Source organism: Thamnophis sirtalis, unplaced genomic scaffold, assembly GCF_051295495.1.
Source record: "Thamnophis sirtalis isolate CommonGarterSnake01/CBP01778 unplaced genomic scaffold, rThaSir2_p1.2 scaffold_11, whole genome shotgun sequence".
Lineage (NCBI taxonomy): Eukaryota > Metazoa > Chordata > Lepidosauria > Squamata > Natricidae > Thamnophis > Thamnophis sirtalis.
Window position 1 is genome coordinate 51781767 of NW_028261391.1, and position 72089 is coordinate 51853855.

The 72089-nt window shown below is 38.6% G+C and overlaps 1 protein-coding gene across 1 annotated transcript; it reads left to right on the forward strand.

Moving 5' to 3' along the window:
• Positions 1-6281: 6281 nt before the first annotated feature.
• Positions 6282-30016, forward strand: LOC148043645 (uncharacterized). The gene is made up of 2 exons (XM_087726088.1): positions 6282-7397; positions 29665-30016. Exons 1-2 carry the CDS (start codon positions 6331-6333, stop codon positions 30014-30016), a joined length of 1419 nt encoding a protein of 472 aa, XP_087582214.1. The 5' UTR covers positions 6282-6330.
• Positions 30017-72089: the final 42073 nt, after the last annotated feature.

A 72089-nucleotide genomic window follows, 5' to 3' on the forward strand; every position in this document is an offset into this window, starting at 1 on the left:
GCAGTAAAATGGGTGAACAGTCACTTTGGCAGTGGGCTGTGGGCTGAGTAGAGAACATCATTGACTGTTGTGTGGGTTCCAGATATATTGGCAGGTTGTTCTTTAAATGAAGTGACCTTGCAGTGCGGATATGACCAGAAACAGGAGGCGGGGGACGGAGGAATCTAAGATTGAAGCAATTTACAACTTGAAATACGAATATGAAGAAATGTTATGTGTTTCATAAAATACTGTTGTAATAGCAGAATTTAGGGGAAATATATTATAAAATAATCCCCTGTTGCTGCCAACTTTTAATTTGTTGATAATTCCAGAGCGATAGAAATAGAATTTATTTCTGACTAAACATACTTCTGTTTCCAAAATATGGGGCTGTTTTCCATAGCAATTTATCCCCTGAATACACTGATTTGACTGATGTTTTCAACATACAGTATATTATGAATGACAAAGAGGCTGGAGGAAGGAAAAATACCTTGTGTGATAGGAAAAAAAGCACCAGGACTTGAAAAGGAGTTAGGGTTCTTTTCTTCAGTGAAAAGAAATAAAAGTTTGCAGTTCACCTTGACAGGTGGGTGCAAGATGTCATTTTTAATTTCAATTTTTAGTATGATTTATAGGATCTGCAATGTACTTCTGGAAGATAACCATATTTTACATGACTTTGAACTGGGATTCGTTTTACGCTGAAATATTTTTATTGTATTTTATAGAACTTTTAGCAAAAAGAATTAAATGTTAAAATATAAACTGGGGTATTTTAAACACAGATATTTTTAAGCAAATTGTTCTCTCGAGAAAAGTAGCTTTTAAATGGCAAATCAAACTAAACATAAAGTTCTCATCTGAATTACAGAAAAAGGAATATAATACAAAGTCCTGAAGTATTTCTAGATAGAATCCATTATTGTGTTGTTCCGTTGTTTGTCTTGTTACCTAACAATATAATGTTTAAAATGCACGGAAAAAAAATAATAAATTTTAAAAGCATAATTAAAATACGGCTTTATGAATTAAAATTATTCCTTCAAAGGCATCTTCCAAAATCATGGAAAGGGGATGGGGGCAAGGAAAATAGGACTGTGCTGTTGTGCCACACATCATTCCTTTTGTACATGTGTCACAATGTAATGTGGGTATATGGAAAGGCTGCAGCTTCTGATGCTGCTTTCGCCATTTTGACAAAGGATCAGATGGATGTTCCTGGTATCTTTGCTCTTTTTTGTAAGGGCAAAGAAAAAGGAGACCAAATGCAAATGCAATTCATAATATAAGACAGAAAAGGTTTTTTACAAGCCTAACAAACAAGACTGAAAGGGAGTCAGAAATTAATGCAGTACCAGATTTACAGCAATGGATTCACGTTATCTCAGTTTTCTCATGATATTAGGAGGTTTTTTTTAACCAAAAGGCAAAGAACACATTCCAGCAATATAGTTAAGCATTTTGAAGCTTGATTTATAATATTCTAGACTGGTTTTTTTTTCCTTTTCTTTTTTTTAGTAATTATTATCAGTGTGCAGTTAATGCTGCTCAATGTATTTGTGTTTTTCTTTGGTTAATTAGTTGGGCATAACAAATAAATAAATAGATTCCTTAAAGATTTTAGTACTTGGACAGGTCCCTAATGAAAGTGGTAGTCGCTTGGATATTTGGATTCTTAAGGTATTGAAATATTATAATCAGTTTCTTATATTAGCATACAACCTACATCTTTAACAGTATGATATACTCCTTGTTGGCAATTCAGCTGGCATGTTATGCAGTAACTTTAGGTTTGTTGTTTACACACAGAGTCCTCTACAGCAGCCTGACTATCATATAAAGAAGGCATGCATCGTGATCATGTCAGAACACTTAAAACAAGCAAACTGTATGAAATTGAACCGACATATTCCTTGCCTCTACATCAAAAATAGCTAAAGATTGGGGGCTTCCTGGGTGAAGCTTACTGATGGAAGCAGCTTAACATAGCTGCTCCTGAGTTCCTGGTCGCGTTATCTGTTTAGACGATCATCTATCAGACGTCTGACAGGTACCTTACTCTTCGGGCAAGAAGGGAAGGAGAGGAGTTTTGTTGTGCAAGTGCCCTTTTGATCTTTGCAGCTTCTGTGTCTGCGAAGAGAGGGGGACCAGCTGAAGGCAGAACTGTATCCGCACTGGGGATCTCAAGCTGCCTTTTGCAGCATGAAGTAAGCATCCTCCCACTCAGAACAAGGCTTGAACTATCTGATTTTAACACGAGCAGAACTCGTATGCGAGACCTTTAATTGTTTATTCAAATCCTAGCTTCATTTTTACAAGATCTTCTTCCGTTAATCTAGCTATTTAAAGAGGCATTTAAAATGGTAACGAGCTTGTTGAATTGTTCCGTAACAATGTTTATTTTCCTAATCTCCTTGTAAAGCTCTACAGAGCTTTAAAACTTCAAAGGAAGGGACTGATTTATTACTTTGCCTCACAGCCGGCCAGCAGAGTTTTACTAATTAGTTTCACTTTTGCAAGACTTTCTTTCTTCTGTTAACTCTGCTAATATAGAGACACTTAAAATCGCGATGAGTATGCTGAACTGTCTCGTTACAATGTTTATCTTCTGAAACCTTTTGTAAAGTCCTACGGAGCCTCAAAAATTTCAAAATAAAGGGGAGATTTAGTACCTCTTTCCATAGCTGTATAGCGGGCCAGTGGAGTTTTACTAATTGCTTGAAGATAAAACTTGGAATGGCCTCAAAACCAAATCCTAATTTGAAGATGCCCCCTCCTTCAGCCCCCAGAAGCACATCGCCAATACCTGGCACAAAGTCGCAGCCTCCACTCTCCATGCCCCCTACTGGAGATTTACTAATGAAAGATTTTTTCTTGAGGGAATTAAATGGGGCTCTCAACACTCAGACAATTAAAGTGGAAGACAAACTTAAAGATTTTAAAGAGGAGATAAAAGAGGAGATAAAAGAGGAGATAAAAGAACTTAAAGAGGAGTTGTATGTTTAGCCAGAGTTGCTAAAATTAGAGATGATATGTTGGGGCTCGTAACTGTACTGACAGAACATGTTTCCGGAATTGAAGATAGTCTAGAGGATCTTAATGAAGCTAATATTAATTTGACATCGAAAACAGAGGTGGTGCAACAAAAAGTTGAAAATGCTAAAAAAGAAATTAATATGATACAGTACAGACAAATGGAACTGGCATTAAGAGTATGGGGGTTGTGTGAAGAAAAACAGGAGAACCTGAAACAGATTCTTTCAGAAGCCTTTGATAGTCTGTTGGGAAGACCGGGGGCTAAGTTTGACTGGCAAATCGATAAAGTTTATCGCGTTAATTCTTGGGTCGCAAAGCAGAAGCAGCTCCCTCGAGACATTGTTATATATTTCACCACAAGAGAGCTCAGCAACACGATATTACAAGAGTCTTATAAAACTCAGCTACAAATTGGGGGTCAAGAACTGACTGTCTTGAAAGAGATACCACCTCAAATGCTAAGAGCCAGGAGAGATTATGCTTTCTTAGTTGAAGAACTTAGAAACCATCAGATACAGTACAGATGGGATGCACCATTCGGCATTATACTTACATTTGATAGGCAAAGATATCATCTCAACTCCATATGGAAAGCCCGAGATTTTTACTATAATATTTTGAAGGCCGGACATCCTGCACCATCTGGACCCAGAGAAAGACCACAAGAAGGACAAGACAGACAGCAAACCACACAACTACCAGATAAGATGGATCATCTCTCTCTCTTAGAAGCGCAAGGTGTTATGGAACAAAGACCTAGCTGTATGATTACTAGACGAATGGAGCAACAAGCTAAAATGCAACAACCTCAACAATTACCTGCCATCAATCAAGGAGCTACAACAACAAGTCCAGAAGCAGTGGGAGGAGCTAGGCCAAAGGTTAAACAGGCCATGCAGGAGGCTCTAAAAAAAGCTTCAGGTAACCAAAGATGACAATTACCAAAAATTTTATTTCTTTTCCAAATGTTACCTATACTCAAAAATGATGCGAATCTATTAGAATGGCAGAAGGGTATCAATAAATTTGTATGGGCAGCAAAGAAGCCGAGAGTAAAGCTGAAAATAATGCAAGATGTACGTGAGAGAGGAGGTTTGAAATTACCCAATCTAAAACTATATTATGATGCAGTGGTATTATCCGTAATTAGTGATTGGATCGATTTAACCAATGATAGGATATTGAATATTGAGGGATATGATCTGGTATATGGTTGGCACGCTTACCTGTTATTCAACAAAAAACTGGACAAAAACTTTAAAAGTCATATTTTAAGAAATGCGTTACTGCGGGTCTGGAAAAAATATCGACATAAACTAAATGACAAGATACTCATGTGGGCAATTCCTAGACATGCAATTGAAAATATGAATATAGCACAAAAACAGGATGGAACTACTTATAGACTGTAGGGTTTTTACAGTGAATCATCTGAATGGTCCTTAGAACTGAGGTTACACGTGTAAGTAGAAACTGCAGCAATCTGCAGAAAATATTTGCTTGTCAGCTATTCTTTGCTCTTGCAGTGTTCCCAGGGATGTTCGAGGACACGGGATGATACAAAGTATAACCTGCAACATTTTATTCACTCATTTGATAACACTTGATTTACTTAGCTATTACAATGTGAACATTCTCATGAACACCAATGATGTAAGGACTAACCAATTATTGTGCCTTGGAGACTTGTTAGCCAATAATGATATAACACATAAAGTAGGTAGAGCTAAAAGAAGCTGAAAACACTATAAGAATGATGTTTCATGATTAATAAGTTGGCTGTTGGTTCTCATGTTAATTCTGAATAAACTTTGGTTGATTCAGCTATCCGTGAGTGGACATTCCTTTCATCTTCAGCCTCGGGAACCCTATAATGCAACATTTTGGCGCCCGAACAGGGACCCATACTTCGTCCAGGGAAGGACAGACGTCGTCAGCCTAAGGGCTCTACAATCTTACTTTATAAGATTTCTGTAAGTATGGGATCTTCGCTTTCTCAAGAGCAAAGGAAGCATGTTAATGAGTTGGGGTATCTTCTTAAGAAGTCTGAGTTATGTGTGTCACAAAAGGCTCTTTTTCGGCTGGTCCGTGAAATTGCTTTAAGTTGTCCTTTCTATCCTGTACAAGGCTCTTTGAAGTTGTCAGATTGGGAAAAAGTTGGCAAGGTTTTGCATTCTGAGCCTAGGAAAGATGTAGAGCTTTTGCACGCTTGGCATTTGTGTCGGCATGCTGTAGAAATGTTTGGTCAGAAAGAAGATTCTGTTTCTTTCTTATCATCCCCTCCTTCTCAACATTCTACTACTGTGATTTTTCCTCCACTGTCTGAAAAAGAAATTTCCTCTTTTGATCTTAAATCTAAGTCTGAAATAACACCTTCTTCTGCTTCCTCTGACATTGTTCGAGGATGTACTTCTTGTCAACAATTTGCTGTTCCTTTTCCTATGGGAGTAAATCCTCGAGGAACAAAGGCTAATCAAATTTGGCAAATGGATGTCACACAATTTGCTACCTTTAAACCATACACTTATTTACATGCATCCATTGATACATATTCTCATTTTTTATGGGTCACTGCTGCTAGACATGAGCGCACTTTTGATGCAATGTCTCATTGTCTTTCTGCTTTTTCCGTAATGGGACGACCAATTCAATTAAAAACTGATAATGGTCCTGTGTATACTAGCAAGGACTTTAATTCTTTTTGTCAACAATGGAACATTCAATTGATACATGGAATTCCTTACAGTTCTCAAGGGCAAGCTATAATTGAGTGAGCTCATCGTACATTCAAAGCTACATTAACTAAATTGGTAAAATCTGAATCTGGTCCATTCAATTTGAGAAAAATTCAAAATTTGATCTCTATTGCTCTTTATGCATGGAACTACTTAACTTTTCTAGATTCCTTTTCAGACCTCCCAGTGAGTTTACATTTTCATATTCAGTATCCTGTGGCACGTCCTTTGGTGCTCTTTCGTCAACTTCCTGATCCTGCTTGGCGTGGACCTACAAAACTTATAACCTGGGAACGGGGTTATGCTGCAGTTGAAGATTTGTAAACAAAGCAAGCTGTGTGGATTCCAGACCGGTGTGTTCGTCCTTATTATGGAAAAACAAATGAAACATCCAAGGATGCAACGTCCTCCAATATTGCCTTGGAATCACCTTGAAGATCAACATTAATTGAAAAAATCCTTTTTTCTCATGTGTTGTTTTCTCTTTTTCTTTTTCTTTCTGGTTTCTATTAACTCAGAAACAACTCTTGCTCTTCCTCTTAGTCCTAATCTTTGGATTCGTCATGTTCAATATATGTTTTTGATTCATGGTCGTAATATAACTTTATATTATGAACCTCCTATGGCTCTTGGTCAAGTTGCTTTTATTCCTAATCTAATTAATTCTTCTGCTTTCATTGTTTCGCAACTTCAACATATTTCCTCTTCTTGGCTATTTTCTACTCCTCCAAATGAATTAAATTTAGTTAGATGGAAGTATATTCGCATTAATCAATTTACTAGAGGCTTATATTTTTGTTGTTATGCTCGTCATAATTGGCTTAATCAATGGTCTGATTACTCAAAAGCTAAACGTATTTTAGATAAAGTAGGGAATTATAGTTATTGTACTCAGAAATATTGGTTATGGGGTACTATTAAAACATCACAAGGTCATAACACCATACCTGAAATGTATCCTGAAAATTTTCCTATTTTTCAAACTGTCTTTTCTAATACTGGAACAGGTGGATCAATCTGTGCTGGATGGCAATTACAAGATCCTGCAATGTGGTTTTTCTTTGACAAATATGCAACTAACGTACACCCTCAGAACTATCAATGTGCTGCCATTGGATATTTGTCGTTACCTGTACAAGTGGATCTTTATGGAAGTTTACCAACTAGAAAAAGACGTGCAGCCTTGGGATCAAAATGTTCTGATGAAGTTATTATTGATACTCAATTTTCTTCATTGCCTACTTTTGGACGTGCATTAGTTGGAGCAATAACTGGAACTATTTCTTTGGGATCATACCCAGGAATATTAGCTCAAGAAAATAGACATTCTATTTTAGGTCTCACATGCCGATTGGAGAAATCTATTAATGCTACTGCTGCAATTATTAGAGACTTGCAAAATGAAATTGAAGAACTTAATCAAGATTTAATTCAACAACGCTTTGCTATAGACTATTTGCTAGCTCGTCAAGGTGGATTTTGCACTTTAATTGGTCAACATGCTTGTGCTGTGCATTTTCATTCACTTAATAGAACTATTGAAGATGAATTAGTTAACTTACAAGCTTCTATAAAAAATAATGTACATGATGAATTTTCTCCTTATGCTTGCTTAACTAAATGGTTACCTGATATTTCTTGGTTAAAACAATTGTTTTTCTATGGTGTGAACATAATCGTATTACTTATACTTTGCTGTTGCTGTATGCAATGTGTTCCTTCATTTTTTGCCATGTTTTGCAAGTCTCCTGCACCTACTTTGAATGTGATTCAAATGCATGCTCTTGAAAAATCTCTTTTTTGTCATTAAAAACAAAAAGCAAGTAAATGTAGGGCTTTTACAGTGAATCATCTGAATGGTCCTTAGAACTGAGGTTACACGTGTAAGTAGAAACTGCAGCAATCTGCAGAAAATATTTGCTTGTCAGCTATTCTTTGCTCTTGCAGTGTTCCCAGGGATGTTTGAGGACACGGGATGATACAAAGTATAACCTGCAACATTTTATTCACTCATTTGATAACACTTGATTTACTTAGCTATTACAACGTGAACATTCTCACGAACACCAATGATGTAAGGACTAACCAATTATTGTGCCTGGAGACTTGTTAGCCAATAATGATATAACACATAAAGTAGGTAGAGCTAAAAGAAGCTGAAAACACTATAAGAATGATGTTTCATGATTAATAAGTTGGCTGTTGGTTCTCATGTTAATTCTGGATGCTCAATAAACTTTGGTTGATTCAGCTATCCGTGAGTGGACATTCCTTTCATCTTCAGCCTCGGGAACCCTATAATGCAACATAGACAGCTTCTTATTTTGGAAAGGGGGGCACTACAACTAAAATCCTTAGAGGTATTAAAAGAGGAGAAGACAGTTCAAACATGGTTTCAGTACGGGCAATTACAGGCCAGGTGGAAAATAGATCAAAAAATTGGTTTTATCCAAGTTGAGGATAATCTATTTAAACAAATAAGAGACCAAAGTTTAATGCATATAAAGAGGATATATAATGTATTAATACAGATGGATTCAGAAACAGAATTAGTTAAAGATTGTATGGTAAAGTGGGCTCAAAATATTGAAGAACCAATAATGTTGGATACATGGGAAATAATTTGGGTAAGAAATGTGAAATTTACACAAGCTCAAAACCTAAGAGAAATTTTTTACAAGATGTTCTATAGATGGCATTTAGATCCTAAAAAGTTGGCTTCTATGTAGCCGAATTTACAACCCAAATGTTGGAGATGTGGTTCTCTCGATGCTACATATTTCCATATATGGTGGACTTGCCAAAAGGTTAAGGCATTTTGGATAAAAATATGGTGGATTATGCAAAATATCTTTAAAAGAAGGATAAAGTTTACTCCTCAGTTATTTTTGTTAAGTATAAGTACTGACTTTACAGCGGTAGAGATTAACTTGACTTTGCACTTAATAACGGCAGCAAGACTGTTGGTGGCGCAATACTGGAAGAAGGAAGACTTGCCTGTAATTCAAGAATGGACATTGAAAGTTACAAATTTAGCCGAGATGGCTAAAATATCTGCATATCTTAAAGACCACTCAAATGAGAGATATAAACGAGACTGGAAAAAATGGATTGATTATATACAAAATAAATACGGGACTAAGAAATTCCAGATAGCCTATGCTTAAGATCAGGAATGATTTAAATTGTTTAAAGTTAGCTTAGAAAGAAGGAGCTAAGCTCAATGTAGAGATGTTATTAATTTCTTATTCTTTTCTTCTCAATATATTTTAGACTGTGTTTGTTAAAAATCTATACCATGTACGGGTTCTGGGAAGTCGGGGGGAAGGATATGGGGAGTTGGGGGGGAGGGAGGGGGGAGGGAGGGATATATATTAGGTTAGATAAGATGTGTTATCTCAATGTAATGTGACTTCACATGTATACTGTTCTTTTTAATTTTTCTTTAAAAAATAGGATAGGCCAAGTATATTGACATGTAGCGGAAATACACCAAGGAGAGGAGGAGTGGGAAAGAAGAAAGATGGGCAGAGAGGGATGGGAGAGGGGGTGGGAGGGAAAGGTGAGAAGGAAGGGGGGAGTGGATGTGGAGACAGGAGTGGTAGAGGGGGAGGGGAAGTAGGGTAGAGGGGGATGATGGAGGGAAGATAGAAAGTTGGAGGGTGGTGGAAGAAAGAGGTGTATGAAGAGCGGAAGAGTTATATTGGAGTTATATATATTTTTATTTTCTGAGCCATTGTTGACAAGAGGAATTGATGCAATTTTTGTTTAATGCTGTATGGTGTTGGTTATGTACAGTATACATGTGAGTGTATGAAAATGAAAATAAAAAAATTTGTGGAAAAAAATAGCTAAAGATTGCTCTTAGCCAACAGATTTTACTTTCTTTTTTTTTTAATATATATTTTATTATGTTTTCATTCTATACAATCACATATTCACTGTGCTTAATCAGGGCATATAACATTGAATAATAAACACGGCCCTCACTTATATAGAAAATGCCCTCTACAATACAAACCCAGTATACCACCTTGGCCTGCCATACATCCTCTTTCAACCCCCTCCAACTTTCATTCTTCCTTCTCACACACCCCTCTACGCCTACTTCCCCTCCCCTTCTTTCTAACCTTAACCCTATCACTCCCTCTCCATTCCCTCCCTTCCTTCTCCTCCTCCTCTCTCTCACCCTCTCCACCCTCCTTCTTCTTTCACTCGACTCTTTCCTTCGGTATCTATTACCTTCCAGTATATTCGGTTTGTTCTATTTTCGCACTAACATTGGAAAGCCACAGTATACAAATACAATCATGGAATTGTATTTCCCCCCTCCCCCCTCCCCCTAAATCCCCACCTCCCTTCCCTCCCCCCGACTTCCCAAAGACCATACGTGGTATAACTTTTGAACAATCACAGTCTAAAATATCTCTACATTGAACTCAGCTTCTTACTGTTACCCAAATTTTAAACAATTTAAATTATTACTGATACTAAGCATAAGCTATCTGGAGTTTCTTAGTCCCATATTTACTTTTTATGTAATCAATCCATTTTTTCCAGTCTCGTTTATATCTCTCGTTTGAATGTTCTTTGAGATATGCTGAGATTTTGGCCATTTCGGCTAAGTTCATAACTTTCAAAGTCCATTCTTGAATTGTAGGTAAATCTTTCTTCTTCCAATACTGCGCCACCAAGAGTCTTGCTGCCGTTATTAAATACAAAACCAAATTAGTCTCTGCTGCTGTAAAATCAATACATATACCCAGTAAAAACAACTGGGGGGTAAATTTTATCCTTCTTTTAAAGATGTTTTGCAGGATCCACCATATTTTTATCCAAAATGCCTTGACATTACGACATGTCCACCATATATGAAAATATGTAGCATCACAAGAACCACATCTCCAACATTTAGGTTGAACATTTGGATACATAGAGGCAAGCTTTTTAGGATCTAGGTGCCATCTATAAAACATCTTATAAAAGTTTTCTCTCAAGTTTTGTGCTTGTGTAAATTTCACATTTCTTACCCAGATTCTTTCCCATGTTTCAAGCATTATTGGTTCCTCGATATTCTGAGCCCATTTTATCATACAATCCTTAATCAGTTCCGTTTCAGAATCCATCTGTACTAATACATTATATATCCTCTTTATATGCATTGAGCTTTGATCTCTTATTTGTTTAAACAAATTATCCTCAACTTTTACAAAGCCAATTTTTTTATCTGTTTTCCACCTAGCCTGTAGTTGACCATACTGAAACCACGTTTGAACTACCTTCTCTTCTTTAAGTACCTCTAAAGATTTTAGTTCCATCACCCCTCTTTCTGAGATAAGAAGTTGTCTATAGGTGGTTCTATCGTGTTTTTGTTCTACATTCATATTTTCAATTGCATGTCTAGGAATTGCCCACATGGGCACTTTATCATTTAATTTATGTTGATATTTTTTCCAAACCCGCAATAAAGCATTTCTTAAGATGTGATTTTTAAATTTCTTATCCGTTTTTTTGTTAAATAACAGGTAAGCATGCCAACCATATAACAAGTCATATCCCTCGATATTCAAAATTCTGTCATTAGTTAGATGAATCCAATCACTAATTACAAATAATGCCATTGCGTCATAGTATAATTTTAAGTTAGGTAATTTCAATCCTCCTCTTTCACGTGCATCTTGCATTATTTTCATCTTTACCCTCGGCTTCTTTCCTGCCCACACAAATTTGTTGATACCCTTCTGCCATTCTAAAAGATTCGCATCTCTTTTAAGTATTGGTAACATTTGAAAAAGAAATAAAAATTTTGGTAAAATGTTCATTTTTACTGCCACTATTCTACCCAGCAAGGACAAATGCAGTTTTTCCCACCTTTTCAACTCCAACTGTGTACTATGCCAAAGTGATTCATAATTATACTTGTATAATTTCCCATTTGAGATTAAAATATTAACTCCAAGATATTTAACTTTTTTAACTACCTCACATCTTAGCATCGCCCCCAGTTCTTCCTTCTGCTTGATAGTCATATTTATAGCTATTATTTTGGTTTTTCCTAGATTTATTTTAAATCCCGAGACTTGACCATATTGATTGATCGTATTCAATAATACCCTACTAGTTTCCTGTGGTTGTTCCAATATTATAACCAGATCATCCGCAAATGCACGAACTCTATATTCTTGCTGTCTAATTTTAATCCCTTTTAGACCGCCCAGGCCCCGTATCTTATTCAACAGTATTTCCAAAGTTATAATAAACAATAATGGGGACAGAGGACAGCCCTGTCTTGTACCTTTTTCAATTTGAAAGGAGTCTGTCAGACTTCCATTGACAATGATCTGGGCTGTTTGCTGCTGATATATTGCACCAATTGACCGTAAAAAGCCATCTCCTATCTGCATTTTTTGCAATGTCTTCAGCAGGAATTGCCAATTAACTCGATCAAAGGCTTTCTCCGCATCCAAAAATATGAATGCGGCCGGGATTTGATTGTTCTTTCCCAGGTATTCTAAAGCGTTGATAATTAATCTAACGTTATCCTTCATCTGTCTGCCCTGTATAAAACCAGTTTGATCGGTATGTATCAGTTGCTGAATTACCCCCATTAGCCTATTTGCTAATATTTTAGTAAAAATTTTATAATCTACATTGAGTAATGAAATAGGTCTGTAATTTTTTGGTTGGGTGAGGTCTTGATCTTCTTTGGGTATCAACGATATGAACGCAGTCTTCCACGAAGGAGGCACTTTCCCTCCCGATTGAATTTTATTGAATTGTTCTCTGAGGGGTTAGATTTTACTTTCCACAACAATAAACACAGTCAGGATGAACCCGAGTTCCATTGTTTGTTTCATCATTGCTAATAGTTCCTTAATTTCTTGCAGTTAATTTCATTTTATTCATTGCCCCAGATAAACAGTATCCCATACATATTCAACAGAATAAGGAAAAAAATAAAACCTCATTGAACATTAAAAGCCAAAGGCAGATAAGCTAGGGCTAATCCGAGGTAACGGATCCAGGAGAGCTCCTTGGTTTACCGAGGAACTCCGGGAGATAAAGCGCCAAAAGAGATGCCTAGAGCGCCGCTGGAGGGCCAGTAAATCTGAGTCAGACCAAGCACTGATGAGAGCCTATATCAGAGCCTATCTCGTGGCAATACGGGCGGCGAAATGTTCGCATTTTGCCACTGTTATTGCATCCGCTGAATCGCGCCCAGCTGCCTTGTTTAGGATAACCTGCTCCCTCCTGAAAGGGAGGGATGCGGATGAACCTTTACAAGGTAGAACTGAGGAATTTGTTCAGTATTTAATGGATAAAGTCATTCGGATTCGGACAGACCTGGACTCCAATTGCACGGTACCAGCCAAGGTACCGGGGGAAGATCTTGAACGGAGTTTATGGACTGAGTTTCAACTTGTCACGCCTGAGGAAGTGGACAAGGCCATGGGAGCGGTGAGTGCCTCCACTTGTATGTTGGACCCGTGCCTCTCCTGGCTGGTTTCGACCAGCAGGGAGGTGACATGTGGCTGGATCCAAATGATAATTAATACTTCCCTCCAGGAGGGATCCTTCCGGCTCCTCCTAAAGGATGCGGTGGTGAGACCCCTCCTGAAGAAACCTTCTCTGGACCCAGCCATTTTGAGCAACTATCATCCAGTCTCCAACCTGCCCTTTGTAGGGAAGGTTGTTGAGAAAGTGGTGGCCTCTCAACTCCGATGGTCCTTGGATGAAACCGATTATCTGGATTCCTTTCAGTCGGGTTTCAGGCCTAGTTACAGCACGGAAACTGCTTTGGTTGCACTGATCGATGATCTCTGGTGAGCCAGAGATAGGGCTCACCCCTCTATCCTTGTGCTCCTTGACCTCTCAGCAGCCTTCGATACCATCAACCATGGTATCCTTCTGAGACGGTTGCAGGAGGTGGGAGTGGGAGGCACCGTCCTTCGGTGGTTCTCCTCCTACCTCTTGGACAGGTCGCAGTCGGTGTTGGTCGGAGGGCAGAGGTCGACCCCAAGGCCCCTCAATTATGGGGTGCCGCAAGGTTCGGTCCTGTCCCCCCTCCTATTTAAATCTACATGAAGCCGCTGGGTGAGATCATACGCCGGCACGGGATTAAATACCATCAGTATGCGGATGATACGCAGTTGTATCTGTCCGCCCCATGCCAACTCAGTGAAGCGGTAGAAGTGATATGCCAGTGCCTGGAGACTGTTAGGGCCTGGATGGGAACGAACAAGCTTGCGCTCAATCCCGACAAGACTGAATGGCTATTGATGTTCCCTCCCAAAGATTGGCAAACTATTCCATCTCTCAGGCTGGGGGGTGAAATTATACGCCCCTCAGAGAGGGTTGGGAGTCCTCCTGGACCCACAGCTGACTTTAGATCACCATTTGTCGGCTGTGACCAGGGGGGTCTTTGCCCAGGTTCGCCTGGTGCACCAATTGCGACCCTACCTGGACCGGGAGGCACTTCAGATAGTCACTCATGCCCTCGTCACCTCAAGACTGGATTACTGTAATGCGCTCTACATGGGGCTGCCCTTGAAAAATGTTCGAAGACTTCAGCTAGTCCAGAATGCAGTGGCGCGAGCGATTGTGGGTGCACCCAGGTACACCCACGTTACACCTATCCTCCGCGAGCTGCACTGGCTACCCATTGGTCTCCGGACACGCTTCAAGGTGCTATTCGTTACTTATAAAGCTCTGCATGGCATCAGACCTGGGTACCTGAGAGACCACCTCCTGCCAATTACCTCCCAAAGACCGATTCAATCTCACAGGCTTGGCCTTCTCCGGGTTCCATTGGCCAGCCAATGTTGGCTGGCAACCCCCCGGGGGAGAGCCTTCTCTGTTGCTGTGCCGGCCCTCTGGAATGAGCTCCCCATGGAGATCCGGACCCTTACTACCCTCCCGGCCTTCCGTAAAGCTACCAAGTCCTGGCTGTTCCGACAGGCTGGGGGCTATTGAAATATCCATCCCCGCCTCAATTGTGAATGTTGTGCTTTTTAAAATTCTTTGTATTGTCTTATTTATTTCCCTTTCCTTGTTTATTGTGAGCCACCCGGAGTCCTTTGGGAGTGGGCGGCATACAAAACTAATAAACAACAAGCATAAACAAACAATAATTCCCCAGTGTCATGTTCTTGATATGGACTGACAGAAAGAATTGGAAGCTTTATAAAACAATATCCCCATGGTCTAAACCTACTAGATAAGGGGTGTCAAACTCAAGGACCGGGGGCTATATCTGGTTCATAGGGTGCTTAGATCTGGCCTGCAGGGCTATCCTGGAAACAGTGAAGGACTGGCCTGCATGCAGCTCTCTGAGCTCCATCTTCACTGTCAGAGGGTTGCAGGAGGTTGTCGCAGCCGAAAATGGAGCTCAGCAGCCTGTTTTCTCTGGCAGAGTGCTTGGGCCACCAGTGGTGTCCCCTGACACAAGTGACATTGAGCTGGCCACAGTTATCCTGGCCACACCCATTACAGCTTCCTAAGGTTAAACACAACCCTGATGCGGCCTTCAATGAAATCAAGTTTGACACTAGATGATTTAAGAAGATATCGTAACTGATGCTATTGAAAGCAGAAATTAGATCTAGAAAAACACAACTTTTCTAACACAAATATCCTCTCAGGGCAACAACTCTCTTCTCAGTCATTTCCAAAGAAATTCTCTGGATGCCCCTGAAATTTCTTGGCTGCATATTCTTAACCACCTTATAGTAATTTTTGAGGTGATCTTGTACTTCCTTAGTTGTTTTCAGTAGGCAGCTCTGCTCAGTTCTCAGAAATTTCTAATAATTTCCTTTTACTGGGAAGATCATATTCTTTCCATAATGAAGCAATTTACTTAAGGTCAATTACAAGTACATGTATACACATATCAATACACACAAGAGTATTTTAAGCCCTAAGTCTATGAAAAGAATTGCTGGGGGGCAGGTAGGGGAAGCTGGAATAGTAATGTAGTGTGGTGGTTTTAGTATTGATTATGGAGAGGGACAAGTCCTCTACCGTAAGTAGAGGACTAATAGGCAGAATAATAAGGCAGAATAATAAATACAGTACTTTTGTCTACCCTTTTAGAAGGGTACTTAGCCAACAATCCAACACCCATTCCATTGTTGCTGGATCAACTCAACTGCCCAGTATGTTGTTTTTTTTAAAGGGAACAAAAATGGTTCTCTTAACCTTTTTTCTCACTCTTTATATGGTCTCATGCTTAGTCATTCACTCTTCTTCAGGGGTCAAAATTATTTTAGCTTCTACTAGCTATTTCACTTTTTTTTTACATGAAGTATGTTGGAGAGGGGCCTTTCCTGGTGCTTTTCTAAGAATGTAGCATTTATTTTCAGCAGTAAAAAAAAGGAATGAGAAAAAGAAAGCACTGTAATTAAAGAAGCATGGGTGATTCTTAACATTTTCTTTAATCTACAAGTTTGGGTAGCCATATTTTTCTTCATATTGTTACTAATATTAGATATTAATATTAAATGTATAGTGATGTTAGTATAAAATAGGGTTTCTTTATTTCTGCTACAATATCTACACAAGGAAATATGCAAGGTTCACAAATATTGAACAGGTTTAAATTAAAGTACATGCTTGTATCTATCACACTGTTGCCTTACAGGGTAAATTATATTTACCTACAGAAAGGGAGTAGAGAGAAATGTTATGCATAAGAAATAAAGAAATGAGATAAAATGTAAGGAAACACAAATTGTTAACTATGCTTCTCCATACCTTTATTTCTTTATTAGACCAACAATGCTTCCATTATATTTTTATTTTATTACTTTATTTTTACCATTCTTTTGTTGAGGGTGTCCTTAATTCCATTTTCTTCATCTTCCACTTAACCCATTATATATATAATATATATATTTGTTATGTTTGTGCTGATAAATATTTATGACTTTATATATATATATATATATATATATATATATATATATATATATATATATATATATATATATATATATATATATATATATATATATATATATATATATATATATATATATATACATCATCATTCTATGGTACTAAACCACTTTAGTCCCGTTCATTCACAACTTATTTATTCTTCGCATTAACTCTTCTTATTTTACCACACACCATTCTTTAGTATTCCATCCACATTACATTCCGTTTACATTTATGTTTCTCACAACATACAGGGTGGGGCATAACCTTTTCCTAGGGGGTCACAGCAACACTTGTAATAACAACACAAATAATTCATACACCATTCGAAAGCCCATCAAAAACTGAGTTTATTGACACGATTTAATAGTCAGTATGACCACCATTAGCCCTTCGAACAGCATTCAAACGAGGTGGATAAGAACACAACAAATCTTCAAACAGTTCCGTTCGATTTTCCAGATTTTCCAGAGGGCGGGGCATAACCTTTTCCTAGGGGGTCACAGCAAGATCAACAGCAGTTTACAACTTCCGCGACACCTCATTTTAAAGCCCATAAAAAACTGAATTGAATGAGCTATTAAATGTTAAATTTGTTTCAGTTGAAACTTTGAGAATGAATTTGGAAACTGTGTTGAAAAATCTGGAAAATCGAACGGAACTGTTTGAAGATTTGTTGTGTTCTTATCCACCTCGTTTGAATGCTGTTCGAAGGGCTAATGGTGGTCATACTGACTATTAAATCATGTCAATAAACTCAGTTTTTGATGGGCTTTCGAATGGTGTATGAATTATTTGTGTTATTATTACAAGTGTTGCTGTGACCCCCTAGGAAAAGGTTATGCCCCGCCCTGTACAATACTTCCTTTCTGTGTAATAAAATGGATGGAAGCACACTTTTATACCCAACTATTTTAAATTCTGCTGAGAAGCATCTATTCCTTACAATACAGACCATACACTACCATCCATCTTTTACGTGCAGTGGCAGATCTTAAAATCTCTCTGTCTGTTTTCTCCATATTTAGTAAAATAAAATAAAATGAATTTTACAGGCACACAAATTTATCTATGTGTTGTCATTTATGCAGAACTTGCAGTTCTTCACTCCATTTCTTCTGTCAAATGCAATTACTTTAGTCTGTAATACATTAATTTTCCATATTCCCCATTTTATCATTCAGCATAATGTTTTCTGCTAATCATTCAGTTTATCACTCTTCAATACAGTGCTATCTGAATGCAAAAATACACATGCAGTTCACATTGGCAACCAATGCATTTCTAATTTCATCACATTCTCTATGTATGTTATCCACATAAATAGATTAAGCACCAGAGGAGCTTCATATATCCTTGTCTTACTCTTTGCTTTGGGCTAAACCATTCACTGAGCATTCCATTTATTGTCTGTATTACTCCTCTCTGATATTATTCTTTTCACACAGGCAATCTTCAACTTTACATTTATCCAAATGTTCCCATCCTTCTATTCAACCAAAGTATTTTTCTGTGTTAAAAGACTTACAATATTTTTCTTGCATGCATATAATTTGCAGTGATTTCAGAGAACAAAAGTATGTTCTGTACATTCTCCATTGTCAAAGGGAGACACTACCAGCTTTCTTCCAATTGCCAGGCACAAATGCAGTCTTCACATACACAAACAAATTGCATAGCCACTCCATACAAAAGCCACATTTTATTAAGTTCTCAGGGTGCACCATCTACAACTTGCAGGTCTACATTTTTTCAAGATTCGGACATCATTCATGAATGACTTAATTTTCATTCAGTTTTTTCTTAGCATTAAATGTACACTTTTTAAAAAATCATACTCTCCAATAGATCCCTGTCTTTCCCATAGAAAGTATTTCTTCTATGATTATTCCCTTACTTCAGTTTCATTCCAAATATTTTATCAATTTTATTTTGGATCTCATAATTCTGCTTGAGATTCTTTGATTGAAATTCCTCTGTACATTATTCTCAGGTTTTTTTTTATTTTCATCAAAGATATTCTGCATTTTCTCTACTTCTTTCAACTAACTGTTCCTTGCTCTCTTTGACAATTCTTTGCAATTGTCTTTTTCTTTCCCAGTACATACTACAACATACTTCTCTACTCCTTTTTTTTTGCAGCAATCATTCCCTTTTGTGCGATTCATTTTATCCACAATCTCTTCAACCTCAACATTTCAATCTTTTTCATATTTTCCACTAACACTTCTGTTTCTATTAACACACTTCTTTCATTTCCATTTTTCTATGAACCTCTTGACACCACCAAAAATATATTCACTGCCTCTCATCACTTTTGTATTATTAATTCTGTCAGCCTTTCATCACAATCAGATGAACTATGATTTTAGATTACGGTCATTATTTTATGTACATACTAACAAACTTATGATCAAACAACTTATTATACAACAAACAGACCTTTTTCTAAAAATATATTCACCACTCTCATTCACTTTTGGATTTATAAATTGCCCAATTGATTTTTCTGTCTCTCTCATTTTATTTCCACCCATACATGTCATTTAATAAATTTTTTACATAGATTGCATTCATTCACAATGTTGCACAGTTTTGTTTTGTTTTTTAAAAAAACTCATGTCTGATTTTTCCATTATCACCATTCACTGGAATGTAACATGCTGCCTTTATCAACCTAGGGCAGTGATGGCAAACCCTTTTGGCACCGGGCACTGAAAAGAGAGTGCGTGCATGCTCGTCAGGGACATGACCCAGAAAAGAAGCTGCTAAGTAGGCATGAGCATGCCAAGAAATGAACTTCCTGTTCCGGTGCATGCATGTGCACCAGCCAGCTTGTCATCTGGTTATTAGCATGTATGCATACATGACTAGCAGCTGGCCGGCACAGATGCACACAATGGAAACTGGCTCTTCCAGTTTCCGGCACAGCCGCACATGCAAAAAAACAGCTGATCATCACATGTGCATGCATGCCAGAAACCCAGAAGAGAAATGGGTGACATTGTGCATGCCAGCCAACATGGCTCCATGTGCTACATCAGGCAGGCGTGCCATAGGTTCGCCATCACAGACCTAGAGAGTTCTACTTTCCTCCATACCAGTACAATATACTTTATGACATACTCTTTAGCATCTTCATTAAAAATTAAATGTAGAGCTTATCTTTCCTGCATCTATTCATCAGTGCTATTCAACAAATCAGGGCAACTTCATTCAGAACTTTCTAGCTTTTCCTTTTCTCTTTATTTCAGAGACAGAGGCACAATTCATCTACATTTCTTGTTTTCATTTCATTCATGCTGTTTACTGTTTACTGCTCCATTCAAAGTAACAGTTTTCCATTTGTCACACTTTGAAGCAGTTGGACCTCTTCGTTGACCTTTGCTGCTCTTCATGACTTTGTTCCCTCCTTTCATGTAATGCTTTTCTTAATATAGAGATGAAGAGAATGTTATTGGCCTTAATCATACTGATATCCACTGTTCCCTCTAAGGTGCACGGCTGCGCGGCCATGCACGTGGAAAGAAACCCACACGCAGCAGTTTCTAACTGCCGCGCAGAGATTTCTAACTGCCACGCAGAGATTTCTATCAAAGCAAACATGGGGAAGTCCTTTGCAGGTGGCTAGAACTGGCCGCCAGCAAAGGACCTCCCCCAGACTTGTTTTGATGAACCGCCCATGGCAGTGGTGCCTCTCTCTCCACGCAGAGCACCTGAGCTGGCCCCCGCGTTATCCCTCCCCCTTCCTCCTCTGCTGTGCTTTTGAGGCTGCGGGAGCTAGTAGGAAAGTGGTGGAGGTGGAGGCAGCGGTAGGGGTAACCCAGAGCCCAGCTGAGGTGCTCCAAGCGGAGGGGGAGGCACCACCGCTGCTGCCATGGGCGGTGGTGCCAGCGGGAGCTTTGCCAGCTTCACCGGCAAAGAAGGAGAAGAAACAAGAGGACTGGCGACTTTGCAATGCAACCCCCTGGTCCCGCCGTAATAAATATTTAAATAAATATCTTTATTTAAAATAGTTTTGGCATGGCATATGATTTTATTGACTCAGTTGGAAATGATGTGGATGTTGTATCTGATTCTGAGGTATATATATTCTTAAGTATTTGATTTTTTTGATTTTTTTGATTTGTTGATTTTATTAACATTTGTAGGCCGCCCTTTTCCCTGAGGGGACTCAGGGCGGCTCACATAAAATCAGGGAGGGGAAATACAACAATGACATAGACACATATAATAAAAGTAATAAGCAACATACATTCATCATTCGGGAGGGGCAACTATCCTTGTCCCCAGGCCTGACGGGCTAGCCAGTTCTTCAAGGCTGTGCGGAAGGCCTGGACGGTGGTGAGGGTACGAATCTCCACAGGGAGTTCGTTCCAAAGGGTCGGGGCTACTACTGAGAAGGCCCTCCTCCTTGTAGTTGCCAGCCAGCATTGGCTGGCCGATGGAATACGGAGGAGGCCCAATCGGTGAGATCTAATTGGTCACAGGGAGGTAATTGGCAGGAGGCGGTCTCTCAAGTATCCGGATCCACTACCATGCAGGGCTTTATGGGTGACTAATAGAGCCTTGAAGCGCATCCGGAGATCGACAGGTAGCCAGCGCAGCTCGCGGAGGATATGTGTTATGTGGGTGAACCGAGGTGCACCCACAATCGCTCGCGCGGCCGCATTCTGTACTAGCTGAAGTCGCCGGATGCTCTTCAAGGGCAGCCCCATGTAGAGCACATTGCAGTATTCCAGCCTAGAGGTCACAAGGGCCCGAGTGACTGTTGTGAGTGCCTCCCGGTTCAGGTAGGGTCGCAACTGGCGCACCAGGCAAACCTGGGCGAATGCCCCCCTAGTCACAGCCGTCAGGTGGTGGTCAAACGATAGCTGTGGATCTAGGAGGACTCCCAAGTTGCGAACCCTCTCTGAGGGGTATAAAATTTGACCCCCCAGCCTGAGTGATGGAATATTGGTCGGATCTTTGGGAGGGAAACACAACAGCCACTCGGTCTTTTCTGGGTTGAGCACAAGCTTGTTAACCCTCATCCAGTCCATAACGGCCTCAAGGCCTCGGTTCATCACGTCTGCCGCTTCATTGAGATGGCACGGGGCGGACAGATACAACTGGGTATCGTCCGCATATTGATGGTATCTGATCCCGTGCCTACGGATGATCTCTCCCAGCGGTTTCATGTAGATGTTGAATAGTAGGGGGGATAAGACTGAGCCCTGAGGCACCCCATATGTTAGGGGCCTAGGGGACGATCTCTGCCCCCCCACTAACACCGACTGCGACCTGTCCGAGAGGTAGGAGGAGAACCACCGCAACACGGTGCCTCCCACTCCAACCTCCCGCAGTCGTCGCAGAAGGATACCATGGTCGATGGTATCGAAAGCCGCTGAGAGGTCAAGGAGAACCAGGATGGAGGAATATCCTCCATCTCTGGCTCTCCAGAGATCATCAGTCAATGCGACCAAAGCGGTTTCCGTGCTGTAACCGGGTCTGAAGCCTGACTGGAAGGGGTCGAGATAGTTAGCTTCCTCCAAGGACCGTTGGAGCTGAAAGGCCACCACCTTCTCAACAACCTTCCCAAGGAAGGGAAGGTTGGAGACTGGGCGATAGTTATTAAGAACAGCTGGATCCAAAGATGGCTTTTTTAGGTGGGGTCTCACCACCACCGCTTTCAGTGCGGCGGGGAAGTTCCCCTCCCGAAGAGAGGCGGTCACAACCGCCTGGATCCAGCCTCATGTCACCTCACTGCTGTTAGTAACCAGCCATGAGGGACACGGGTCCAGTACGCAGGTGGAGGCACTTACAGCCCTCATGGCCTTGTCCACATCCCCGGGGGTAACATCCTGAAACTCAACCCAGAGATGTTCTACCTGATCCTCTTGTGCCTCGGCTGGAACTGCGGGGATGGAGTCCAAGTCCGACCGAAACCGAGCAATTTTGTCCGCTAAGAATTGGGCATAATCCTCAGCTCTGCCCTGCAAGGGTTCCCCCGCTTCCCTTTTATTTAATAGGGAGTGGGTTATCTTAAACAGGGCGGCTGGGCGGGACTCAGCAGACGCAACCAAGGTGGCTATGTGAGATCTTTTCGCTGCCCTAAGTGCCCTGGTGTATTCCTTGGTGCAGGTGGTTACCATTGCTCGGTTCGATTCGGACTTATCGGACCTCCATCGGTGCTCTAGGCATCTCCTCCGGCGCTTCATCTCCCGGAGTTCCTCGGTGAACCAAGGGGGTCTCCGGGATCCGCCGCCTTGGAGGGGCCGTAGAGGCGCAATCCGGTCGAGGGCCTCCGATGCTGCCGAGTGCCAAGCAGCAACCAGAGTCTCTACCGGACTGTGGGCGAAAGTATCAGGAATAACCCCAAGCTCTGTCTGGAACCTTAACGGTTCCATAAGTCGCCTGGGGCGGAACCACCTGGTCGGTTCCTCCTCCCTACAGTGGGGGTTTGGTCTCCGGAAGTCGAGCCTCAGTAGGCAATGGTCTGACCACGACAGGGGTATGATGTCGTTACCCCTCAGACCAAGATCACAAATCCACTGCTCCGAGAGGAATACGAGGTCGAGCATGTGACCCGCCGAATGGGTTGGGCCCCGAATTACTTGGGTCAAGCCCATGGCTGTCATGGAAGCCATGAATTCCTGCGCTCCATCAGAGTTTTCACCGAGCAAAGGCAAATTAAAGTCCCCCAGGACCATCAACCTAGGGAACTCAATTGCCAGCTCGGCTACCGACTCGAGGAGTGAGGGGAGGGCTGCTGCAACGCTGTTGGGAGGCAGGTATGTTAACAGCAGACCCACTTGACCCTTGAGGTCCAACTTTATCAGCAGAGACTCACACCCGACAAGCTCCGGAGCAGGGACCCTACGAGGAACTAACGACTCCCGGATAACAACGGCCACACCCCCACCCCTTCCCTGGGCTCTTGGCTGGTGCAGCACCTGAAATCCTTCTGGGCACAGCTCTACAAGGGGGACTCCTCCCTCTGGGCCCAGCCAGGTTTCAGTAATACATGCCAGGTCTGCCCTCTCGTCTAAAATTAAGTCCCGGACGAGAGGAGCTTTATGTACCACAGACCTGGCATTTAGCGACAGCAGCCTGAGTCCAGGGTCCTGATCACTTGCGCCATCTGGTCTCGGAGTGGGACTCATAGGGCCGGAAGGAGGGATCTCTGTAATGTAGCGAACCCTAACATAACATATAGCATATTGTCCAAACTTGCTAGACTATTTAATTGATCTTACTACTTTAAAGGGGGAGAGTTTCATGATAAATTATTTTATTACATTTATGTTGCATTTATATATTATATTTATTACATTTATATTCCACATTATATATTTGTATTGTTATTTTAGTGTTTATTGTCAATTTTGATAGATATTATATTGATATATCAATACTGATTTTAATCATACTAAATAACAATTACTGCTATTATTTATCAGCATTAAATATTTACAGTTTTTAATATTGAGTTAGTCATATTTTAGAATAATAGGATTATCTTTTAATAGGATAATTGGCAAAATCTAATTCAAATGTGATGGGTTGCATTCCAAAGAAATGTGAGAGGACAGGTTGCCTGCAAAATGCCAGGACCCCAGCTATTGGTGCCATGTCTCTCTCTAGCCAGTCTAACAATCTAAAAGCTGAGCAGAGAAGCTTTTTTTTTTCAGGGTGAGCGGAAAAGTATAGTGTTTGAGTGGCACTTTTCATGCCTGGCATTCATCAGGCTGAAACCTTGCTAGCAATCGGCGCTTGACGCTTGGAATGTTGCGCAAATGTCCAGCAGACGTGACAGCAGTTCAAACTGTTGCTCTCTTAGGTGCTCAGGCATGAAACTGTGCAGCTCAAACACTATACTTTTCCGCTCACACTGAAAAAAAATTAGAGGGAACATTGCTGATATCATGTGTAATATTCCCAAGTATTCTATGAAAACTAAGATTTCCAATATACAGATTACGTTTTAAGACAATATACTATTTCTTATTTAACACCTTCTAGAATCAGCTATAGTCAGGGGATATCAAAATTGAATGAATAAATAATATAAATACTGGTTAGTATATGCAGGATGAACAAGTTCATGTTTAAACAATTACATAAATGGTTGAGAACCTGATTATTTGAAAATATACTTGTCTCATTGTGAATTTACTAAAATTTATGGGACAGAATTTTTCTACATTACATAATATCAGACTTTCTCATCTACATATGAGAGAGGGGCACCTCCTGAGTCACACCTACGGGTATGTTAGAAAATGCACTTATTCAGAAGTTACATTTCACCCTGGTCTTCTTCAAAAGCACACACACAAAAAAGCAGTCAGCATGCAACTTTTTATTATTTTAATTATTTAATCTTGGGATTATTTTTGTACGTGTGCCTTCAAGTCAGTGTTGATTCTGGTGACCATCAGAACTATTCCCTGCAGTTTCCTTGCCAAAGTTTATTGAAGTGTTTGCCATTCGTCTTCCTATGGTAAGGGACAGTGATTGGTTCAAAATTACTGGCTGACCTCACACTTAAGGCAGAACTAGAATTCAGAGTCTCGTGGATGTCAAAAAGTGCAAGTAGCATACTAGTTAGAATTCTGGCTCCAGTATCTACATTAGGAATCAGGCTTCAATCATACACTACATCTGACATTTTACAGATTTTGACCCCCTCCCCAGCAGGCACTCTGAACATATATATTATTTATTAACAATCCAAATGCCAAATTTAGTGCTTAATTAATAAATTGCAGCCAAAAGTGAAATCTCACAGAACACAATATAGAACAATATAAGTACAGCTTGGATAGCATGATTCAATTTATTCTAAATTTTAGAATATCTGAATGAAAGCTCTGTCATGTTCTCGATTACATTTTAGAGTTACATCGTTTTGCCTCTCCTTCCATTTACAACATTGGTTTTAAATTTATGTATCTTTCACACAGCCAAATTAAATGCATTAAAATACATCCCATCTAACTAGAAATACAGAGCAATTAAAATCAATCAAAGTTACTAGAATGGTATTTTATAGTTTAAAGCACAAGTGAATATGTAGTGTATAGCAATGATTTCTGGGGGAAGGGCAAACCCAGATCTGATGATAAGCTGTGTATCATAATATGTTTACTATCCCAATTTTCTCTGGATAGTATAATAGTATAAGCAATAGCAATAGCAGTAGACTTATATACCGCTTCATAGGCCTTTCAGGCCTCTCTAAGCGGTTTACAGAGAGTCAGCATATTGCCCCCAACAATCTGGGTCCTCATTTTACCCACCTCGTAAGGATGGAAGGCTGAGTCAACCCTGAGCCGGTGAGATTTGAACCGCTGACCTGCTGATCTAGCAGTAGCCTGCAGTGCTGCATTTAACCACTGCGCCACCTTGGCTCTTAAGGGGATGCTAAAGATGTTAACTGCATCTTTCAAGGTTCCCTTTGTCTCTATAGTGCATGCATTCTTGAAATTGCCATTTCCACTAGATTGACTCCAACACTTTCATCACTACTATTTTTCTGTTCCTGATCTTTAATGTATTTATTATATATTCTATTTTATTAAAAAGTATATATTACCTTCTTTTATATGATGTTTATATTCTAGTATGAAAAATAGGTACAATATTAACAGTAAGTATATTTAAAAGAGTAGCATTTGATCATTTTACACAAGCACACACACACATTGCAATAAAAATAAGAAACAAGAATTGGAAAGGAGAAAGTGGAGACAAAAAAATATAGAGTCTATTCCTTGGTTAAGTATTGGGCTTGCCTCCCATAATTAAACAATGTAACAGCTTTTCAAAGAATATTCCACACTTTACAAACCAACATCCTAGGCAGTACTGAACTGATGTATGCCACATCATCTTAAGAAATAACAATATTCCCTTTATATCTGGAGAATTGTAGTCAGTCTGAGAGCTGAACAGTCACTCTGTTTTGGTCAAAAAGAATTCTTCATTCAGTAAAAATGGGAAAAAGAAAAAAGGAAGACAGAACTATCAGTAGTACAGAATTGTAAAATACTTCATTTCTGAATTGAACTATTAGCTTTCCATTCTTAAAAGATTTTAGACAAAGACAAATAGCTTTGTATGAGAGACATATATAGTAGCCTGAGCATTGGGCCATATTCTGAGCTCTGAGCACTGTTGTTACAGTCATAAATCACCCATACTTGGATAACTTTTCAGTTCCATTTCAGTATATGATTCGCTAACTCTAAACATCAAGATATCCACAATGCTTTTATAATGTTTCTTTTCTTCCTGTCTCCAAACACAATGAAGCAAGAGATCATTTTTGGGCGAGAAAAGGAGGGGTCATCTTTAAAAGAGAAGACTGCTTCAGTTTGTCTGTGTTACAGAATTAATGAGCGGTGGAGTGGCATCAAGAACTTTGCCAGCACTAACATAATCAATTACTGCCTGAGTAGCAATAAGAGAAGCTTGTTGGCAAATTGAAGTTTGGACATGGAAGGGAATAAAACAGAATAGCCTTAACAGAAAATATCATGCTGTGAGCCTATGACTGAGCTTCAGCTTCCATTGTAGGGAAAAAAACTCTCAGCAGTAGATTGTCTAAATGTTAGGTGTTGTACAAAAACTGTCCTTGTTAACTGAGCAGCATCACTTCTTTATCAATTAGCACCTCATTAATGGTCCACCTGCCATATTTCAAATCCTGAATCATTTTTAATCCTTATTGTTTACATATCACATAGACTGACAATGGCTTTGGTTCTTTTAATTTCTCTGTATATAATTTCACTACAATTTTGAAGTAAATTAAGCAATCCAGGTTTGGCATCGGTTTCATTCCAGTTACCATTAGATACACAAGACCGAATGAATTTTTTTTATATCTTATTTCAATTTCAAGACCACCTGACTGCAATGACTCTAGGTGACTTACAATTTAACCATTTACAATTAAAAATAAAACAGCAAATATCAAAGAAAATATGACAGAAGACAGAACAAAGAAATTAAAGGAGCCCAATCTCATCTAAACCTGGGAGAATCACAATTTGTGGAAAGCCAAAAAGATGGGAGCAGTACAGATCTCTAGGAAATATTATCCACAGGGTAGTAGCTATCATTCACAAGGTGAGACTGATGAACTGGTGAGACCCAGAGTCTGCATACTCAGAATAGGCAGAAACACATAGGGATATATGTGTAACCACACCCTGTTCCATACAAAGTTTTATAGGTGATAATCAGTACCTTGTATTGCATCCAGAAGCCAACCAGTGATCAATGCAGTTTGTCAAGTTGTAAAGACATGTATTCATACATATATATGATCAGCTGTAGCCTTCTACTTGTCTTTCAACAGTGGTATCATGCAGAGCAGATTATAGTAATCCTAGTTGAGAGGTAACCAAGGCACGACTCACTGAAAGAGCCTCCTGATTCAGAAATAAATACAATTGTCACACAAGGTGAACATGCAGATTGTACACAAGAACTAGAAACCAATTAGAGACTAAAGATGAAATTACTTGGTCTTGTTAGGATTTAGTGTCTTCCTTCCCATTTAAACTATGCCAGTACTGAGTCAGGACTTCAACATCATCACTTGGCTGATCCAGAGTCAAGATATATAATTGATATAGTCAATATATTCATGATAACTGATCCCAAGCCTACATATAACGTCAATCAGTTTTAGGTAGATATTAAACAAAAAGAGATAGAATTGATACTCAAGTCCTGTGGCACCCAACAAATGAAGAGTTGTAGGCCCTCTTACTACATTAACTGATTGAAACTGTCCTTAAACAAAGGAGAATCACTGCAAATCAGTATCTCCCACTTACAAAACTGGAAGCTACTCCAATAGTGTTCAAGGAACACTAGCAGAAACCTTATCCCAGATTCACCACAGAGCATCAAGTGTGACAAAAACGTTCCTTATTGTATCTATATTTCATCCCTACCTGGAATCCAATTGAAACAGATCTAGATAATCCACTTACTTCAGGTCCTTTGGAGTTCAAGTACTACTTTCTTAACCACCTTTCCTAAATGGATGGAAATCTAGTCTGAAGAAAGGTATTTGGAAGGCCAAGACTGATATAAGAGGAAGATTGAGGATAATTTTTGTAGTAATAACACGAGGCAAGTGTGGTGAGGGATTTAATAAATCACCAACCATCAACCGACCAATGTCATCCCTGCTGAGGGGGATGCTTCATTGGCAGAGGAGATGAATCATTTATTCGCTCGCTTTGAAGTGGAGATTCATGGACAGCTAAAATACAGCTACCAGCCCATTGTAGCCCCCATCTCATTGTGGAGGAACAGGAGGTGATGGGCATTTTGAGGGCTGTGGACTTTAGAAAGGCTGACAGTCCTGACAGTATCTCTGGTCGAATACTGTGCTTTATCAGTTGGCTTGAGTCTTTATCAGGATCTTCAACCGGTCCTTATCCCAGTCCACTATTCTATCTTGTTTGAAGGCTTCCACCATTGTTCCACTGCAAAATAAGTTTCCTATCAATAACCTCAATGATTACAGACCAATGGTCCTCACTGCTATCATCATGAAGTTCTTTGAGAAATTGGGCTGTTAGCATATTATTTCTGGTCTTCTGCATACATTTGATAAACACCAGTTTGCATACAGAACAAATAGATCTACAGAGGATGCTATAGCCATCACTCTTGATTCTGCTCTGACACATTTGGAACAGTGGGGGGGGGCTATGTGAGGATGCTTTTTGTAGATTTTAGTTCTGCAGTTAACACAATTGTTCCACATAAACTAGTATCTAAACTTATGGACCTTGGGCTTGACCCTGGATTGGATTATGGATTTCCTGTCTGGCCACTCTTAGAGGGTCAGATTAGATAATCAAAGTTCCTTAGCCATTATTCTTAACACTGGTACACTAAAGGGTTGCATGTTGAGTCCCTTACTCTATACTTTTTATGTATGTGACTGCATTCCCAGTCACACCAGTAATACTATTATTAAATTTGCAGATGACACAACAGTGGTGAGACTCATCTCCAGGGAGTATAAGTCTGCCTATCGAGATGAGGTGGACCGGTTGCTTTCATGGTATGGAGACAATAATTTGGTCCTTAACACCCATAAGACCAAGGAGCCTTTAGTGGACCTCAGAAGTAATGGATCAGACATCGAGCCCTTGATTATCAATGGAAACCAAATGGGACAAGTGGACAGTTTTAAGTTTTTGGGTGTTGTCATAAAAGAGTACCTGACCTGGAGTGTTCACATTGCAGCACTGGTCAAAAGGGCACAGCAGAAATTATACTACCGAAGACTTTTCAAGAACTAACAAATGAATGAAAAATTGCTGGTATACTTATACCGCTGTACTATAGAGTATTTTAACTTACCGCATCTATATATGGTTTGCTAATTGCATAGTGGCAGATAGGACAGCTCTCCAGAGGGTTAACATCATTGTCCAGAGGATCTTTGGTTGCCATTTGCCCTCCTTGGAAGAGCTTTACGATATAGCTCCCACTGCCTTAAAAAAGTTCAAAACATTCTTAAAGATTGAATTGAATTGAATTTATTGCATTTATATGCCGCCCTATTCCCAGAGGGACTCAGGGCGGCTCACAATTCAAAGGGAGGGGGATACAGACAAGGGGAAAAAAACAGCACAACAAACAACTACAGAAAGAATTTAAAAACAATCAACAGCCACACAGTTCGAGTGGGGATGGGAACTCGTCAGCCCCAGGCCTGTCAGAACAGCCAGGTTTTAAGGGCTTTGTGGAAGGCCTGAAGGGTGGTGAGGGTCCGAATCTCCACAGGGAGCTCATTCCAGAGAGCTGGAGCAGCCACAGAGAAGGCCCTCCTCCGGGTGGTAGCCAGGCAACATTGGCCAGTAGATGGAATTTGGAGGAGGCCAGCTCTGTGGGATCTAATAGGTCTATTGGAGGTAATTGGCAGCAGGCGGTCTCTCAAGTACCCAGGTCCAATACCATGAAGGGCTTTATAAGTGACGACTAGCACCTTGAAGTGTATCCGGAGACCAATGGGCAGTCAGTGCAGCTCGCGGAGGATAGGTGTAATGTGGGTGTACTGGGGTGCACCCACAATCGCTCGCGCGGCTGCATTCTAGACAAGCTGAAGTCTCCGAATGCTCTTCAGGGGCTGCCCTATGTAGAGCGCATTGCAGTAGTCCAGTCTTGAGGTCACAAGGGCATGAGTCACTGTTGCGAGTGCCTCCCGGTTCAGATAGGGATGCAATTGGTGCACCAGGTGAAGATCCAACTCATCCTGGGCATCTTTTTTTTTAACTATTACCATCTGACAGACAGTACAGGACAATAAAAACAAGGACAAATAGGCTGAAAAACAGCTTCTATCCTAGAGCAGTAACTATATTGAACTCTACTGTATAGTATAATATGAATGCAGTATCAGGGTTTTCAATTCAATTATATAGAATGTGAAGGATGTAAGTTTTTGTTTTATTTTTATAGTTTTCTTATGTATGATGTACACTGAAGATGGCATTTAATTTCATGGTATGAGGTGCAATGACAATAAAGTAAACTAAATTGTCACTCAAAGAAGCATATATGCCCTCATGGGTCAAACTCTACATTATTTCCTGTGTGACCTTAACTATCCAGGAGAGAGCCTGTATCTAACAAAAAGATGGCCAAGCTCACAAACATGACCTACAAAGCCATACCTCAGGCACCTCACTTGGACTTGTCTAGCCAAAATATACCACTGAGCAAATTAAGCAACTCTATCTTCCAAATAATAAAAATATTACTCACAGCAGCCCCAGCACGACTACATTGACTTGTGGTCCCCTTCCATCCATCCCATATACTGCTCCACAGGACACCCAAGAACATGATTTCACAAGGTATCACCATGCTTTCTTAGACCACTCTGTTATTCCACCTAGGAAGTAATCTTTTCCACATAGATATGTAGACAGATACATACATGTATGGTTGAACCTATGTTTTTCTGTGTTTGGTGGATCATATGTGCATCATAATTATATGTACATCATAATACCTTTGCTATGTGGAGAGATTCCACTGATTTCTCAAATATCCCTGCTGTGCAAGAACTTCTATTGGGCATACTATAAAACCTCTAGCATCATCTGTGGTTGCTATGATTTATCTTTATGAGCCAAGGAATGTATAGTCCATCTGCATTCTATTTGCATACAAATTACACTAAAAATATGCAACAAATTTCATGGTTGTGCTTTTTTTGCCATGACAGAAGAGAAACTGATGAAGATTATGCTTTGCTTTGAAGGCATTGTGTTATGAATCCTCATCCTATACTATTTCTACTTTTGAAAAAAAAAATATAGTATATAGGTAGTATGAAGCATATGTATGAGATTCAAGGATTGAAAGTGCAATATCTCTACATTCTGAGACATATTGCCTCTTTTCATTGGTTCATCCAATTTATTGGCCTTTAAGAAGACTTAAGATCATTCGTTCTACCGAGTATATCCCCATTGACACTGCTTGTAGTATACTCATGTTGCTGACATGTTTTATTATTTTATTTCTCTTTCTGCTGATTTTGTAGTTGACTAAATTTTCTTTTGCTTTGTGCTTTTGCTCATCCATAATGTAGCATTACACATGGAATTATGCAGAAGAGTCACAGCAGCAGATAGAAAAAAATAGCTTAATGCCAGAGATTGAGGGAAATTAGGTGTCTAGAAATAACTCTATGCAAAAACCGTTGTACTTATAGAGCACGTACCGAAATACTACATTGTTGAAAATGCCATTATGCAAAATATAAGAGAATATGGTCTCCTAGAGTAGACTGACAAACTAGCATGACTTCCCATCAAGCTAAATTGGCAACATTCTCACAGAGTCAACCTAACCAGTAAATATATATAAGCAATATGAATAATGTATGCATTGTGAAATATGAAGATTAATACAGGTTAATAATATCTGCACAAATATAGTCATGATTAGCCACATTCAACATCAAGTAATATTAATCATTGAGTCAGACTAGTAGGTCATATAAAATAAATGACTACCAACTGGACAAGTCCACCCTTAAAAATTTAATAATTGGGACTTCAGAGAATTAAATTCAGATAAGAGCAAGAGCAAATATTTCATCTTATAATAAAAAGGATTCTGAAATAATAACATAACTAAATGTAAGTGTAAAGGCAAGTCCCTTACAAGACAATTTAACTGCTGGTGATTTTGTGGACATATCTATGTAGGGTTCTTTGGCAACAATATGAAAGTTTTTATCTTTAATTACCCAGTCTATTCTACAATAGTTCTTATTTTGTGTCCTGTTTGCACTAACCATATCTAATTCTCACTTTTTTAACCAAGAAAAAGCTTTCTACATTTCGGTAGAGAGATGTTCCAAGAGGTTCGCTCCAGCACATGTCCGAAAGCTTGGAAGACTAAACCTATGGTCCCAGTGACTGACTCAGATTGGATCCAGAAAATACTGGGTACAGCCTGTTACCTATTGAGAAGAGACCTACTAAGATAGATGAAAAGTCAACAATTGTAATCAAACATTAGTACAATATTAAAGAACATACATGTATTAAAATCTTACTTTTGATTGAGGGTATGTTCTTTATCATTTATGACTGTATTATCACAATTCATAGAATTCCCTATTGTGGAATCCTTAGTGCTCACTAATCTTGGTTGTTTTCTTGCATATGTTTCATTATCCGAATAGGTAACATCTTTGCTAATGAAATGTCTGCAAGAAATTACCCGTATATACTCGAGTATAGGCCGACCCGAATATAAGCCGAGGCACTTAATTTTATCACAAAAAACTGGAAAAGTTATTGACTCGAGTATAAGCCTAGGGTGGGAAATTCAGCAGCTACCGATAAATTTCAAAAATAAAAATAGATACCAATAATGCCATTGCCCATTGAATAACATATACAGCCTGCCTGTGCCCATTAAATATACAGTAGCCATTGTAAAAATTTGCTCTGCATAACAAATTATTATCACACAATACCGGTGTATTCAATGAAATACTTCACTCACCTCATGATGCTGATGTCCCGCTGTGATGATGATGTCCCGCCTCCTATGACACACAGCACAGTGATTCATATCATTGGATCACTGTACCAGAGGAGGTGGGACATCGCTATGTGGCTGCTTGCCATAACAAGAAGGAGGTGGGACATCGTTGCAGAGCGGCAGGAGGGGGAGGAAGGGGAATCGTAAGATAGCCCTGCATTACATTAGAACGTGAGGAGGGGGGATGGTGCGGTGCACGCTGCACGGCAAACTGACACAGAGGGAGGGGAAACTCAGGGGCGCTGGGCCATTCACGAGCGTCACCCAGCGGCATGGCCCCACCCCTTTTTCTCCTCCTTTTCGGGCAAATTTTTCACTGACTCGAGTATAAGCCGAGGCGGCTTTTTTCAGCTCAAAAAGTGGGCTGAAAAACTAGGCTTATAGTTGAGTATATACAGTAATCAAATTGAGAGAGCACCAAGGACCATCAAAGTTCAATCCTGAGACACAAATATCTTCTTATATTGGTTATCAAGGAAAAACAAATGAACAGATGCACATATCATTACATATATAACTAATCTAAAAGATTCATCTTTATTTCTTTTCCAATAGTTGCAGTAACAAATCTAGCAAGTAACAATAGGAGTAAATGAATTTGTTCCAACTAATTTGGATTTTTTTAAACTTTTATTGAAATATTTTGGAATTAATTATAATAATAATTTTTTATTAAATGTTTTTCATGGGAGCATTGGAAGTCTTTAAGAAGATGTTAGATAGCCATTTGTCTGAAATGGTATAGGGTTTCCTGCCTAGGCAGGGGGTTGGACTAGAAGACCTCCAAGGTCCCTTCCAACTCTGCTATTGTATTGTATTGTAACAGTACTATAGTCTTTAGAAGCTGTTCAAAAAGGAATACATTTATTTTTTAATTTATTGACTGCTCAATTCGAGGAGATTCTGGGCAGTGCACGAAACTAAAAAAGACATACAAAGTACTAAAAAATATTAAATCAACAGGGAGTCAGGACTAAAATACCGTTGTTACAAAATGCACAAAACAAAACAGAGGCCATTTAACGAATAATAAACATTCCACTTTAGAAGGTAAATATGGATTTAATGTGCAGTTGAAACAACTTTTGTCCCGCACAAAACCTGAAGGCAGATAAAGTTCTCTATTTGCTTTATCCTGGCCCTGTTGCACTGGGCAAAAGAAATGACAGATTCCAAATTGCTTTTCCTACAAGACATGCCCTAAAGCTTAACAAAACCTGGAAACTGCATTAAACCAGTGATCAATCCATCTAGTTCAGAATTTCAAAGTATGATCTTTTGTACTTCTACCTGGAAGTGTTGGGTACTGTATCCACTAGCTTTTTCCTGCATTATGAACACATTGTACCACTAATAGGCACTATTTATTACAATGGAAATATATTTAGTTAATCTCAGTCAGATATAATTTTGACTGTATGTACTCAATAACAAATACAATGTTGATGAGCACAAAGTTTGCCACAGTATCAAAGTACTTTTTATAGTGGAAAAATACAAACTTGGAAATCTCTTTAAAAATAGTTCAAAGGAACAGGAGATGTCAGCCTCTGCTTTGCTGCTGCTTCGGCTGCCATTGAAACGGGGAGGGGGGCATGGTAATTGGGAGAGGATTCATTGTTGTGCTGGAGGAAGATTCTGGATTTTGAACCGTCCACCTTACTGCACATGTGGAGGAGGAGGTTTCCCGCCAAGGCCAATGGATCAGCATTCTATCCTGGTGATGCCGCTCGAAGTTATCTCACACCTGACATTTGGGAGTTTTATGATTGGACTGTCCACGGGATGCCAAGGGGAAGGGAATGAAATATACAATATATTATTCACTTTCGTGCCTAAATAACCAGACTTCGCTTAACTTCGCTTCTATTCATTTTTAATTAGTAAAAGTACACTTGATTTCTAACAATGGAGTCCTGTGGTTTTCTTTCCTGATTTTTGAATGAAGGTCTGACATTTAAGCGAAGTCTCCCCTCCACCCCACTAGGAGCTACAACCTACCGAGGGTGGTGTTCTCAAAAGAAGAAAAATAATGTCTTTGCATGTGAGTGATCAAGAGGAAACTGAAGGAGCGGCAGCAGAACCATCTTTTACTGAAAGGCTGGCTGGTCTAAGGGTGGAAGAGCCTACTGTTCGTCCCTGATGGACTTTGGGTGTGGGACAAAAAGAGGAATCAGAGGAGTTGGATGTGGGAGTCACAAGAAGGAGACCGAAAAAAAATCAGCAGAATGGGGTGACGCTGGGGATTACAAATTGTCCCACACCATACGACTCCTCGAGGAAGCTATGTCCGAACACAAAAGCCGTGGAAGAACGGCTGAAAGGGAGCAAGCTGAAGAGTTTGAACAAAGGTACTCCATGCACAGGTTAAGGGAGGGTGAAGAGGCTGAGGGGGGTTGGGAGCAAGGAAACCCAGAACCAGCCTCCCCTCCCCCCAGCTAGAGCTGCTCAAAGAGTGGGGGGGCAGGCGACACCGACTGGCAAAAGTCCCTCCCTTAACAGTGAAATATAATGGTGATCCAAAAAATTTAGGTTGTTTATCATACAGGTTTGGAACTATATGGAGATTTATGGTCCGGATTTAGAAACTGATGATATGAAAGTAAGGATGGTCTTACTCTCATTGGAGGAAAAAGCGGTCAAATGGATGGTGGGCTTACACCAATGCAATTCTCCTCTCCTGAGGAATTTTAATGACTTTATGGCTCCAATGAAGAGGAGGTTTGATGACCCGCTGACTGAGAAATGCGGGAAGGTGAAATTTATGGCCCTGAAGCAGGGAAATAGACCGGTGGCTGAGTACATTCAGGAGTTTCAACAGCTGTCAGCCTATATGAGGGGATGGTCAGAAGAGGCTCTGTTGGATCAGTTCTCTGGGGGATTGAAGGAATGCGTTAACAGACACCTTCCCCGCTGAGTGACTGCTTGGTATGAACACGCAGCAGATGTTGAGTTAGATTTGGCCAGGCTTCAATGCATGAAAGAGGGAGAAGCGGAGAAGTCGCCCCCCCCATTGGCCCAAAAAGCCCGCCTCCGTGCCAGAGGTGAAGGGAAGGGAAGCTTCGCCGGCAAGGCCAAGCCTTTCATGTGCTTCCGCTGCGGAAAAGAAGGCCATCGCGCCGTGAATTGCCGCGTTAAAATGGTTCAGACCACTCCACCCCCTCCCAGAAGAGAGGGGAAAGCAAGTAAGACTCTAAGCAAGAAGAGAGAAGCTGCGTGCGCCGTTGAAAATGTCCCCCAGCATTTCCTGCCGGAGGAGGAGGGAGATGTTAGCTCCAGCTCGTCTGACGAATCAGATGACAACCGCTCACACCGATGGATGAGTTCAAACAAAGGCCCCATACTTATCCCTATTGAACTGCTGGAAAGACTGAAAAGCTTTTAGCTCTGCTGGACTCAGGCTGCTCTCTGCTCTGTATGATTAGTCCACCAATGGTGGAAAAACTGGGATTGAAATTAAGGACTTTAAAAACCCCTATTGTTTTTTGCCAAATTGATGGTTCTATTGCGGGAGGGGGCCCTGCTCTTTTTTCTACTGAGCCCTTGGAGATGAAGATGGGGACCCATCAGGAATTAATCACTTTTATTGTAGCACCTGGAATGGACCGGCCCCTTATTTTAGGGCTCCCCTGGCTTCGTAAATGGAACCCTCGCATTAACTGGAGGAAGGGGTGGTTACGCATCCGCACTGGCGAGCCCCCTGAAAGGGAGGTTGGGACCCCAGACCCTGCTGATTCTAACCCCACTTTGGTGGCCAGGGGGCAGGAGAGGATCGAAGGGGAGGAAAAAATTCTGAACAAATATTGGGATCTCAGAGGAGTATTTAGTGAAAAATCTTCTGATAAGCTCCCCCCGCACAGGCCCACTGATTGCACCATTGATATTTTACCTGGAGTAAAGCTTCCCAAGCCCCAAATATATTCAATGTCCTCTAGGGAGATGGAGGAAATGAGAACATTCATTGATAAAAATTTGGAAACGGGTTTTATTGAACCCACTAGACCCAAGATAGTAGCCCCTGTACTGTTCAGGGAGAAGAAAGATTGCTCTCTTCATCTTTGTGTTAATTTTAAGAACCTTAATGGAATCTCGGACCAGAACCTCTATCCACTACCCCTAATGAAGGACATGCTGGCCCAATTGGGGAAGGGCCACATTTTCACTTAACTGGATTTGCGGGAGGCATACTATAGAGTCCGTATTAAAGAGGGAGACGATTGGAAGACGGCTTTCAATTGCCCCCTTGGCTGTTTCCAGTTTCGTGTGATGCCTTTTGGCCTGCAGGGGGCGCCTGCGGTTTTCATGCAATTAATTAATGAGGTGTTGCATGACCATCTTTACAAAGGCATTATCGTATATTTAGACGATATCCTTATTTACACGCAAACACGTGAGGAACACGTAAAGCTGGTTCGTACTGTGCTGAAGAAGCTTCGAGCCGCGGAGCTTTACGCCAAGTTGTCCAAGTGTGAGTTCCATAAAGAGAAAGTTGACTACCTGGGCTATCGTATCTCCCACGCAGGTATAGAGATGGACCCCGCTAAGGTCAAAGTGGTCACTGAGTGGGAGGCCCTTCGTACACGCAGGCAGTTGCAGAAATTTTTGGGGTTTGCCAATTTCTATCGCCAGTTCATCCCTTCTTTTGCTAAAATTGTTCTTCCCATAACTAACCTATTGAAGTCCAAAGGTGGGCCAAAACCCAAACCTAGTAAGCTGTTGGATTGGACCATGGAATGTCAAGCTGCCTTTGAGAAGTTAAAACAGCTTTTTGCCAAGGAACCAGTCCTCAAGCACCCGGACATGGACGCGCCATTTGTGGTTCAGGCTGATGCCAGCGACGTGGCGGTGGGGGGCGTGTTACTTCAGGCCAATAATCAAGGTAACTTGCAGCCCCGCATACACCTCTCGCAAACTGACTGACACTGAGAGACGTTGGGCTATTGGGGAGAAGGAGGCATTTGCTGTTCGTTGGGCTTTAGCCACATGGCACCATTTTCTGGAAGGCGCTAAGCACCCATTCAAGGTGTGGACTGACCATAAAAATTTGGAAGCTTTGAGAACTCCTAGGAAACTTTCTCCTAAGCAAATGCGCTGGGCTCAACATTTCAATCATTTTAATTTCACCCTGAAATACATTCCAGGGGGGAAGAATTTCATGGCCGATGCTTTATCCAGGCTTCCTCAGTACAACTGTTCTAAGCTCAACGTGGTCCAGCCGGTCATTCCCACGTCGAGCCTCACTGCTCCAGTGGTTACTAGACATCAGGCACATTCTAAGGTGGAGATGTCCCAGGATTTTCTTTCCAATCTCAAGAACACCCTCGCTCATGATGAATGGTTCCAGCAGCATGTGAGTGAATGTACCATGAGGGACGACTTGCCCTGGATCGGGGCGAAACTTTACGTTCCTGCATCTCTTCGCCTAGTGGTTCTTCAACGGGCTCATGATTCCCGGATGGCGGGGCATTTTGGCTTTGTGAAGACGCTGCATCTCGTGAAAAGAGTTTTGGTGGCCTTCTTTGAAAAAGGACATTGAACTTTATGTGGCCAGTTGTCCCATTTGTGCTACTGCTAAACGGCCACTGGGGAAGCCGCAGGGCTTACTCCAAACTGTAGCTCGCCCTGTCGCCCCGTGGAAGGAGATCTCTATGGACTTCATTGTCGAGCTCCCTGAGAGCCAGGGGCACACGGTTATCTGGGTGGTTACCGACTTGTTCTCAAAACAGGTCCACTTCATCCCTTGTTCCAAGATTCCACCTGCTAAGACTCTCGCTAAGATGTTCATCTTCCAAGTTTACCGCTTGCATGGGGTGCCTGACCGCATCATTTCGGATAGGGGTGTGCAATTCACCTCCGTGTTCTGGAAGGAGTTTCTTAAGCGGATTGGCTCCGTCCAGGGCATAAGCTCCGCCCACCACCCTCAGACTAATGGGGCTTGTGAGAGGACTAATTCTGTTCTGGAGCAGTATTTACGTTGTTTCATCAACTACCAGCAAAATAATAGAACTTGTCAAAATAATAGAACTTTTCTCACAATGTAGACAGGGAAAAGGAAGAACAATCAGACTTTACAGTGAATCGTTTGGAGACTGACCCCTTTGACTTGATTGAACTGGCTGAATTCCATTATTTAGGGTTTGTACAAAATCTTTGTACAAAAAAAATCACCAAACTCTTTATTCCTTTTTTCAGAAATTTCAGCCTTCTCAGTGAACAGCATCTCTCCTCATTTTTAGTTTTAATTGTAAGGGCAAAGTAAAATCAGGAGAGTAGTGCATTTGTCAGGAAACAAACTACTTAGTTAATAAAATAGTATTTAATTTGGGAGCAGTGATTGGTCTCATTCGAGACACTGATGAATCTGCATACAGATGGGAGATTGAACAACTAGCCTTGTAGTGCAACCAGAACAGTGTTGAACTAAGTACACTCAAAACTGTAGAAATGGTGGTATATTTTAGGAGAAACCCTCCTATAATGCCACCTCTTACTAGACAACAGAGTATCAACAGTAGAGACCTTCAGGTGTCTAGGTTCTATCATATCTCAAGACTTAAAATTGACACCTAGCATCAAAAATGTCATCATAAAAACACAAGAATGTTCTTTCTGCGCCAACTCAGAAAGCTCAAACTGCCCAAAGAGCTGCTGATTCAGTTCTACAGAGGAATTATTAAGTCTGTCATCTGCACCACTATAACTATCTGGTTTGGTTCTGCAACCAAACAAGACAGACACAGACTTTAATGAATACTTAGAACTACAGAAAAAACAATTGCTACCAACCTGCCTTCCATTGAGGACCTATATACTGTACAAGTCAAAAAGAGGGCTGTGAAAATGTTTATAGACCCCTCGCATCCTGGACATAAATTGTTTCAACCTCTATCCTCAAAATGACACTATAGGGCACTGCACACCAGAAAAACTAGATACAAGGACAGTTTTTTCACAAACGCCATCACTTTGCTAAACAACTAATTCCCAACACACTGTCAGATTATTTACTAAGACTGTATTACTATTCTTCTCATCCCTAATATTTATCTCTTCCCACTTATGACTATAGCCATGTTGCTTGTATCTTTACAGTTGACATGTTTTATTGTTTCCTAGTATGATTTTATTGTTTATTAGTATCCTATGACTATCACTAAATATTGCATTTTATTATTGTTGATGAATATATTTTTATGTAAATTGAGAGCATATGCACCAAAGACAAGTTCCTTGTGTGTCCAATTACACTTGGCCAATAAAGAATTCTATTCTATTCCATCCTATTCTATCACAGTATTCTTGTGCTATGCTTATCAACTACAAATGGTTATAAAATAAATTTATAAAATAAATATTGTTTCCAAATTCATATTTTAAAGAAGAGTTAGAAAACATGTTTAGATTTTACATATATCTATATTTTGTAATGATGGTTGTGGAATTTTACTCATAAACCTTAACTGAAAATTTTGGAAATTGTCATCCAATACATCTGGATATCAGCAGTTGAAAATTATTTTTCTAAAGGGAACTGTGCACCAGTTATCTAGATGATGTAGTTTATCACTAAACAATACAGCTGTGTAAGAGGTGTGCAAAGAATGTAGATTCTCTATAATATAGACATTCTCTAACTGTTTTCTCCAGAACATTTCAAATGCAAATGCTAGAGGAGGACAAGACAAGAACAAATTAGGGTATAATGAAAAATAAAGTTGCAAGGCCAATCAATATAATGTGTCAGGGGAAAAGTTTCTGAAGCTTGATGACATTTTCAAAATAATTCTTACATTCACACTTTTCATTTTCGCTCATTTTAACATGATCCATCTTCTATAAATTTCTCAGTTTCACTCATGTTGGCATGTTGATTTATTTTTTATTAAATATTAGTCCCTTCATTGGGAAAAAAGATTAAATGCATTTCTTAGCAAGACTTCTAGAAGTGGAAAATAAAAGAGCTTGCATTAGAGTTGGAATTGTTCTTCTGGGGATTGTCATCACTGTTAAATCATCTCCCAAACCACCTTTCACTACTGAAATAGTTTTCTTACAATTATCAGCATGAAGAAAGAAAATGTACATACTGGACTGTTCATTCAATATTAGTCACAAAGTATCTATATCAAGTATCTGCCTTACTACCTGGTTAAAAAGGTATCATGCATAATTTTAGAATCAAACTGCTGGTTTCTTGCTGTATTGCTGCCATTTTTTTCCTCTATAAACTGCAGAAAGGACATATTTGTCAACTCTGAAGCTGGCATGACTGGGGTGTGTTGCCACAATGGAGCTGAGAGGTAGGAAGGAGGAAATAGATAGCTAGGATTTTGTAACCAAAACAATGTATACTTTTCCCTGGGAACCAAGGACATTCCAACAGGTGGCTGAAGAGAGGAAGAATGAGGTTACCAAGCAACTGGACAGCACCCTGATTGGACCATGTGACTGTTTGTTTGGGAAAGGGGGGGAACTTTTACTTTTAATTAGGTGAAAACTGTGGGAACCTTTAGCATCTGTTTTCACCAGTCCATGCCAATATGATATATCCAATAAAACTGTTCTTTAAGCAACATATCTGCCTCAGAGTTCTGTTTGCTATGGGTAAGTTACTTGGACCTTGACAATGTTATTTTTATTGCTTGAAGGGACAATGCCTATTCAGAATTAATATTATCAGATTTTCTTTACTGCAATCCACTTTTCAGGAGTGTAGTATATTCAAATATCTTGTGGCTAGGGATTTATGAGAGACAAAGACCAACATTTTTGTAAGAGCACCAAGGTGGAGAAGGTTTAACCAAAGGGTGTATAAGATTCATTGAAATTAATGTTCCAATGAATGTTTCACCCAGTCCTCATTCCAGACCCATCATAGCTTTGCAAGGATTGATTCAAAAACACAAATATGATGGTAGCTATTGTTTCTTTGTGTACCAACCCTAAACGCAAATACAAAAGACAGAGTTTGTGTTATGAAGCTATAATACATTATGTTATTTTTCATCACTGTAGCTAGCAGTAGAAGTCTATCAAATAGCTACTAGGGAGAAGGATGTCCAACTCTTCTGTCTTCAGAGAGCAGGGATATAATATGATATCTCTTAAGTACCAGACAAACATTTGTCCTTGGTGATATCAATATTAATATCTTCTTCAGAGATTTATAGAGACTTCTGGTTGTTTCTTAAAATGACATAATAAACTCAGTTTTATACAGTTTATTAATAGAATTATGAATTTTTTTTCCTTTTATAAAAATAAAAAAATGATTTATACTAATTGTGAATTTAGTTAGTTTAACTCGTGTATCTTTCTAGGTGACTTAAAGCTAAAGAATCATCATATAAAGGGTTATCTGTCAAAAACCATTTATTTCCTCTCAGTTTACTGCAGTGAACTCAGAAAACAAAGACACAGCATTGTATCCTTAAAGGCACAAAGGCTAAAAACAGATTTGGTAATCTACATCTAAATCTAAATTTGATATGAAGTCTGAAATTATTATTTAATTCCATTATTATAAACTACAAATAAGAAGACTGTAGCACATTCGGCATTCTCGTTATTTAATTACCTTACAGGCACACATAAAGATTCAAATTACTATTCATTCTGCTCAATTACAATCTCTTTTAGAAGCCTGTATTATATAAGTTATCTTTTATGTTAAGTTTTAAACTCTGTTCTATGTGTTGCATTATATTACGTTATATGTTAATGTGGTGTTATGTATCACCACATTATAATAATATTGCCATCTTGCCCTTTAGTATTATCACACTATACCTTCTATGCAAACGTATCATGGACCCTAGTTATTTCTGCCATGTTTTCTATCTTTCCTGATGATAGAAAGGACAATTTTCCTGTTATCAGATACATATCACTACAAATCTGGCTGCATTGCAAAAATAATTTATACATCTCCTGCCTGATCTTTTCTTTGCTGCAACAAAGAAAAGCGAGAAATCAGAGAGTGATATATATACATCCATGTTTCTTCTTATCTAACATTGAGTGTCCCTATTTCTATTCATGAACATTTTTCTGTATTTAAAATTTCCTTACTGCTGCAAACTATAATGAAAAGATACCTTTTTCAGATTCAGTAATATGGGCCATTTCAAACATTCTCAAATTGCAGCTGACATATATCTTTTCCTTTTGTTACTTCTTTAAACAACAAAAAGACCTTTCATATATTGTATCAAAGTGGAACCTTCCAATGATGTAATGGCAGACACTCTTAAATTAACTTCTGGACCATTGTTCATAATTATCCCTCAATATGTCCATGTTGATGAAAAGAAGATATCTTCTTGGTATGTGATGAAACTTTTATTTGTATGGAATGAAGCAGCCCCAAGACATGGTGACATCTTTTTGCTTAGTCTTGAAAGAGATTTTTGTCGGAAAAAAATAGTGGTTGATGATTTCAAAGTATCAAATAATAGAGCAGGAAGATTCAGGGCTTCCTTATGGGGAATTTTTTTGTGGGTAGTTGGCTGCCCTGTAGGAATCCCACATTGCTCTATTCACTGTTTGGGTAAATGAACCCAATGATTTTTAAAATGTCATATTTTTCTCCCATCAAGGCAATTCCTCATTATTCAAAGAATCAGAAACAGAGTAATAATGCAAGTTTCTGCCTAAACAAATCACCACGAAATCATTATTTTTATTTATATTGTCATGTTAATGTTTCTCCACACAGAGAGTCTAAGAAAACCAACCAATAAATAGCTTCCTCATAAGTTACCCACGAACTGGACTTTATCTTTGCCCTGCTTGGAAAGAAATATGGGTTTATTATCCCATACATGTTTACCCCATATACATATCCTCAAAACACAGAGGAAATCTGATTATTTCAAAGTAACTTTAGTTACTTTAATGAACAGCAAAATATGCTAACGTTTTTGTTAATGCTCTGAAATCTATACATATATATATATATATTAAATATAAACATAGCTAAGATTATGTTATATCAACATCATTCATAATACCTACTCCACTACGATCTTCCATTTATGCTTCCACTACCATGTTCTTCCTGCATTGTCTTTTGTCTTTAAACATCATAGCCGCTTTTGGTATCACATCAAAATCAGCTTCACTTGACCTTCTCAGTCTTCCCCATTTTTGACCCATTCCCTCTCCTTCAAGGATTTGTTTTGCAATTAGATCTTCTTTCATTCTATTTATATGACCAAATATATTTTGAATCTTCATTTACTGCAGACTTAATTCTTGACGGGAACTCTTTTTTTTTCCTTTCATACATTCTGTGTCCCAGTTCCTGTTACATTAAAACTAAATGTATGTTTCTCCTAAATTACCCAATTCTCACTTCCATATAAATAAATTGGAATAAGCATTTTTTCAGGAAATATTACAGCAACATTTCTATGACAAATTTTATTCCTCCTCATATTTAATAAACATTCTGTCTAGCTATATATATTCATCTATTTATGTTATTTTTGTCATTTATATATCATTTGCAATTGTTCACTCCTTATACTTTTCTAACACTACTTCGATATTCATTTCTGATCGATATTCCTGATTGTATTACGTCTACCATATATAAGGTGACCAGACATAACGCTTTTGGCGTGACACCCCCGCTTTTTGATGCATTTTCCCGCATCCCGCCCGCTTTTTTAAAAGGCACGCTTTTTTTGGCGCTCGCAGCTCCCGCCCATCAGCTGCTGGGCTGGCTCATCGTTCTGTTCTATGCTACCTACAAATTTAAGCCAGCCCAGCCTGCCGCTCACTGAGTTGATTGGCTGGACTCCAGCCAATCAGTGAGCTGGCCAACCAGCTCACTGATTGGCTGGACTCCTTAGCTGAGGACGCATGGGCGAGTCTCCATTTTATTTTGTCTTTCTTGTTGGGGTTGCAGCTGCGCTTACTGGTGGTGAGTAAAATAAATCATGTTTTGTAAAAAATTTTACTCGGGAGTAAATTTTACTTACTCCCGAGTAAAAATTTTACTTGGGAGTAAAATTTACTCCCGAGTAAAAATTTTACTCGGGAGTAAAAAGCGGCTGCCGGTCGGGCAGAGAACTTCCACGTGGTTCCATCCAGACTTGCCGCCCGTGCTGGCTGTGAACTCCGCAAAGCCAAAGGGGGAGAAGGCAGGGGGCTGTCTCCTCCTCCCAGCCCAGCAAACAGTCCTTTTTTCAGCTGTGCAGACAACTTCCACGTGGCTCTCGCAGCCCGGCAGAAGCATTTTTTCGGGGGAGGGCTCTGCCTTAAGCAAGAATTGCATTAAAGACCAGAGCAACAGGTATTTCCTTATTTGCCTGGAGAGACAAATAATTCCTAGGGATACTTGCCATGTTCTTTCATCACCACGACGATCTTATTTTTTTGAGCTAAATGTATTTTTCCAGTTTGAATTGGGCATAATCTTTTTTTATTGATCCACTGTCAGAAAGAGGGATTATAATTTAAAACAGATGATTTCAGTGGCATCTTTTTTATTAATTTAAATTTCTTTCCGTTCTCCATACCCATCTTCTTGTATCAAATAATAGCTGTGGATTCATTGGTATTAAATGTATATGTTTGAAGCAGTGCAGGAAATCTTGAAAACTTATGAATTTCTCTCCCCTCTGTGGCATTAGGCCTTAGTATCTGATTTGCTATATAACTTAGCAGTAGTTATTAGCACTCTTGGTGAATGATTCCCTTTTCTCAAATTATCTTGAACAATAGTTTGCAGTGTTTTCATATCTTGCACCCAGCTTTTTAAATTTATTATTAAATAATTTGTATTCTATCAGGGGCTTTCAGCAGTTTACAGCAACAAAAATGTCAAATAAAATTATATTATTATAAAATCATTGTAACAATTCCACAAAAACAATAAAAAGAAAATCCAGTGATAAAACCATATTAAATCCCAATGGCTCTAGAAGACAGAATAATTTGTACAGCCTTCCTGAATGGACAGCAGGTTAGGGCTCCCTGCTCTGGAGGAGGTTTCCAAAGGATGGGCAGGGCACCAGCTGAGACCTTTCTCCTGAGAAAGCCCTACCTTTGTCATGAATGGGATTACAGGGCCTCCCCAGAAGATATTTAAAGTTCTGGTAAGATAGCTTTGAGGGGGGTGGTCTTTAAATATTTGGACTTTAAGCTGATTTTGGAACATCTGTAAATTTGAAAGCACAAAAAATGCTATTGGCTTGTTTCCAGATGAGTCATTTACTGTAAGGAGTATAGGCTCAATGTATTTTAAAATAATATTTTATTTATTATGCATATGATTTTTTAAAATAGTGGTATTCTGTGTTGATTTTTTTTAAAATTATCTTAGACTATTTAAAAAAAGATTCTATCCAAAATAAATTGAAACAAGCCATTTTTAAAATTTCTATGCACAATACTTTGAAATGGACTCAGGAGTCATGATTGACACTGAGTGAATTTGCACTTTTAATAATCAGGAAGATACAATGGCATTGAAAAAAGAGACTGATGACCATTTTTCACACTTAGCGACCATTTTCACACTTAGCGACCGTTGTGGCATCCTCATGGTTACGCGATCAAAATGTTGATGTTTGGCAACGGATTCGTATTTCTGATGATAGTTTGAAATGGTGACAGTATAAATTATTGCTGGTGTAATACTTAACAATGGTTTTTAAGGATTTCTTTTATTTATAGAATACCTTTTTTATTATTTTGGGGGGATTTTTACTTTTAAATTGTTTATAAAATGTATTTACTACAAGAAATGTTCCTTTTTGCAAATGTGATCTTTGCAAATCTTTGTGATGCAATATGTTCAGACCAGGTTTATGTGTCTCAAAGTGGCTGCTATTCTATGGGCAGGCCAGGTTGGTGCAAGGGCAAGGCAGCTTTGCCAGATTTGGTGTGTTTCACCCTCATTGAATTTTATATCGTATAAAGAATGGAAGGAGGAAGGAAGAGAAAAAAGGAGGAAGGGAGTGAGTGAGGAAAGAAGAGGATGGAAGGAGGGAGGGAGGAAGGAAGAGAGGGAAAGAGCAGAAGACAGATAAGGTGAAGGTAGATAAGCAAGAGGAATGAAGGAAGAAGTGAGGAGTCTCGAGGAGGGGGAAAACATTTAGTGACCAAAGTTACAATGGCATTGAAAAAAGTGACTGATGACCATTTTTCACACTTAGCGACCGTTGAGACCATTTTCACACTTAGCGACCGCTGCGACCATTTTTCACACTTAGCGACCATTGCAGCATCCTCATGGTCACGTGATCAAAATTTTGTTTGGCAACAGATTCGTATTTATGCTGGTTTCAGTGTCCTGGGGTGACCTTTTGACAAAAAAAAATTTTTTTAATCAAGCCCCCCCCCCCCCCCCCCCGTCAAGGGTGTCCCTCTTTTCCAATCTGAAAATCTGGTCACCTTAACCATATAACAACTACAAACATATTGCAGATACATTCAGGCCCAAGCAAATACCATAAACATTTGTTATATAATTATCCATAAATATCTTGAACAACCAAGGGACATCACATATCCTTGTATTAATACTTGCTTAGTGCTGAACTACTTTTTAAAGTTATTATTTATTATTTTCAACTCCATTTTCACCTAAACTACTCCTTAATTCCAGTCCATCCCTTTTAAAATATGCAATTTTTAAATCATCAACTTTTCAATGGATGTTATTTCTCAGATTCAACCGTATTCAAGTACTTTTGAAAAGTAAAAATCTAATCTGTACATGGCATAAAGCTGAACTATATTTCCCAATGATGTTCATTGTCATCTGTTGTACCTTTTAATTAATTTGTTAAACTTCACAAACATGTGAAGTTGTGTTTATATTATTATGCAGTATATATAAGCACAATAGCAATTTAAGTATATCCTAGTTATTTAAAAACTGAAGTTTAAAAACAAAAGCTAACCTGTTGTTTAGAAAAAGAAAAGAAAATTCCTAGAAAATAGCGAAAAATATTTAATCCCCTTTAAACCAGAAATCTGCTCACTTCATTCTTCTGAAAATTTGATACTCTTACTCCTTTTGTCTTGTTATTATTTGTTTTTCTTGTTACTAATAACATTCTACCAACTCTCAGATTCAAATGAAGGTGTCACATAGGCAGCACATCCAGTCAAGCAACACTTATTTTTCTTTTCACAATGTTTTTCTTAGACATTAACATTGGCATTTATTTTCTTTCCACTCTCCTATGTATCATGTTCCTTTGCTTCTTCCCTTTTCTTTTATGTCCATTTCCCTAACCCCATTCCCAACATTACTAAAAATGTTTTACAATTTTTTTCTAAGCAAATTGGATGGATGGATGGATGGATGGATGGATGGATGGATGGTAGATAGATAGATAGATAGATAGATAGATAGATAGATAGATAGATAGATAGATAGATAGATAGATAGATAGATAGATGAATTTCCACTTCACAAATTTGACCCAATTCATTTATCTCTGTAACATTCTTCAATTTTAGTTTTACATCTACAGGAACCAACCTATAGGCTGTATATTGGATTTAAAGCCTGTACATACAGGCAATTGCAAGTGAATGATATTATCATGAATTAGTAATAGAATGAAGGTAATAGAATGTACAATGTACAGAAGATAATAGAATGCTCCTATATAAAGTTTGACCATCCTGTTCTGCATCATGCCGAAAGAATCACAATTAAGATGAAAGAGGCTGTCAAGTTACTTCAAGAAAGAGTTACAAGAGTAGAGAAACCAACTGCAAGTTTCAAAGGGAGAAAAGAAAATTAGAGCCTGAAGTTATCACAGTGGGAAAGTTGCAGTGGGAAAGCAAACTCCAAAATTTTAAGAACAGTTTAGAAGATGACTTGAAACAAGGAACCACATCTGGTGCCCAAAGCATTTCAGGTAAAGAAAAATCCTTTGTTATTTTGTTTCCTTCCCCCCCCCCCCCCCGATCTTGGTAATCCAGGGACTGTCCTGAAAATGAAACCTCAGTTTCAAAAATCATGTAAAAGTAAGCAAGCTCATTCTTTTCCTTTTTAAAAAAAAAAAGGCTGGCTTAGTGTTTTTTGTTACTATTTCTGTTACTCTTGTGAGTTACATATAATGAAAGAGCTATATTTTATAAAGTTTAGCTTGATTTATTTTATTTATAGGCTGAAGATTAATTATTAAAAACTAGATAAAATAAACATTATATTTATATCTTGCCCACCCCTATCCCCAACTGTACACATTCATTTATCATTTTAGGTCATCACATTATTGCAAAGATGGAAAACCATTATCATCACCAGAAAAGGGATTTGGTATTCTAATAAATGCTTGCATTGGTAACCCAATAAAAATATTTAAGAAGCTAAGATTTAAATCATTGTTCAATTAAAACCAACACTATAATTAACCAGTTTTATCCCCCAGTTGTTAATTGCAACAACTCTACTCACTGAAGTGAAACTGTATTTAAATAACTATTGGTATAGTGTCTTCAGGAGACTGGATGTTGAAGTCCTTGGTACTAGATCAAATTTAGCATTTCATCTCTTCTGCCATTAAAATTAGGAAAGACAATTATAATAATATGAAAAATGGAAGCGAGAGAGGCAGAGGGAGGGAGGGAGGGAAGAGAGGGAGAGAGACTCACTTCTGAAATATAATTAGGCATAGGAGTGAAATATCCTGCTGGTAGGATTTCATTTAATGAAGAGAAGGAGAGGGGAGGGAAAGGAAGGGAAGAGAGAATAAACAGAGTTGGAAGGGAGCTTGGAGGTCTTTTAGTCCAACTCCTGTTCAGGCAGGAAACCCTATACCATTTCAGACAAATGATTGTCCAATCTCTTCTTAAAAATCTCCAGTGTTAGAGTATTCAAAACTTCTGGAAGCAAGTTGTTCCACTGATTAATTGTTTTAACTATTAGGAAATTTCTTCTTAGTTCTAGGTTGCTTCTTTCCTTTATTAGTTTTCATCCTTGCTTCTTATTCTGCCCTCTAACCCCTGAGATAATGAACAGAGGGGGAGTCAATTAATGACACATCTGTTTTGAAACCAGATAAATTTCCATCCATATGTACTGCTGATACTATTTGCATTACAGAAAGTATTTCACATTTCTTTATTATAATTCTTTATTTCTTATTTTAAAAAAGTTTTAGTTGGTTAACATTTTTATTTCTTCAGCAACAGAAGTTTCACTTGGTACAGCTTTATTTTCAACACATGATTTAAAAGAACATGATTTAAAAGAACTTAATGCTGCATTCAAAAAATTAGTAGTTGCAAACAAGAATAGTGAAAATAATTTTGAGGAAAACATGCCCTTCTATTTTCTGCTGAAATTGGAGATACGTAATTTATAGTGTTTTGAATTCCCTTACTGTTACTTTTGATTCATTCTCAGGCTGACTGCTATTTTCCCTCAAAAATAATATTATTTTTCCCAGACCGCTTTAATGTAAGTTATAATAAATGATATTTCCATGTACTTTGATAACAGTTTTTTTTCAGTATTACAGTATTTATTGGTGAGAAAAGGTTCAAAGTCTGATTTTCTGTAAACACTGCTAAAATGGAAGAAAAAGAAAAGACAACCTTTTATTTTGCGTAATTGGATCAACAAAGACTTTATTTCTAAAAGAAGGATTGGTGCAATGTGTTGAGAAAGTGTGGGATTTGAAGAAAAGAAATTAGCTTGATATAAATAAAGGAATAAACAACCTATTTTCTACAGATACAGTGTATAAAGAAATGGAATAGCATTTCTCCAAACCCATTCTCAAAGCAAAAAACACTGCAGCATCACAAAAAAATTGGTTTAGCTTTGGTTTAGAGGTAACAGCCAAAGTGCCATCCATACAGGTATATACACACACTTATGTAATATAGAGAGGTGCTTAAAGCAACCACAACTGAGCCTTTGATTTTGCACTTTGTTTCTTTGAACCGAAGATTTAGAAGGGTTTTCTGCAAGGCAATCTGCAAATGCAAGGCTCCTGATAGATATCATGGAATGTACCGTCAAGTAATAATTAGAATTGCATTACACAGCATAATTTCCAATAATTTCTTCTATTAAAATGCACATTTTATCCAAAATGTGACAAAACTATCAGAGTTCCTTTAATAAGTCTTTGCTATTGTCAATCCTTTGAAGTAGACTGGTCTAGGAAATGAAAGTTATGACTGCTAAAACTGTTTTTATTATAAAGTTACTGTAACAGAATTTTACAAATTTGAATATGCTTCCTCCGTCTGGGTTCAAGAGAACCAGGAATAGTCAAGTCTGGGATGCTTTCTCAAATTACAGTTCTGCTTTGGACTCAAAATTGTTTTGTCTTACCCTTGTATTTGGTGCAGAACCTTCTTCTGTTCTTCAAGGTTATTGTTTCAGCCCATTTCAGCAACACTTGTCTCATAAACATCAAATCTTAAATTGTCGTGCTATTACCCCCTTGCTGTCATAAAAATAAACACTTAGCCAAGGCATAATAAAGCAAATTATATGAGAATCAAGAGATTTCCAGGTCAGCTCTTGTGGTGCTTCAGTATTGCTGGGATCTAAATGCATAGCTGAATATATACAAAACTATTTCATCACATCATAGTTGTCTAAGACATTTGCTGACATTTAGATGATATTTTCCCCCTTTGTATGGTGAAAACTTTCTGACTTGACTGAAAAATAGTGCTCAGAGTAGAACATTTCATGCTTATGCAGGAGGCTTGACAAAATGCTTACATGGCTGAACCCACACTGTTAGGGTACTTTCTTTCTTAATTGCTCTCTGCTAAATTCTGAATGAAGAGTTTGCCCTTAGTTCTTCCTGGCTCCCCACACATTGTATTCCCCCCAACTCTCCTGCAAAGTGTAAGCGGACACCTCCATCCTTTTCTTATGTCAGCACACTATATAGATTGGATACACTCAAAGGAATTTTCCTAACTTCTGATTAGTGTTTTCCAATTTCATGTGCCTTCAACCATTGCAAATATATATTGTACTGCTCTGCAGCTCAAATCACCACGGCTTTCAGTAATTAAATGCCTTTCCAATTCTTTTTATTATTATTATCTTTCTGAAAACTACATCCCATAGCTAAACATTACCTTTGTTTTATGCCACAGATGCTATGTATGGCTAGGTACTGATGAGTTTGGAGTCATGTTGTCATAAATAGTCCCATTTTTAACTTCAGAAACTGCAATCCTACAATCATGTCCACTAAAATTAAACTTTGGTGAACTCAGTGTTGTGACTAGATTTTCAAAATTAAATTGACAGTGAAATTCCTAATATTTTGCTATTGGTCTGTCAAATTGCTGTTTTTTATGTTGTATTATTAAATCAATATTATCTGGAATTTTGGAAAGATTTAGATTTAAATGTTAAATAAAGAAATTATTTTATTTATTTATTTCCACATACATGCTATATTATGAATACTTTAAAGCTAAACATGATTTGGTATAAATGCACATTAAAATTAATATACCGGGGGCTTCATTTAGAAAAGTAAAAGCATTAAAAAAAACCTATGTTTCTTAGTACGGTAGTATATTTAACTCTAGGCTATACACAATTTAGCAATGCTCTTTTGTGTATATTTTCTACGTATTAATTCTAACTCATCATTAAAGAGACTTAATAACTTACTCCCAAATAACTATATTTAGAAATAAAGCCCAAATGATTCTATATATGGACAAATCTAGAACTACCAGGCCTAAATAGTTTCAAGATCTCAAAGATTGCTGGGTAAAAGCAGAGTTATATATTTCTGTACTCATTTGCTACTATGTAATCTGGATTTTGCAGTATGGATCTTTTACCCTATTACCAAGCAAAGCAATAAGTATCAACTTGTTTAACAGAGAAGAGCCATGAGGCACAGAATGCAGTATTGCAGGCTACTTCTGCTGACTTCAACCTGCCAGCAGTTCAGCAGTTAGAGTGTCAGCAGCTCAGGTTGACTCAGCCTTCCATCCTTCTGAGGTAAATAAAATGAGTACCCAGATTGTTGCCCAGTTATTTTTTACTCTAAGGTAGGGTGACCAGACGTCCCGCATTTGGTGGGACAACCACGCTTTTTCATAAATTTTCCCGCGTCCCGCACGGTTCTTTAAAAAACATGCTTTTTTGGGCTCTTGCAGCTCCCTCACTCCCCCACCCATCAGCTGCTAGCTCGCTGGGCTGGCTCATCGTTCCGTTCTATCCTACAAATTTAAGCCAGCCCAGACTGCCGCTCACTGATTGGATTGGCCTGGACTCCAGCCAATCAGTGAGCTGGCTGGGATGGGAAATTTTCAGCATGCCACGTGTGCGCGAGTCTCCATTTCATTTTGTCTTTTGGGGTTGCAGCTGTGCTTACTCACTGGTGAGTAATCATGTTATGAATTGGTACCGGTGGGAATCGGGAGGCGCTGGGGGGAGGAGACAGCCCTCCTCTCCTCCTTCTCCCCCTTTGCGGAGTTCATTTCACCTCCTCGCGTCACAGCCAGCCCCTGTGCTGCGCTGCCACGGGCGGCAGAAGTTCCGAAACCGAGTGGAAGTTCTCTGCGCGAGTGAAACAGCCGCCGCCGCTCGCGCAGAGAACTTCCACTCGGTCACGGACTCACAGAGCTTCTGCCGGCGTGGCGATGCCTGTGCTGAGCGGTTCCCAGCGACCACACTGCAAGTCCATGAGGCGTGGTCGCGTCCCGTGCCGTTTCACCTCACGCAGAGAACTTCCACTCGCTTCCGGGGCTTGTGCCGCCCGGCAGAAGCCCCAGGACCGAGAGGAAGTTCTCTGTGCGAGGTGAAACGGCACGCCGCCGCCCCATTCTCCTGCCGCGGCGTCCGTTTCAGTTGCGCAGAGAACTTCCACTCGCTTCTGGGGCTTGTGCCGCCCGGCAGAAGCCCCAGGAACGAGTGGAAGTTCTCTGCGTGAGGTGAAACGGCCGGCAGCCGCCTTGCTCTCCTGCCACGGCGTCCGTTTTAGTCGCGCAGAGAACTTCCACTCGCTTCCAGGACTGCTGCCGCCCGGCAGAAGCCCCGGGACCGAGTGGAAGTTCTCTGCGCGAGGTGAAACGGCCGGCAGCCGCCTCGCTCTCCTGCAGCCGGCGTCCGTTTCAGTCGCTTCCCTCGTCCATCTCAATTGCTGGAGCAGTAACAAACGGTGCGTCCACTCCGCAGCGCCCTGACAGCCACCCCAGCCGGCGGCTACCGGGCCTCGCTGGAGTCAATTGCAAAACCGCGTTCAGCGCTTTGAGGACCTGAGGCATCTTGGGAAATGCAGTTCCCTATCGGAAAGAATGGAGTAGCTGCGAATTTGTAACAACATAATATAACTTGGTGCTCCACAGGTTACGAAAATCTCGTTTGATTTGCACACTGTTTTTTAAAAGTTAGATAAAGAAATTATGCTGTGAAAGCGACTAGAAAGCCCCCCTCCCCTTCCTGTGTGTGAGAAAGGGAAGGAGAGGAAGGAAGGAGGGAGGGGAGAGGAAAAGAAGAAGGGAGGGGGGAGAAGATGGAAGGAGAAAAGATGGATGGAAGGAGAAAGAATGGAAGGAGAAGGAGGAAGATGGAAGAAGAAAGGAAGAAAAAGAAGAAGGGAGGGAGAAAAGAGGGAAGGAGGTAGGAAGAAAAGGGGAAGAGAGGGAAAGAGCAGAAAGACAAAGAGGATGAAGTTGATAGGCAAGAGGAAGGGGGAAGGAAGGAAAAAAGAAAAAGAGATAGAGAGGAAAGAAGAAAAGATGGAACTAGAAAGGAAAGAAGGGAGGGAGGGAGGAAAGGGGAAGACAGGGAAAGAGCAGAAAGACAGAGAAGATGAAGGTAGAGAGGCAGAAGGAAGGAAGAAGGAAGAAATAGGAAAGGAGGGAAGGAGGAAGGAACAGAAGCGAAGAGGAAGAGAGAAATGGAAAGAGCAGAAAGACAGAGAAGGTAGATAGGCAAAAGAAATGAAGATGAAAGAATGGAAGGAGGAAGGAAGAGAAAAAAGGAGGAAGGGAGTGAGTGGGGAAAGAAGAGATGATGGAAGGAGAAAGGAAGGAAGAGAGGGAAAGAGCAGAAGATGGATAAGGTGAAGGTAGATAAGCAAGAGGAATGAAGGAAGAAGTGAGGAGTCTCGAGGAGGGGGAAAACATTTAGTGACCAAAGTTACAATGGCATTGAAAAAAGTGACTGATGACCATTTTTCACGCTTAGCGACCGTTGCGACCATTTTTCACATTTAGCGACCGTTGCAGCATCCTCATGGTCACGTGATAAAAATTTTGTTTGGCAACAGATTCATATTTATGCTGGTTTCAGTGTCCTGGGGTGACCTTTTGACAAAAAATATTTTTTTTAATCAAGCCTCCCCCCCCCCATCAATAGTGTCCCTCTTTACCAATCTGAAAATCTGGTCAGCTTACTCTAAGGGGCAGTGCTAATCTCAGTTTCTTAGCCAAAGGAGTTGGCATTGTCCAAAGACATCTCCATAGTCACCAAAGTGGTACCTATTTATCTATTTGCATTTGCATGCTTTTTAATTGCTAGGAGGCCAGAAGCTGGGGCAACTAAAGGGATTTTACTTGTCCCAATTCCTTCCCCATTGCATGGAACTTGGGTCTTGAACTTGGGTCTTGAACCTATGCTCAGTGTACTTTACTGCTGAAGTATTGCACTCCCTAAGGTAGTTAGCAGCTATTAATTTGCATAGCTCTTAAGGGATATTGGATAATATTAGGTGTTGGCAAATATCTTCCAAATAAGCAGACTAACAAAGGTGAAAGAGAAAATGTCCATTTCTTTAATCTCTAGAGAGGTGAAAGCCAAGCTACCAAACTAAGAAGGATCTTGGTTTAATCCAGCAGAGTTATTTTTGTTTCTTTTCCAAACATGAAAACTGCCTGGCTAGTTATCCAGCCACATGTTGCCTTTATAAAAAGGGACTTTTTAATATAATAGAAAGAGCTATTAATTTTTTAAAAAAATTAAGAGAAGCTGGCTTTGGCAGCAACAGGCCTATTGCTTCTTATTCCCTCTCAATAGTGAACAACTAAATTTTTGGTATTTCTTTGAGGAATTTTTTAAAAAATTTCCTTACCTCTATTCACATCTAATTTTGCTTCTGGTATATTTTTTAAAAAGATAAAATTGACTGTAGGAATTATGGTATCAAAAGTTATAGAGGAACCTTTTAAAAAGCTTTAAAATGCTGTCCCTAATTCTACAAAGAGCTAGTGTACATTTTATCAAACTGATATTCATTGAATCATAAATATGCTCCAGCCCCCCTAATTTCTAGCCTGCATGATTAAGGGCTGGTTAGAACAAGAATCATGTGAATTTCTAAATCACAAATTAGTCAGGTAAGCATTATTCTTTTATTTATTACTCTTTCCAGAGCAAGAATAAAATAAATTGCTACATGTTACATACAGTATTCAGAAATGCTACTCCTTCCCAGCATATTCAGTGTTATACAAAGCACAGAAAAATAGTATGAAGTCATGAATAAATGAAGTTAAAGGAAGGTGAGGAGATAGAAAGAGATCTGATCTAATTAAATCTAGTTAAATTGCTAATAAAGAAGTCTGTGATGGCATCACAATTGAAAGAATTCTTAACAATTCTTGATCAATCAGGCAAGCAAGTTCTGAATTTCTTTTCATTAGTCAAGGTAATCCTAGGTATAGCCCAAAACCATTAAAAGATTTTTCGGTCTTTGCGCTAAAGCAATGAATTGACCTTGAATCTGTAGACTTCTTCAGCATTCTTATTCTTGTCATTTCTTGTTGTGGTTATTTTTCCCTGGCCAGGAACTAACTCATTATCTTATCTAAACTCTCACCATAATGATTTGGCTTTTATGAACCAGCACAATATTTGCTTTATACTGGCATTAACTCCTGTTTCCAAAAAACAAGTATTTCATTCCTTTGTTGACCTGCTTTGTTCTTTTCCTATCTAAAGAAATGTTTTTAGTACTGCTAAACCATCTTCTAAACAAATTGCAGTTCAACTCCTCACATGACATTACTGCTGCTTGTTTTTTCAAATTTTTCAGGTCAGACTGAAAACACATTCTTTGTTAAGTTTTTAGCATTGAAATAAATGGATTTTAATGGTCACCTATAAATTATTGCTAGCAAGAATAAACTAATTGTGTCTTTTATTATTTTTATCAAAATAAGGCTTTCAGGGATCATAAAAACAATTTAGCATCCACTGTGTACATTCAGTTAAATTAGGCTATGGGTTAGGGTTAGGATTAGGGTTAGGGTTTCTACAGGGTAAAAAAGGCTGTATATATTGAATACTGCTTTTCCATGCTCATTTACTTCATTATACGTGCATAAAATGCACTTGTTAATTCAGCCGAAAATTAAACTTGTTGCTTGGAAGTGAGAGTAGAACTCTTTCTCATTGTGTATAACCTGATCCATTTTCCCAAATAGCTGTGTATCAGAAGTATTCTTTAAATAACAAAGCCAACAGTACAGATATGCTAAATATTATTAGCATATCATATTTTTAGCTAAAAGATTATATCATAGTCATTGCCAATCTCTATCAACAGTGAGATAATAGAAGTGTAAAACTGGCTCTCTGATTGTTTCAATTGCAGTCCACAAATTGAGTGGTGAATGTCTGCAGCAGAGAGAGACACCTACTTACATAGGATCGTCAAACAAATCATTTAACTTATTGATGCATTTCATTCAAACTGATTGAAAAAAGCTGAGGAAATACAAAACAGATTATAATCATTAGTTAAATAAATGAAAGCATTTTAAATCCATAAATTGAACACATTCAGCATTCCGATGAATCGATTATATATATAATATTACTTAATATTAATGTATATTGTATAAGTTACTTTAAGCATCAAACAAATTAAAGGTAATCAGATAAACTTGGAAATTCAATTCAAATTTCTAAAAGGTTTTCTAATGTAGACTGTTGGTAGTAGAATAATCAATCAAATGTAAAAGGTAAAATCTCAAATTCTTGTAAATGAATGAGCATTTATCTTGCTTTTAATATCTCTTTGTGTCTATGAAAGTATGCAATGTCCATTTCTATTTTTTTCTTTTTAATAGATTGCATATATATATGCAATGTATATAATTCACATAAACATATATTCAAATTAATCAGTGTTCCAAACAATTAATACATGAAATAACTCCTCTCTGAGAAATCAACCATGTCGGAGATGACTATATTGTACAACCAATATTGCATTTTGCAAACCAAAAACTAGCAATTAACTAAACCTTAAATTTCATCCTGAAAATAAAATATATTAAATCTTCTGATGTAAAGGAACTTTAAGCACTCAGTTGCTGGCCTACATGTAAACATCAAAATAGCAAAAGATATTTAAAGAAAAATATAGTCATTTTAACCTTTCAGTCACTTAATATTTATACTGCAATACCTCAAATAGGAAAAAGAAAACCAAATGAACAAGCAAAAATGCATGACCAAGGACTAACATTAGCTTTGAAGTATATGTTTTATAATATACCTGTTACCTTAGAAAATGACAATTGCTAAAATTATAATAATTATAGATTAGTCTTGATAACATAGGATAATCAGCAGTTGAACAATCACAAAGGCCAAATCACAAAGTAGACCCAGAGAATAAAGCATAACATAAGAGATATTTCCTTCTAAATAAGGAGAAAGATTATCCAAATAAATTATCAAAATTATTCACTCGCAACTGAAGTTAGCGCCTGTTGTAGGATATTGTACTCCACAGAGTACCCACAGTATATACAGTAGGACTTGATATCTCTTTCTGAGATCAATTTCATATTAGTCATAAAGAGACTAATCATTTAGTAGCCTAATAAATTGCCTACATCAGGATACATTCATTGTCTCCCTCAGGTTTATACTGGTCATTTCAAACATCATTATTACTCTTCCATAATAACTTAATAATATTAATAATTGCAAATGATGTGAATCCACAAGTTTTTTAAATTATCATTTTATTGTATCATTTCAGTTTTACAAAATCTCTTGCGATTATTATAGCTATTTGACAGTAGACAGATAGCAACTTTATAATTCTAGGTGAAATCTATATTTCAGTGATAGAACTGAGAAAGCTTAAGTTAAATTTATGGAGTGGAACTTCACAGTATATCTTACTGAATGATGCTGTACAAATGTGTATCTATATTTGCTACTCAGGGACTCCATCTCCCTATTGACAGTATAACTTTATAGCTCAGTAGTGAAATGTCTGCTTCTAAGTCTTGCTTTTTAAAAAAAAAACACAAATTATATTCCTTTGAATAAAATTTTATGATCTTAGTTAGTCCATAATGTGTGTGTAATGTGCAAAGTTCATTAACCATCTCTCTGGGTGAACTTTGTGTGGCACTTTGTGCGACCCAAAATGTATATAATTTCTGCTTATGGAACTGAAGTTGAATTTCTGCTTATGGAACATAGTTGAATTCTTCAGCATAAGGGGGCATCAGTGTGTAAGGGTACAAGAATATGCAGTTTCCAGCTTATAGTATTTATTAAACCTAATATGGCCTGCTATAAATGGGTTTTCAATTTCGTAGAAAAGGGGAAATACAACAGTTCCGAAAGGTAATATTGAGCAGCAGCATACAAAATGCAGTTGACTTGGAGTGAAGCCAGGACTTAACTGCCAGGTCTTGAAATCAACAGATGGATATTCTACTCAATGCTCAGGTGTAATGCAAAGCAATATGCTTTTACTTGATTGGACTTCAAAAGACAATTCTCCAGTAAGAGTACTGATGGGGAAAAAATGACTTGGCCTCAACTCATTACGCTGATCAATAATCTATTAATGTTAACCTTGTTAATACTGAGAGTTAATATAATTTATAGCTCAGTGTTCCTTTAATTATTTCTCTTTCCTCCTCCCAACAAAATAGAGTTGGATTAAAAGTTATGACAAATAGGAAATGCATCAACAGACCAAAAAATAATCAGCCTTCTTTGTAAAACTTCCTATTAACTTTTGTCTATTGCTTTTGGGGGGTTGTTCCAATTCTGAAGATAGAGAGCATTACATTTCTAAAGACCTATCAAGTTGTTTTTCATTTTGTTCAGTATTGATTGTTAAGTAAAGATATAAAAAGAGTTGAAAAGAGTAGAGAAAAAGCTGTTATTTTTAAACTAGAAAAGTTGTTTGATCATGCTTTTACAAAGAATTTTAGCTTTAAACAGATTCATTAACTGTTATTTTGAATTGGTCAAAAATTATATCTACAGTTATGGACTGAATTACAGAGACACTATTTAACAATTTTGGAATCATGGCAAATGCTGGATTCTGAAATTAAAGACATACAAATTTAAACAATACTGGGAAATAAAATCTGATTTTTGTTCTCATGAGAAAATATCCCTTGGGAAAAAATCATTTATTTTAAAAAAAATGGCATTTAAAAAAATGACTTAATGGGAATGCTCCTTAATTAGCTATAGACAGTTCAGGAAACTGCCTTGAAGCAGGTATTAAGAAACTATTATGGAAAGGAGATCCAAAGATAATCAAGATGACTTCTCCCTGATTTATTGGGAGGGGAAGAGAAGCAAGATCACATTTATAAGATTCTATTATTGTATAGGTAGTTGTCATTTAGCAACTGCCTCATTCAGCAATCATTTGCAGTTATGACCTTGATAAAAAAAGTACCTTTGTGACCAATCTGCTCATTTACAACCATGACAGAGCCATAAAGCAAAGGAAAGATGAAGCTCATAAGCACATTTGCTCATGATCTTTGCTTAAGTGAAACAACTGGTAAGTCATCTATTCATTTTGATCTGAGTATATCAAGACATCTTTTAGCATAATTACATTAATTTTTCAGCTACATTGGATAAGATGAGATTTGTATGACAGGAATGACAAAACATTTCATACTAAAAGGAGAAAAACCAGTTAGAACAATAGTTCAAAAAATAACATTGGTAGGAGATGAAATAAAGCCATCTGCTACTTAACTAAGAATACTGAAATAGCTGGACTTATTAAGTTGTTTGGACAGGAGATAGAGTTTCAATCTGGTTCTGGTAAAGGCTGTGACCATTGGGGGAAAGAGTTCTAAACTCTAAGAAATTAACCAAACTTTATTTTTAAGTATCAGCTAGGTTAGATTTATATCTTTGCAAAAAAATCCAGATATTTTGCTAGATGGTGCAAAAAGTTAGTTTTCTCTCATTCTTTGCTCCCATGCTCTGAAAAATAAGGTAAACTCAAGTTAAACTCAGTTAAACCTTCTGATATATGTTTGATCTTAACCCTTCCAGCCATTTCGGAAGCTTGGATAACCATTTGTCTGAAATGGTGTAGGGTTTCCTAACTAAGCTGGAGGTTGGACTAGAAGACCTCCAAGGTCCCTTCCAACTCTGTTATTCTATTCTATTCTATTCTATTCTATTCTAAGAAAAAAGCCCTAGCTTTTTTTTCCTTGGGCTTCAAGGACAGAATGAGTAAGTCCCCAGTGGGTAAAACTATAGAGAATTTCTAATTGTAATTTTACTATTTTAGTAAGTTTTAATAACATTGAAATGATTGATTATGTTTTCTTCATCATCTTCTTTCTTTGTACACCACATCACCCAGTCACATGATATAAGTTGGATGGGGAAAAAATTATAATACTGAGTTAACCAGGATTTTATAGCACTTTTTATTCCTTTCTTTCAATGAAACAGCTTAGGGATCTAATTCAAAATGCCCACATATGAAAATATAAAATTAAATTACTACTTAAGTCCTGTTTCCATTTTTAGTGAGAATTTATTGGTTCTAAAAATGAGAAATTGAAATGGCACAAAATAAGGTGACTTCTACATTAACTAGAAATAATTGTCAATGCTGATTTTACATCATTAGAATTCAAAGCAAGCAGTTTAAGTGGGCTTGTGGAAGACAAGTGCTAGAGAAGATCAATTGCCATGGCTTATCTAGCTTCCCATCAGTAAAGGAACAAATAGAGTGGTGAATTACACTTTCTGACATAGGAGACATGAATGCATCTATGTCTTATAGTAGGAATAGCACAAATTAAGTACATTTTTTATTTAAAAAAATTTTATTTTCAAAACGAACACAACATCCTTCTTTACATGCTGTAGAAAGTGTATCAGTTGGTTACAAAAAGACTTTCGTGCATCTCTTCCACAGTCAACAAACATAATTCATATTAACTCAAGTATTTTAACTCAGATATTTATACATGTTACCATCATCGTATCTCCATTTTCATTTGACTATAGTTTAAACGTCCTTCATCATAAAATATACCAAGATTTAATACATAACCACATACTGGCCTTTCATTTACTATTTCTAAAATCCTCCACTAATACTGAATCCTTATGTCCTATTCTAGCTAAACATCCATAATATTTAATAACAAAATTTTCTAATCCTTCTTTCCAAATCACTGTTTAGAATTTACATCCAGTTTCCTTATGTTATACCCATATCTATATATACGTTGTTATCCTTATCCATCCTTTATTTAACTACATATATCCTGTATCATAACATTTCCCCCTAATAATCAAAACTTTAACTCTATCTAACTTAGTTCTTTTTTATTAACCTTTATATATGATCCAAAGGGATTGCTAATCTTCCTTTCATGGGTACCATTCAATATTCATATCAAATTATACTCATCATGACACTACACATTGTATACATTAGTAACATTATCAATTATATATTTACGCTATATCTATTGTCAATAAATTTCACTAAGTTTAACTAGTTTTAAATTATACTCTTCCATCTATCAACCTGTATCTTTCCAATAGCAAAACAGTCTCATATCTTCTGCCATTTGTGGTGTCAGTCCTCTAATCATCTCCCTGATCAACTTTGTATAGACTCCTCTTAGCAACTCCTTGCTTTTAAGATCTCTCATGTAATCTTGATGCCCTTCTTCTGTTTCCTTAATCAGCTTATCTTTGATTGTCAGTAGTGTTATCAATGATATTGCTAATAAAGTTCCTCTCTTTAAATCCATAAATTATTTTGTTTTTTGATTTCCCCTCCCTTTAATTTCTGTTTCAGTATTCCACTCTTTTCATTTTCAGAGACAAACTAATCATCATAAATATCAGCAAATTTAATATCTTTATATTGATTTTCCACTTTGATTTTTTGGGTTTTAACCACTACATTTTCCACTTGATAAACATTCTCAACTTCTTCATCATATTTTGCTGTTATATGCTCTAAGTCTTCCAGCTTCTTCTCTATCCTCTCATATGTATTTGATAATTTCAGTATTTCTGAGAATATCTTTTGCAAGCTTAAGGTTTCTTTCTGCTGTTGAAATTGTGCCATAATCTCCAACTAACAAACCCAGCTGCTCTAGCTTGGAAGGTTAATAAGATTAAGCATAGATTCACAATAACGTTTTGTTTTCACTTTTCTCTGGTTAAAGATATACTTCAAAGGACATCTGTATACTTTCCTTCTTATCACTCTCTATAACCAAGGAGTGAGACCTTGTAGTGCCAAGCCAAAATAATCAGTGAGAAAAATAAGAGTGTTTCGTTTCCAATACACAAACCTTCCAGCCTCCGAGTAGCAGTGTTATTGTTGCAAATTTCCTTGTTTCTTTTTGTATCTTTTTTGTATTTCAAGTTAAAAAAGAGTCCAATTTTTGAATGAATTAGGAGAGCACCCACAGTAATGAAAGAGGAACCATATGTTACAGAGAATAATAAAAGAAAAACAAGTAGTAGAAGAAAACTTAATCCATTCGTTTTAAAAGGCTTGCATAAATTCCATCCATGAAGATAGCATTTAAAAAGTAAGATAACTCACTGTCCAAAACCATTCCAAATTTAATTCTGCTGCTTAATTCTTCTGTTCTCCAATTTAAATTAATTTTAAGTTTTTTTATAGGCAGTCTCTTTTTAAAACGATAAAGCAGTGAGACCGGACGTCCATATCATCACAATGTTGGCTCCTCCTCTCAATCAAATACTTTTATTTAACTGAATTGATCTGTGCATTTTGGTAGCATAAATTGCAATGCCTGTTTCCAATAATAACAATTTTGTGCATTAGGAATTCTCAGGAAGTATTTACAAAGAAAAACATACTGTGCGTTCTGACTGGACTTAGGGACATAAGACAGGTGAGATGGAACAAGTTCTAGATGGCTACTGCCTTCATTCCAGCCACTTTGACCATTTTCTGCTCATTGGCAATTTTCTCAATATTATGGGTAATAACTGATAATGAAGCAATGAGACATGTTATTTTCAAGTCTGCATCCATGCATTTGTAAAGCACTTTGCACGACTGCTTCTCTAAGCATCAGCAATTCATTTGGAACGCTTTGTGGAACTTCATTTTATTTTAGAATTTTTCCCACTAAAATGCTTTTAGCTAAATGGTTATATTAATTACTAACAGAGTCCTTATTTGTGTTCACTACTATTAGAACCCAACATTGCTTTAGAAATATTCAGTGGCTGAGCAATGTTGAGTTCTAACATAACATAAACATGAAAGACAGCCAGGGCATTGGTCAATCCAAATGGCATGACTGTGTACTCAAAATGTCTGTACCGAGTGCCTAAGGCCGTCTTCCATTCATCCCCTGCCCAGACTCAGATCAGATTAAAGGCACCACGCAAGTCCAGTTTTGTGGAAAAAATGGAATTATTGGTGACTATGAACACTGCTCCAATGTGTATTCTATGCAGTAACTTGGGATGGCTTTTACCAAGGTTTGTAATATTGGGAAGGGCTAGATTTTCAATGGCAGAAAATTGCCAGGCCTAATAGTGTTGTCTGGTGGCACATGATGACTATGTTCTTATGCACCTTAAGAAAACATGGTGGAGCAGCATGATTTTTTTCACCTGTCCAGAATCTTACTTACAATCTGGTCTCCTATTAGCTAGATACTGCATCAAATCATTAAGACAGGATTCTAATTTTTTTTAATACAATCACAAAAATGGGGAGTACATTATGATCCGCAAGAGGCTATACAGTTGAGTTAATTGCCAACAGAGCTGTTACCTATGTTTATGTTATGTTAGAACTCAACATTGCTCAGCCACTGAATATTTCTAAAGCAATGTTGGGTTCTAATAGTAGTGAACACGAATAAGGACTCTGTTAGCAATTAATATAACCATTTAGCTAAAAGCATTTTAGTGGGAAAAATTCTAAAATAAAATGAAGTTCCACAAAGCGTTCCAAATGAATTGCTGATGCTTAGAGAAGCAGTCGTGCAAAGTGCTTTACAAATGCATGGATGCAGACTTGAAAATAACATGTCTCATTGCTTCATTATCAGTTATTACCCATAATATTGAGAAAATTGTCAATGAGCAGAAAATGAGTACACAGTCATGCCGTTTGGATTGACCAATGCCCTGGCTGTCTTCCAGCATTTTATGAATGATATCTTTCGGGACCTTTTGGACCAGTTTGTCATCATCTACCTGGATGACATTTTGATTTACTCGGCTTCTCAGAAGGATCATCATCAGCACCTACGTCTGGTCCTGCAATGACTTCATACCTTCTGGTGGCCACGCTTATGACACAACGTACAGATGTACGTCATCTCTTGTGTACAGTGTCAGCAGGCCAAGTCAATGACGGGAGCTCTTCCAGGGCTGCTTCAGCCATTGCTGACTCTGGACAGAACCAGGGAAAGTCCATGAACTTTCTGACAGAATTGCCTTTGTCTTCAGGGTTTACCACAGTCCATGTGGTGGTGGACATGCTTATGAAGATGGTGCATTTCATTCCATGTCAGAGATTGCCAACAGACCACGCCACCGCCCGCATGTTCATCCAGCACGTCTTCCAGCTGCATGGCCTACCCGATAGCGTTGTGTTGGACCGTGGGACGCAATTCACTGCCCAGTTCTGAAAAGGGCTGATGAAGGCTCTGGACATCCAGCTTTGTTTGTCCTTGGCTCACCATCCTGAGACCGATGGGGGGATGGAGAAGGTGATAGGGAACTTGGAGCAGTACCTGCTCTCTTTGTGAATCAGCAGCAGAACAATTGGGCAGACTACCTGGCCATGGCGGAGTTTGCATTTAACAACTCGCAACATACCTCCACGCGGACAACGCCCTTCCAGCTAACATTGGTATCACCCTCGCTTCTTTCCTCTTACTCCAGTTGACTCCCCGGTCCCCGCAGCACAGGACTTCCTCTCGGAGTTCCAGGCAGTACACCAAGTGGTGTGCCACTATCTGACTCAAGCCAAAGAGGACTACAAGAGGGTGGCGGATAGGTCTTGGCATGCAGTGCCGGATTTAGCTGTGGGAGATCGTGTGTGGCTGTCCACACAGCACCTTCTGTCCCACCGGCTGGCTAAGAAGTTGGACCACCAGTACCTTGGGCTATTCCCAGTGGACGCCATTATCAACCCGGAGGCCTATTGCCTGACCCTGCCACGCCCGATGCGAGTGCACCTGGTGTTCCATCGCTTGCTCCTGGTCCCTGAGCAGTCAGCTTGTCTCTCCGCCCACCGTCTTCGCAGTTTGACGCATGAAGTGGCCCAGATTCGGGACTCGAGATGGCTAAAGGGATGATTCCATTACTTGGTGGACTGGAAGGATGAGGGGCCAGATGGGGGGGACTTGAGCCAAGGGGATGGAGGTGCAAGAACCCCGCTTTAGTGCAACCCTACCATGGCCAATATTCCTCGAAGCTGCACCCCGAGTGTCAGACCCGGGGAAGGGCCATGCAGTGAGGGATAGTGTTGTGGCCCAGCAGGATCCGGTTGAGCTGCTGATGGACTCGGATAGCAAGGAACCATATGAGTCTGCCATGGAAGATGTGGAAGACCCTGGGCAGGGTTCAGACTCAGAGCAGGGACCAGAGAGACTGGCTGGCCACCAGGAGGTGCCTGAAGCATGGAGCAGTGGGGAAGATCAGAGGCAGTTTGTCCCTGATGCTAGAGTGCGTAGAGCTGAGAAACAGAAGCAGCAACTCCGTAGGGAGTCTCATAGATGATAATTACGCACAGATGGTTGTGCCTGGGCCCTCCCAAGAGGGCTTATAAGGAAGGGCGTTGGGAGGGGACATTTGCAGGAAACAACCATTCGAACTATTATTGAAGAAATCTGTGTTCTAGTCGTGTCTTGTAGAATTATCTGCATTGCTTTCTTGGAGCTTCTGGGTTGCTGCCTCTAAAACTGTGGCGATAACAGCAGCATCTTGAATGGTGCTATGCATAACTAGTTATTTTGCTTCCCATCTTAGATGGGTGATCTAATTGACAGCATCTTATTTCTGTTACATTGACACTGAAAGAGTAAGAACCATACTGGTCTTGCATCTACCTTCTGCTACTCTCTGAATTTTGCCTCCCACTCAATCTTATCCAAATGGACCAACCATTACTATCTCACATTTTTACTCAGGCATGTCTTCAGTAGAAAACGCTCCCAGATGGCAGGACTTCACATAACAGGCTTGGACCAATTCAGCTATTTCCTCAATTAAGGAACAAAGTCTGCTTTAAGTACGCTCATTTCATTTCCACTATCTTACTTCTGCATAGCAGTAGCAAGCGCCTTTCTTGCTCCATGGCAAGTAACTGAGCAGGCTATCCAAAAGGCTATTTTCTCTATCAAGTGACATATTAGCAAGATTGCTTTCTATTTAAGTGGTGCTTATGCAAAGACTTTGGGTCAGCCTAATTTATTGTCCTACAGGTTGGGAAGAAATGTGTATAGAATCCCAGATGGTCCCAATATTTGTTGTACTGTGAATTTTGATACCATGGTTGAAGATTACCCCTTTAGGAACAGTTCAGAATGGATGAACTTTGAAAGAGCAGTCTAAAAGCCCCTTGAGAACACTGATTAGCAACAGACTGAATGAAGGTCAAAATGAAATACGCAGAGCAAAGTAATTCCAGTGGAACCATTGGAAGTGCAGTAAGAATAAACTTGGCTAATGCAAGCTAATTCATAATTCAGTCTGGAGGTTATTCAGTTTATTTTAGTCTGGAGGCTATTTGAGAGAAAAAAAATATTAGGATGGCAGATGGTTATGCATTTGCATCCAGGAGATAAGAAAATGAGGACAGAGGAAGGCTAGGTTTTTTAAGGTTCCTTCGAAACATAAAATGCTGTGTGTGACAAGCAGCCTTTCAAAGTTTACGATAAGCCATCCCTCAAACTTTTCCAAGACTACAATATAATTCTTCTATCGTTACTTAACATATCCATACCTACCGTATACTGTATATCTATCTGGTATGTATGTATAAAACCACTTCCTTAATGGCTGACATAAGAGTTAGGATAATATTTTTAATATACCATCATTAGGTGGCAGAATGGAGAAAGGACAGCCAAAGTACTGCTCAAAACCAATGACTAAGGAGGCGCAGCATGCATGGTTTGTCCATCAACATAAGTGCAATAGTATAATCATGGCAATATCACTGGAAGCAGTACTACTGTTAGCATGGGAATCATTGGTATAAAAGTGTTGATCCTAATCACACTTTTGGCATTGCTTGTAGCACAGCGGTGAGCAATTTGTCTCATCTCTGTATCTCTTATCAAATTAAGCTTGATATAAATGGAAATACATTGCGTGTTAGCACTTTGTAAATTCTGCTTATTAAATTCTTTTTTTTGTTTTGGACATAAAGAGCTTTACACTCTGAAGTTTATTGTATATGGACATTGGCATGGATATCTTTGACAAAAATGTTTCTTTAGCAGGACATATCAGGTTTGAATTTGCTTTATTTCTACTGTCTAGGAACAATAATGTTCTAGCCAAACCATTCATCATTTTGACCCCAATGCACAGTGGATTGAGATAAGATATTGGCCTCATAATGAGGCCTATACCATCATGCTAAAAACCAAAGAATCTGTAACATGTCCAGATCATATTCTTGAATCCTAGAATTAATTTTTTTTAATGGCTGAAATCTCATGAGCTCACCAATCTTGAAAATGTTTAAGAAAAGAAAGATAAAATACAAGTTAAAAAAAACATTCATGACTTTTGGGGCATGACTTCTGATAGTGAAATAGCTGGTTTTTAATTAATTGTATGTTCATATAATTTGGAAGCCATACCACCATAAAAGATTGCTCAATGGTAACTAGCATTGGAAAGGTTGCCAACTTTTAAATTAGATGTAACTCAAAATTTGAGAGAGCTTAAGCTGTTTACAGTCCAGGTTTTTTTATGTTATGTAACTAGCACCATTCAATTGCTCGTCCTTTAACTTCCTGGGAGAAGTTAAATTTGTTTTGTTGGAATGTTGATTGGAAATGGGTAAAAAACCTATAATTTAAAATAGCTATCCTACAATTAAGTAAACATAGAAAAAAACTTTTATTAACCACACATGTCTTGGAATACTTCATACAATCCCCTTGGACTCGACTAAAGGCTGGATTTGGTTATTCCTTTTAGAAGCCTGATATTTCCTTTCAGTTCTTATAAAGCAATCAAAGTTCTTAGCAATGCTCTACCTTTCAAATTAAAATTTTATTTAATTTATAAGAATATAAGAGCATGCAAATTATAGGGGGAGGGGAAAATGTCAGGTTAATTGCATGAAAGCAGAGGTTCATATTTTAATTAAGCTTTAAGTGGAGTTCCTTAATTGCTGTTTGATTTTTGCCTTCAGATATGATGATATCAAGCCGTTTCAAGAATATATTTACTGATTAAATAATAACAATAGCAACTTAGCAATGATTCAAGAGCCAGTGAAGCTTAATGATGTGCACATCTTTCTCCTTCAGAATAGCTTTCATTAGACTCAATTTCATAATCTTATTCAATAGTATTTATGTGCAGAAACAACTAAATATCTCTGCTCTCCTGAGTGCAAATTTGCATGATAGTGCAGTCCATGAGTAGTTTACCAATCGCTTTTATACTAGTAGTAAATTATCAGATGACCATGAGATGGGAGATCAGAGATTGAAGAAAGGTTTGAGATTTTAATTGAGGACCTTGTAATTTGCCATTCAGCTTCTTAAGCACATCAGGCCAATCAAAGGGAGCTGACTCTAGTTAACCAGAGCAGCAAACAAGGTAAGAAAATCTGTTTTGGATTTTACAGACATATTTCATTCGTTGTTCTGTTTCTTTCCTGCAGTGTTATCATTTTTCATCCTTGTTCTGTTCTATAATATAGAAATTTCTAAAGGTATTTGGACATTGAGGACTACCTATAAGTATAGTGTCAGCATTCCAAATAATATCCAAAATTAAATCAAAGTCCAAGGCAAAGTATTGCTCTAAGTTCCAATTTATTAAGAGAGTCATGTTGGCATATCTGGGAAAACCTGAATCTGAGCTGCCTGGGTTCCCCCCCACCCAGTTGAGAGTTCATGATCTTGCTCCATACCCCCAAGTCCATCACATGGACCAATCTTCCACTGCCATGCTGGCAGTTCCACCCATTCAGTTCCGGTCAGGTGCAGAGGTGTAGAGACAAAGGATGATCTTGGATTCTAGAAAGGAATTTTATTTTGGCAACATCACATTCTACTGCTTACTATTCCCCCTCCCAATTCCCCACTAATGAAATAGCATAGTAGAATAGAATATTAGTGTGGCAGGCCAAAGATCCCAAAATGAACTGGCTGCAGGCCTGACATATAGCTAATCTCTCAAAATTGCCACATCTCATGCACTATACTAGCAATGACTTTATCTTTCTTAATAGACTTAGGCTGATGGCAGCATGTTATGTAGCACATGATTCATTACTCTACCATAACATAGAATATGAAGATAATAACCACAACAGCCAACTACCTAGTTCTTTTATTTATAAATTTAAAAAACTCTTTCTTGAAACAAGGTCAGTCCCTAGTGACCTTATGGATACAACATGAAGCACTTTTGCAATAATATGGACATAATTTCCATTATCACATTCTATTATTTTGTTTTTTGTTTAAGCATCTTACATTCTCAGTATTTCCTGTTGAACTCTTATCCAAGAACAAACAAGGTCCAAACCTCTTTCATTTTTAAGAATCACCAAGGTTTAGCTAGATGTTGCCATCTGCTGCAGGGTCTATGAACAATAGCTTCATTTTAAGACCCTCTAATATTAGTTTCATTTAAAGAATATTGTAGCTTCCTTACAGAATTAAATGCTTACACAACGTTCATAAATGTGCATGGGATAACAAGCAACAGATGTGGCACATTTAAATGTAACTGCCAGAAGTTCTGAAGCAAGTTTCTGAATGACCACAATTAATATGTGATACAAATTTGGGTTTTTGCAGTTTTCAATGACAAATATATATTTTTAGTAACTTGGGAGT

Coding starts and splice junctions, on each gene's coding strand:
- LOC148043645 (XM_087726088.1), top strand. CDS start 6,331: ATGTTTTTGATTCATGGTCGTAATATAACTTTATATTATGAACCTCCT. Junction 7,398..29,664: donor TGGTTACCTGATATTTCTTG/GTTAAAACAATT, acceptor CTGCATTCCCAG/TCACACCAGTAATACTATTA.